This window comes from Coffea arabica, chromosome 1e, assembly GCF_036785885.1.
Source record: "Coffea arabica cultivar ET-39 chromosome 1e, Coffea Arabica ET-39 HiFi, whole genome shotgun sequence".
In the NCBI taxonomy this organism is placed as follows: domain Eukaryota; kingdom Viridiplantae; phylum Streptophyta; class Magnoliopsida; order Gentianales; family Rubiaceae; genus Coffea; species Coffea arabica.
The window spans coordinates 7,298,348-7,370,436 of NC_092311.1; the positions used below are offsets into that span (position 1 = coordinate 7,298,348).

The 72,089-nt window shown below is 36.1% G+C and overlaps 2 protein-coding genes and 1 pseudogene across 2 annotated transcripts; 1 reads left to right on the forward strand and 2 right to left on the reverse strand.

Moving 5' to 3' along the window:
- Positions 1–7,829: 7,829 nt before the first annotated feature.
- LOC113742824 (katanin p80 WD40 repeat-containing subunit B1 homolog KTN80.4-like) lies at positions 7,830–9,508 on the reverse strand. Its single transcript, XM_072071987.1, has 4 exons — positions 9,494–9,508; positions 8,436–8,552; positions 8,279–8,347; positions 7,830–8,194 (listed from the first exon to the last, which is right to left on the reverse strand). The coding sequence occupies exons 1-4, from the start codon at positions 9,499–9,501 to the stop codon at positions 8,134–8,136; spliced, it is 255 nt and encodes an 84-aa protein (XP_071928088.1). The 5' UTR covers positions 9,502–9,508; the 3' UTR covers positions 7,830–8,133.
- Positions 9,509–31,846: 22,338 nt separating this feature from the next.
- On the forward strand, positions 31,847–34,297 carry LOC113737243 (benzyl alcohol O-benzoyltransferase-like). Its single transcript, XM_027264500.2, has 2 exons — positions 31,847–32,322; positions 33,350–34,297. Exons 1-2 carry the CDS (start codon positions 31,891–31,893, stop codon positions 34,295–34,297), a joined length of 1,380 nt encoding a protein of 459 aa, XP_027120301.2. The 5' UTR covers positions 31,847–31,890.
- Positions 34,298–38,693: 4,396 nt separating this feature from the next.
- LOC113737253 (delta(12)-acyl-lipid-desaturase-like) lies at positions 38,694–51,078 on the reverse strand (annotated as a pseudogene).
- Positions 51,079–72,089: the final 21,011 nt, after the last annotated feature.

The following is a 72,089-nucleotide window of genomic DNA, read 5'->3' on the forward strand; positions in this document are numbered from 1 at the left end:
GAAAGTAGTAGAAGAGATATCATGCTTGTCACATGAGATCAACCTCTCCATCTTTGCTCCTCAATCTTCATCCAAATCTAGCTATCAATACAAGAAGGATAAACTACACTACCTATACTATACTACTCTAACTAATGAACTAAGAAAACTCTAGTAAAAGCTACATTTTTGGTGAGTTTTTCTAGCCTTCCAAAGTTGTGAAAATGTTCTCCAAGGCCTCTATTTATAGAGGAATTCAAGCTCATGGTGAGTTGTTAAAGTTGATGTAAATTGCTCCTTGGACAGAGAGTAGTGTAAGTGGTGTTCTACTGGATTGGTTACTTACTTGAAAGTTGACGGAGTGTCAACTATTACGTGATCAAACTCCTGGTGATGCATTGGAAATTTGGCTCCTGAGAGCCATTCGTATCCTTATAGTTTGAGATGATTGTTACTTGTAGTGTTATTGTTTCTTTTAAAACTTTACACTCGCTCATTTGAGATTGCTACCTGAAGTGTTATTGTTCACTTTTATGAACTCTTCATGCTCATTACTTTGCTACATTGAAACTTGTACTTATAAACAATGGTCAATTTGCTATTTGGAACCTCACTGGGCTTCTAGCTCATTCCACGCCAGTTGTTTTCCTAACAGGGGTACGAGCGAGGCGTGAGACGTGTACAGACTAGCGTAGTTTAGTTGTTTTGAATTTTGTAATTATACTCGCACTAGTCGCTCGATTAGGGTTGAATGTGCTGACAACTTAAATCTTTTAATGTATTTTGGGATTGTATGGATGGTTGAGATAGAAATGAATGTATTTGTATGTTCCAAACTTGGGAACCGTTATTTCGTTTATTATTGAGGTTGCACCTTATTTTAATTGATGCGAGTGACTGAGTCCTGGCAAGAGTTGGGCAGGCGGTTCGCTAAACTCTAGGGTACGCCTAGGGGGAGGTGGGGCCGTCACAGATGGTATCAGAGCTCCTTTCGAACTCGTGCCGGGAGAGGGTTCTCGGACTGTGGGGATTGGTTTGTTAAATGTGAAATCAATGTCTATTGTTGGGGACCTTAGATATGTATGTTGGGTAAGAATCTCAAAAGTGGTTGATTTCCTCTTGAGCCTAGCTAACTCGAGTGGTGAATTATCATATTTTTGAATTCCTGTACCCGAGTACCAAAGAGTGATACCTTTATGATAAATCGGTGTCCCGAGTAATATGAGGATAAGTTTGGATGGCGAAAGCCAAGGCAAGGGGGATGCGAATAGTCTGGACTTGGGATATATTGAAGATATTGGTGAGATTGGGGACCCTGATTAGTCAAGCGTACGTACTTGGTTGTACTTCGTCAAGTTTTGATTAAGTATAGTGCCTGAGCAATACCAAGGGTTAATGTCCTATAGGTTATGTGATTTGCTTTGATGTGACTTGTTTTGATTAAATGTGTTGCATTACCCCTGTTTTATGATTTGGAAAGGTTTATTTGAGCCTTATTTTATTCTGTTTATATTTATATAGTTACTTAGTGGCTATAATCTATCATTGATTAGTTGGCTATATTGCTATAGTTGATTAGTCGCGAAGCATGAAAGGTAGAAGAAGTCAGGATCAGGGAACTACTCGAGGACGTGGTCCTGGTCATGGCCGTGGGGGTAGGCAAGCCCAAGAACCGGTGCGAGAACCGAGAGATGAGGGAGGTGCAACGGTCGAGCCGCAACCTGGACCCCGGATGGAAGGAGGGGATCAGGTGGCAACTGTGATTCAACAGATGACTAATATTCTTGCTCGATTGGTGGAGCAACAGGGTCAAGCCCCTGTGAATCAACCTAGGGATCTCGATATGGGGCAAGATAGGGCCCTAAAGCGATTCCAAAAGTTCTCTCCTCCTAAGTTCCTAGGAGGACCGAACCCTGAGGAAGCAGAGAGTTGGTTAGAGACCATGATCAATATCTTTGCCGCATTAAACTATGCAGAGGATAGGCAAGTGCAATTTGCCGTTTTTCAGTTTGAGAGTCCGGCCAGAGTCTGGTGGAATGTAATTAGGGTTAAATGGGAAAGAGAGGGGATTGCATGGACTTGGGTGAACTTTGTGCGAGAGTTTAATGAGAAATACCTCCCACCTATCGTCCAGGAAAAGAAAGAGGACGATTTTATTAAGCTCTGACAGGGAACTTTAAGTGTATCTGAAGTTATCCAAATTTGCTCCCGAATTGATAGCTATGGAACAAAGGAGGATAAGGAGGTTTGTTCAGGAGCTCAATATGGAGATACAGGTGGCCTTAGCGGCAGCCCAGATTAACACTTTTACAAAAGTTTTGGAGAAGGTTCAAAGAATAGAAATTGCTAGGGCACAAGTGAGGGTTTTTCATGCAAAAAGGAGAGGTGCGCCTAGTGGAAGTCAAAGACAGGGACAAGGTGATTTGAATATGCCACCCTCTAAGGTGGGTCGAGGAGATGGTGGTGAGAAAATTTCAGGGACACTTAAGGAAATTACTCCCAGAGGGGCCTCGCGTGGAAGGGAGCAAGCAAGAGGTGCCTCACAAGGAGGTCAGATCTCAGCCCCTCGAGTATCTTGTGGGTATTGTAGGAAGGTCAATCACACTGAGGATGAATGTTGGTGAAAGGCAGGAAAATGTTTATGGTGTGGTAGTGCCGAGCACCAGCTTGTAACTAGTCCCCGTAGATCACACCTAAACCTTGAACAAGCAAATGTAGGAGGAACTAAGCCAGGGGTGCCAGTTAGAGTGTACTCCTTGGACCAACAAGCAGCACCTGAACCATTGGAAATAGTAGAAGGTATAATTCGTGGTTTCTATTATTTGATAAATTTTGGCTACGGTGAGACTTGGGAGTTAGAAACGGATATGCAAGGAAAATAAAAAAATAAAAAAATACTCTAAGTTATTTAGGAGTACATGGATGAATTTCGAGGACGAAATTCTTTTAAGGGGGAAAGAGTGTGATGATTGGAAAATTCGTTCATATTTTCTTAAATTTTTTTTATTTTTGAATAAAATTACTTTCTAATAGTCATACTACTCAATTACTCCCTCAATAGTTATAATGAATAAGAGAATTAAGAGTTTTACCCTTAGTTTTATAGTTCGCGTAAATTAGGATTTTTGTGTATTCTGGTAATAGAATTAATTGGTGAGGACTTGTAAAAATCCCTTATATTTTTCTTAAATTCCCTTTTATTTAGAATTTATTACTTTTTAAAAGCCTTACTACTAAATCACCCCACAATAAGTGCAAATGAATATAGAAGTAAGGGTTTTCTTTTTCCGATTTCAAGTTAGCACAAATTAGGGTTTTTACGTCTATCCGTAGTGTGACTATCTGGTGCAGAGTGTGGATTAAATTTGGTGATTTAGAGTGAGTTTTAGATGAGAAATAATGTGTGATTAGAAGTAATAATAATAAGTTAGTGAATTATAAGTTAAAACCCTAGTATACGCGATTTAAGGAAAAACGGTTCGGACCGACGGGTACCGTTCACTACCGATTGAACACACCACTTGACCACCACTTTCCTACCATACAATACCATTGATATGAGTGCAAAATATCACCCCATTTTTCAGCTAAGCTTGGCCGAAATATTTGACCAAAAAAAACAAGGAAAAAGGACAAAATGTGAAGGTTAATCTTAAAGCAACAAGTGGCGGCCATCTATTGGTTTGTTGACTAATTAATTTCCACCATCTTTATCACTAAAAACTACTCAATTTATCCCTCATTTTCAGTACACCAGCCGAGAGAGAGAGGAAGAAAAGCCAAGAGAAAGAAACCACAATCCATCTTGAGTTTGATCCACTTAAGTGAGAAAACAAGAAATCTAAACCGATTAATCAATAGTTTGTGAGTTTGGGAAGTTTAAGGAACTAAAAATTTCAAAGAGAGGTGAAGGATATCCTTTGAAAGCTTGTTCTTGAGGTATATTGGCTGTCCCTTATCTTTGGTTCTTTTACTTTTGTTTAAGTTGTTATATAACTCATGATTTGGTTAAATTGGTAGCTATGGAAGTAGTTGTGGTGATTTTGGGAGAATTGGTGAGTTAGGGTTTGTATTGATCAGCCATATTTCTTCTTGTTTAGATGAATTATGATGGGAATAAGTGTAGATAAGGAGGTGAGGTAGTGTTTTAAGCTAGAATTATGAAGATTAGCACTTGTAGGCATAAATTCCAGATTTTCGGTTTTGCACCTCCCCTGTTCTGACCGGCACTATTTGACCATGTTAGAGGCCGAATTAGGTTTAGCACAAAATATTAAAGTTTTATAGAATGATATTTTATGGTCGCCTACAAAATTTCAGCTCAATCAGAGTAATGTAGCCTGTGAAAAGATGAAAATACCCTGACTGCCATAGGAGTAAAGTCAGTGGACAGTTTTGACAGTACACCAAGATGGTCGCATTTTTTCACCTTGATACGTACTGAACTAGCATTTAGCCAAAACATAGAAGTTGTAGTGGGTCTTAGCTTTCCAACGCCCCTAAGAACGCCTTAAATGGATTTCGGTAACCTGAGTTATGGCCATATGAACATAGTGCGGTTAACTGGCCTGTTAGTAGGAATCTGGTTCTGTAAATTGGGAATTTGACTGTGTTATACTGGAATTTGGACTAAGTGGTCTTTATCAAAGTTATAGCCCTCTGTCTTAGCTTCGAAACAGTATAAATTTCACTTCAATCCAATAAGCGTAGCTTCAATTGTGTCCAATACGCTAAGTAACGGTAAATCTGCCTTTTTGGTTTCTTAGCTTAAAACTTATTTTCGGCCGTTTTCCTAGCTAAATCTTGTGCTTGAATGATTTTGAGCCTATGGAACGGCTATTGTGATGAGCTTATATTGTGTATGACTTTGGGATTGATTGAGGAAAAGAATGAAGTCATAAATGGCTGGAAATTGGGTAAATACAAAGGGCGTGCTGCCCGAATTTACGCTCGAGAGTTAGGTAGGTATACGTGCGACTTGAGTAAAGTTTGAAGGTGAATACCACTTGAGCCATCTAGGATATTTGCTACTTTGTTTATCGAGGGTTATAAGTTAGAATTTGGCCGAACTTGTACCCTTGGAAAATGAAATACCGATTACTAGAAATACGTTTTCCTCATTCTTTCGACTTAAATAGTATTTCCAAGTACAAACGCTGCAAAAGGTTACAGTTTGAAAAGCGAGCGAGTGTTTCACGAATATTCTCCAAACGAATGTCAATTACTTGATTCTTATTGAACGAAACGTTTAAGTTTCGAACCTTAGCCATTTTTCAAAGTTCTTAAACAAGAGTTTTATCGCAGATTTGGACTCCAAACCCGGAGTATAACCCTGACGTGATTACTAGGGGCACTTCATTTTGGTGAGTGCTTCCAAATACCTGATTGAACTGGACACTTGTTTCCAATACTTGATCAAAATGATTAAATGATATATGATTGGTTTGATCGGGCAAGAGTGTACTTTATCACACTTGCCCTTATTTGATATATACTTGTTTATTGTTGAAATTGATTTGATATACTTGTTTATGATGTGCGCACTTCCTGGAATTCCAGAAACCCTGTGGCGAGTTACTCGAGTCGAGCCAACAAGGGCTTAGTCGATTGGGTAATGAACCCTGGGTAGCTAGTAATGTCGAGTGGAGTGATATCTCTTCGACTAATCGGTATACTCAAGTACTACCACCAGTGTTTACTGAGGATTTTGGGCCCGGTAAGGGGTTTGAATGGTGGACGGAGAGTAGTGTAAGTGGTGTTCTACTAGATTGGTTACTTACTTGAAAATTGACGGAGTGTCAACTATTACGTGATCAAGCTCCTGGTGATGCATTGGGAATTTGGCTCCTGAGAGCTATTCGTATCCTTATACTTTGAGATGATTGTTACTTGTAGCGTTATTGTTTCTTTTAAAACTTTATACTCGCTCATTTGAGATTGCTACCTGAAGTGTTATTGCTCACTTTTATGAACTCTTCATGCTCATTACTTTGCTACATTGAAACTTGTACTTATAAACAATGGTCAATTTGCTATTTGGGACCTCACTGGGTTTCTAGCTTATTCCACGCCATTTGTTTTCCTTACAGGGATACGACCGAGACGTGAGACGTGTACAGACTAGCATAGTCTAGTTGTTTTGAATTTTGTAATTATACTCGCACTAGTCGCTCGATTAGGGTTGAATGTGCTGAGAACTTAAATCTTTTAATGTATTTTGGGATTATATGGATGGTTGAGATAGAAATGAATGTATTTGTATGTTCCAAACTTGGGAACCATTATTTCGTTTATTATTCAGGTTGCACCTTATTTTAATTGATGCGAGTAAGTGAGTCCTGGCGAGAGTTGGACAGACGGTCCGCTAAACCCTAGGGTATGCCCAGGGGGAGGTGGGACTGTCACAGAAAGTTTGTGCATTAAAAAGGTAACTTATATGGATGACTAAAACTTACTATTTTATTGTCCAAACTTACCATTTTACTTAAAAAACTTACATACAACTAGTTTAGTAAGTTTAATGATGTCACTAGTAAGTTTTGTCAGATAAATGGTAAATTTGGCTAATAAAAAGGTAATTTTTGAAATTTATTTTTTTATTGCACAAACTTACTATTTTACTTGAAAAACTTACATACAACTAAACTAGTAACACTACAAAAAAAAAAGATTTCTAGTGACAACAATATTTGTCAGGAAAATATACGTATTTTGTCAGGAAAAGTTTTCGTGACACCAATGTCGTCAGAGAAGATTAGTCACCTATACGCCGTCGGCAAAAGGTTTTCCTGACAACTATTGGAATTGTCGTCAAGAAAGGTGTTATTTTCTGTGACGCATCATTAGGAAAGGTAATCGTGATGATTTCATCGTCAGGGAAAGACCTCATATTCTTGACGATCCTTTGTCGGGAAAGACCCTGAACTTTGTCACTAAATTTTTGATTGTCAAGAAAAGTCCTACATTGAAACTTGTGGGGAAACTTTAATGACAATGCAATATCATTTTTCCTGACGACAGCTGCATCACTATAATATATTAATTTCTAATTTGACCATTCAGCCTTTTTAAGCCCAGCAATTTTAGTGACAACAATGACCGTATCTTTTTTTTGAATAATAATTTTTTATTTTATTTTAAAAAAAATTTTAGCAGAGCTTCCCCTTACAAATGGACGAAATCTCCCTGCCAACAAGCCCAATTTCAAGAAAAATTAAAACTCCTGACTAAACCATCGCATATCATCTATTTAGACACTCCATCCAATCAAAATATAAAAGTATGCAAGCAAAATATCAACCAAAACTTCACAAATTATCATTAGTAGGCAACCATAATATGTCAAACCACAAAAGTTAACTATGTCAAACATTTACATATCATCACATTCCATGATTTGAAACCAATATAAACATTGCTATTTCTCCCTAGATAACTGCCATATACCTAACATATGCTAAAACCAAAAGATGGACTTTAATTCCATGGTCAACAAAATACTAGAGATCGATGATATCAAAATAGAAGAGTTCTTCAGTATGAGCCAAAAGCAATCCACAAGTTCACCCCAAACCTGTACAATAAAACCAAGAAAAATCTGAAATCAGAGAAATAATAGAATGGTATGCAAAAGATGTATTTTTATTATGATGCATGGATGATCACTACAAATTGCTTAGGGACCACCTAATAATGAGTACAAGCAATGCATTAACTTGTACCAGAATAATTACTATGCTGCAAGTAACCAATAATACACCACGAAATACAAATCATAACATAAATTGTTCCACATCTATTTGCTACTACCTAACTACATCTATTTGCTACTACCTAACTACATTACAGCAATACATGATTTATCCAATAAGCCTACAACTAAAGATTAGCATTTCATGATATTGGGTTAGCCAAGAATTAGACCTAAGCATTCTCCACCAGGTCAAGTTGATGGGGCGCAATATCTGTTCAAGCAGATGAAAGCAAAAGGCCATTTCTCACTCAGCTTTCAACCTTGAGTTAAATGAATGAATTAGCAGCCTCCACTTGGCACGACTGCGATCAAGTCCCACAGTCTTCTTGGAGAAACATGTTAGGTGTCAATCCAATATTTGCAACTAAACTACTCAATCAATACACACTTTCCTCATGAAACTAAACTTCTTGAAGTGCTAGATTTAACTCGTGTGCCGACTTGGCAATTGAACCACCTCTTCTGGAAAACCCCAAAACAAATAAGCAACAAAGAAATCATCATGTGCGTACATTGAGAACAGCAATTTAGGGAGAGAACAATCACCTGCAAAGTACAGGCAAGCAACGCTTAACCTTTTCAAGCTCAACAAAGCATGTATTGCAGCGTTCCAACCTTTTGCACCAACCCAACAAGAGTCTCAGAATTAGGAGACTTCAGATAATACGGATAATAAGAGATGTTTTGAGATATTGAATCACACCTTTGCTCTGCCTCAATATCCACTCCTACGGATGAAGGTGCTGATATAGAAGAATATATTACTGACCCAAATACTCTGACCAGCTTCAGAAGCATCTCCAATGAGATATTTTGATGCCTGCAGAATAATATGTATCACATGCCAAGAGAACAGAATAAGTAATCAGCTGGAAACAATTCACATTTACAGGCATGTCAAACCAATAAAGGCATCCATTCAAACAGTTCATGGAAAACCTTTATACAGCAAATTACCTTTTGTTGTAAGAAAAATCTGTGCAATTAGATCTGAGCAAGATAGATAAATATCACCATGTGAAAAGTTTAACTCAAAAGAGTTTTCTATTTATCCGGCACCACGTAAAAATTCAATTAACTGTTTCTATATTACATTGTCACAACGTAAGAAGTTCATTAATAAAACCTGCCTTCTCAAAGTCCAGGGCAAGCCAGTTAAATAGATCTTGTACCTCAGTTTCTTTCATAGCTACCCATCTAACAAAAAGGAAATTTAACACAGAAGTTTCTATTGCCATTTCTCAGCTAGCAAAAGTTTAGATTAAAGCTCACAGCGTGCAAAAGTTGGCAAATGGAAAGTGGCCTGGTAAGAAAAAGATATTAATGGAACAGAAATGATAACTTTTAACTAACATGCACTTATACAAAGAGATGTCAAGGCCAAATCATCATTATTTTTTTTCAATTTACTTTATTATGAAATCACGAGACTGACTTCACTGTACTGTTAGCAAACAGCTTAGATCTATTCCAGATATGTATCATAGATCCAACAAAATTCCAATTGGGCTGGTAAGAGAAAGATACTAATGGAACAAAAATGATAATTTTTAACTAAAAACACACCTATATGAAGAAATATCCAGGTAGAATCATCTTTTTCTCAATTTAAATAACTAAGAAACAGTGTGACTGGCTTCACTGTTATTTTAGCAACCAGCTTAGATGTATGTCAAATGTCTTGTAAATCCAACAAAATTCCAATTTGTAATAGGCTTAGACTATAAAAGAAGCCAGAGACTGCTGCTTAAACATCTTTACCTGTCCATCTCACTTTCAAGAGCATTTACAGGGAAATTAGAAGAACTATGACACATCAACATAATGCCAAGAATTATGACAGCAGAAATTTGTCCTGTAAACCCTGCCATTCCACCTTTAATCTGGAAATGTAAGAACAACAGAATCTGAAGTCGCATATCCAGTATAGATAATCACAGTAGCAACTAGCATCGCTGTCATAATTCTCACATCTCAACTCTGTTAGTAAGCTGAATTCAAGCAATGAGATTTAGGCCGTGGTAAGTCACTAACATGCTCCATTTTTTATTGCAACACTGGGATTTCTCCACCACCAAATTATCCTGGGCCATCTTCATTTTTTTCTATATGGGTGATGCATAGGAAAAAGTGTCAGTAGTGTTCGAAGACTATCCTTGCAGTAAGTAGCAAGGATGCAACCACTGAGAACACATTGCTGGTTTCCCCATAGCCAGTCTTAAAATTTCTTTCAGTGTTCCATGCTGACCTGAAATTTATCTATTATCTTCACCCAAAATAAAATACAACTACCTCATATAAAAGCCACTCAAATGTAGTTCAAACTATGTAGACATACGTATAAAAAAGACTGGACAATAGTACACCCATTTTGACTAACCAAGTCGAAATTTCCTCTTTTTTTGGCCATGAAATCCAAACAACATTACCACACTTCTAATCCAATAACCAATATTTGCACCAGGACATATAACCCAAGGAAATATTTAGAAACTTAATTGTAATTTAAGTACATATTCTTAATCTACAACTGCATTGTATAAAAAATAATGTCATTTCATGAAATATCGATCTTTCATCAAAAGGGTAAGCTAAAAATTGTAACTTTTCTGTTAAATAGCGAAGCAACAAAACTGAAAAATTGAGCTGATTGCAAATTCCATAGTCAGACCTGAAAAATTGAATTGACTCACCAGTCAGAGCCGACTGCCAATTCCACTATTGTACTTTCAGTACCTTGAGCAGAGCTGAAAAATTGATGACTTGGAAATAGGAGGAGCAACCAAAACAGGATACCAACCGGGTCAATTTTCAAAGGATCTCTGTCGAGCAAGCGAGCATCAGCAAGAATGATATCAACAAGTTTTCTACTGATTATATCCCCGGGCACAAGAATTTAAACATCTTCCTGGGTTTTGACGAACAGAGAAAGAGAGAGATGAATAAAATACCCACTATAAAAATAAAAAATGAAACCAATTAAGGACAAAATTGAAGGGTGATTTGGAGAAAAGGAACTGATTCAAGACAAAATTGAAGACAAAATTGAAGGATTATTTGATTTTTACATCACCTTAGACCATCGTGTTGTCTCTCTTGTTGAAAGAGATGAAGACAAGTTCGAGTTCGTTGTTGTTCTTTGTTTTTGGAGATATGAAGACAAGTTACAGATTTGGAGAAAGTGTTTCTTTGTCGTTGTTGTTCCAAAAGTAAGAGATACGGAAAAGTGTTTCTTTGTTTCCCGGTTTCCATGTCATAAGTCTGATTTCCTTCTAAATTTTTTTGGGTCCAAAACGGGGAAAAAACTGGTGGGAAAAAAATGGAGGGAGAATGAAAACTTTTCCTGACGAATTGATGTGGGGAAAGTAACTCTAGACAATGAAAAAAATAGAAAAACATGTTTGCCTTCTGAAGGACATTTGCCTGACGGGTTGTCATAAAAAGTATTGTTTTTGTAATGAATAGGTTGGTTGTCATGAAAAATTTGTCACGAAAGAAATAATTTTTTGTAGTGTATAAGTTTAATCAAAATAATAGTAAGTTTTGTTGGATAAATAGTAAGTTTTACTAATGAAAATGAAACTTTTGAAATTTGCTACTTTGTTGGACAAACTTACTAATTTATCTCAGAAACTTACCTATTGCTAAAGTGAGTAAATTTGACAAAAAATATAGTAAAATTCATTACATAAATGGTAAGATTTAATATTAAAAAAGTAAATTTGTTAAGTAGTTAAAACTTACTATTTTACAAGACAATTTTATCAATTTAGTTGGAAAAGTTTCATGTACCTTTGGATGCATTATTTAATTCACCAATAAAGGGACGCAAAAAGCTATAAACTATCACAAAAGGGAAAGAAAATTGGTTGTTCAGCTCAACTGCTATTATTTTATATTAACTCACCTAACGATATCGGTACCACAACACTATCCATTATTTCATATAATTGGGATTGACAATTCTTAAGGAGTGTGGCCCAACATGATTATGCACTTAAAAAAATTTAGTTGGTTTTTGGAGCAAGACAACCAGTTATTTTTGTGATTGTCATGCCTACAAATTAAGTTGAATAATGTGCTGAATCAATTAGTTAGTTGGGAAGCTTGATTAATTACTTAGTAAGAAATTCAAAATAATGAGATAGTTGGCAAGAGAAATCTTCTCTATGTATCTAGAAGGTTGGAAATTAAGAAGGTTATTGGTAAGTGTGACTAGAAATCTTGTCTATATATTTAGAATGATCATTTACAACTGTAAATTGACCTTGTACACTCCAATGCAATATATGAGTGAAAGAAAGAAACAATTGAAACTAGTTTTGTCTCCAAATATTCTTCTCAATTCTTGACCTAATATTCAACAAAATTAGTATTAGAGCAAGGTTTCAACAAAACCAGAAAAATTTGAGAGATTTTCAATTATACAAGATGGCCGATCATACTAGTAATGGTCTTCCAATTCCCATATTCTCTGGTGAGCACTATGATCATTGGTACGTGAAAATGAGAATAATTTTCAGATCACAAGAGTTGTGAAAATATGTAGAAAATGGCTACAGAGAACCAAAAAATGAAGAAGGTCTCACCAATCAAGAATTAAGAGTATTCAAGGAGCATAGGAAGAAGGATGCAAAAGTTCTTCCAGCAAAGTATGAGTCCAAATATCTTTTCAAGAATTATGGGAGCCAATCATGCCAAGAAAGTATGAAAGATTCTACAAAAGGAGATTCAAGAGAATCTCAAGCTAAAGAATGTTACTCATCAAACTCTTAGAAAAGATCTTGAAAATTTCAAGATGAGAGATGATGAAAGTATTCAAAATTACTACACAAAAATCACTACAATTTTAAATAAAATGAAAATTTTTGGTGAAGAAATTAGTGATAGCAGAATTGTTGAAAAGATTCTTGTTAGTTTGCCTCCAAAATTTGATCCAATGGTGTTCATAATTCAGGAGACGAAAGATATTTCCTCAATGAGTGTTTAAGAGTTGATGGGATCTTTGAAAAGTCACGAGAAAAGGTTGGCTAGACATGTTAAAAAATCTATTGAACTTGCTTTCCAATCAAAATTGAATTTCAAGCCCTAGACCAATGAACGAGAGCCATCTTGCAATTCACAAAGAAGCAATAGATATGGCCATGGAAGAGGAAGATGTAGAAATTCAAGACGAAGAGAAAGAAACAACCTTCAAGAGCCCTTAATGCTGAAAATTCACAGCCTTGCAACTATTGTGTAAGATCAATCATCTTGAGAAAGATTGTTCGCACAAAAACAAGTCAAAGTATACTATTGCAAGAGATTTGCCCATATTAAGAAAGATGGCAGATATAATACGGATCGCCAAGCAAATTTTCTGAAGACAAGCAAGAAAAAAGAAACTTATTCTATACTTGTCACATGGCCACCGAAGTAAAGAACAATGTGTCGTATCTTGACATCGTCTGTAGCAATCATATGACAAGAGATAAACCCATTTTTGTTGACTTGGATGAATTTATAAAGACTGATGTGAAGATGGGAAATGGAGTCATAACTCAAGCACAAGAATTGGGTACAATTGGTGTCCAAACCAAACAAGGTACGAAGTTCATTCATGATTTTTATTTATTCCTGATTTAGACCAAAAATTATTGAGTCTTGGATAGTTTCTTGAACATAAATCTGCATTTAACTTTGATGATTATGAGTGCTGTATCTATGACAAAAAGGATGGTAGACAACTTGTGACGAAAATTCAAATGCTAGCCAACCGAAGTTTTCCAATCAAATTCAATTATAGTGAAAATCAAGCCTTAAAAGCATATGTCAATGGAGATTCATGATTGTGGCCTAAAAGATTTGGCCATTCGAATTTTCATAGTCTCAAAGTGCTTCAATAAAAAGGGATGGCATATGGCTTACCAAGAATTGAGGAGAAACATGAAATTAGTGAAGGTTGTGCATTTGGCAAACAATACCGGCAATCATTTCCTAAAGAAGTTGCATAGTGAGCAAAATGATTTTGGAGCTGGTTCACACGGATATTTGTGGACCTATGAAGACAACTTCTCATGGAGGTAACAAATATTTCATCATTTTCATTGATGATTTTTCAAGAATGACTTGGGTCTATTTCATGAAAAAAAGAATCTGAGGTGTTTTCAACTTTTAAGAAGTTCAAAAGCGTTGTTGAAAATAGAGTGGCTGTTACATCAAGAAGTTGAGAAGTGATCGTGAATAGAAGTACACCTCAATTGCATTTCAAGAATTTTGTGAAGATGAAGGCTCAAAAAGGCAGCTGACTGTTGACTGTTGAAAATGGAGTCTTGGAAAGAAAGAACCAAGCCGTAATGGTGATGGCAAATCTATGTTACATGACAAAAGCTTGCTAAAAGAATTTTGGGTTGAATCCATTTATACAGCTGTATATATGCTCAATCGAAATCCTACAAAGGCCGTGTGGAATCAAACACTAATTGAAACATGGAGTGAAAGGAAACCATCGGTGAAACACTCAAAAAGTCTTTGAGAGCATTTGCTATGCTCAAATTCCAAAAGAAAAGGGTACAAGATTGAGGAAGTAAGTGAAAATGTTTTTTTGCTGGTTATAACTCCAAGTCTAAAGGCTATAGATTGTTTAATTTGAAAACTAACAAAATCATCATTAGTCAAGATGTTGTATTTGATGAAAATGCTGCTTGGAATTGGAATGAGAAAAAGATTGTGAAGCATGCTATTTATCATCATGAAGAAGATGCAAATTCAACAAATGACGAGAAAATGGTGATGATTCAAAACCAATAAGGAGTCCACTATCATCTCCAAGTTAAAGTTCGAGTTCTCCAATCTCAACTCTAAAGAAAATGAGGAGTTTGAGTGATGTCTATGCAAGATGCAATTTTTGCATCTTTGAGCCGGAAAATTCTGTAGAAGCATATGCAGAAAAGGATTGGAGAAAGGCAATGGAAAATGACATTTATGCAATTGAGAAGAACAAGACTAGGAAACTAGTTGAAAAATCTCAAGACAAGGGGATCATTGGTATCAAGTGGATTTACAAAGTCAAACTAAATTTGGATGGTTCAATCCAAAAGAAGAAGGCAAGACTTGTTGCTAAGGGTTATTCACAGCAGCACTAGTTGCAAGATTTGGCACAATTAGAGTTCTTATTGCTGTGGCAACCCGAAAAGGTTGGAATCTCTACCAACTTGATATTAAATCTACCTTTTTGAATGCAGAATTGAAGGAAGAAGTGTATGTTCAACAACCTTAAGACTTTATCAAAGAAGGACAAGAAGACAAAGTATATAAGTTGAAGAAAGTATTGTATTGAGTGAAACAAGTTCCAAGGGTTTGGTATTGCCAAATTGATTCTTATTTCATGGAGCGAGAATTCAAGAAGAGTAAAAGTGAGCCAACCTTGCATGTGAAAACCCAAGATGATTCAAGCATTCTCATTGTTGTTTTATATGTTGATGATTTGCTTTACACCTGTAACAATGAAAAGATGATAGCTGATTTTAAGAAAGACGTACTGAAAAGATATGAAATGAATGATAAGGGATTGTTACATCATTTTCTTGGCATGGAGATTTATCTATATGATGATGGAGCCTTTATTTGTCAAAAGAAATATGTTGAAAATATTCCTGTGAAATTTTGCTTGGCATGGCTGATTGTAAACCTATGCCCACATCACTTGTTGTAAGTGAACAATTTGTCAAATAAGATGGTGAAAAAAAAAGATTCCGCTTTGTATAGAAGTTTGGCGGGAAATTTGCTTTATCTCACAGCTACAAGTCCAGATATCATGTTTGCTTCAAGTTTATTGTCAAGGTTTATTCACAACCCTAGTCAATTACATTTCGGAGCAGCCAGAAATGTGTTAAGATACATCAAAAGCACACTCAACTACAGCATCAAATTTAACAAATGCGATACTTTAAATTTGTATGGTTATTATGATAGTGATTGGAGTGGATGCCTTGATGATATGAAGAGCACCTTACACTATTTCTTTTCGTTTGGTTCTAGAGTATTTTCTTGGGCATTAAAGAGGCAACAAAGTATGGCACAATTATCCACTAAAGTTGAATGTGTGTCCACAAGTTTGGCAACAGCACAAGTCATTTGGCATAGAAGAATTTTTGAAGACATTGGTGAGAAGCAAAAGGAAGCTACGATAATGTTCTATGACAACAAATCAACAACTGACATTGCCAGAAATCCAATTCATCATAGCAGAACTTGCCATATTGCTATCAAGCACCATTCTATTCGATATACAATTGAGGATGGTGAAGTTGAGTTGAAATTTTGCAAGAGTGAAAAGTAAGTTGCAGACATCTTTACCAAGGCACTTCCAAAAAACAAGTTCAACTATTTTCAAGAGGTGCTTGGAGTTCGAGAACAGCACATTAAGAAAGGAATATGTTAAATAATTTGTTGAATCAATTAGTTAGTTGGGAAGCTTGATTAATTACTTAGTAAGCAATTCAAATTAATGAGATAGTAGGCAAGAGAAATCTTCTCTATGTATCTAAAAGGTTGGAAATTAAGAAGGTTGCTGGTCAATGCAGCTGGAAATCTTCTCTATGCATTTGGAATGATTATTTACAACTATAAATTGATGTTGTATGCCCCAATGCAATATATGAATGAAAGAAATGAAAAAAAGAAACAATTGAAACTAGTTTTGTTTCCAAATATTCTTATCAATTCTTGGCCTAATACCCAACAAATCACCATTTGTTAGAGTGTTATTTTGGTGGACACAGATTAATCCATGAATTGATTATAGCATAAAAAAAATCATGGGCAAAAGAAATCTGTGGAACTTCTGATCGTCTATATCAAAAAGTGGTCTTATTTCTTGGAGAGTAGGTTTTGCAGGAACGATCAACTCTGCTTCCTTGTGTCTCACTAAGAATTGCATTGCCATTCTTCTTGTTTCTTTTAGGCTAACTAGGAAGGGGGTTTTAAGGGGTGTTGGGCGGATCACAGGGGCTGGGGGACGTTAGCACTGCAAAATAATTGAAACTTTTGTGGGTTTGGTACTACTAAGTGACAGGTTGTCAAACCTGTACAATAATAAATACCTACTCAAGATAAATACAAATTTTGTATATTACAGTGAGTAGGGTCGAATCCACAGGGATTGAGGATAATTCGTTTCTTCCAGAGTCCGAAGTATGGGGGGTTTTTGGAGAATATAAAATAACTAATTAACTAACTAATGAAATAACTAATAGAAATAAACAGGAATTAATCAATAACTAATACGACTCTAGTCAAAAGTGTAACTTTTCAGACACGGTCTATTCAACTGATCATCGATGCAAAGATAATTCAATTACTCATTAGTAGATTGGTTATAGTTGACATACACGCGATAAACAACCAGTCATTCCTTACTTTTTCTATAGTCAAGGTACGACCATTAATTATTTCCCTAACCACGAAATAACCCTAAGTACGATCAAAGGATTTAATTTTTCGATTGCAATAAGAATTAGAAAAGCCCAACCCTAACTAACAAACACACTACGAGGGTTCGTTTAAGTTAGATCATACGTTTCCCTAACATGAAACCAATTATGCTAGTTGCCACTAGTATTAATCAATTGAACAATTACGGATTCAATCAATTAATCTGGTAGTAGATTATTAGGTTAATTCGAATATGGGACCCTTGACATTCAAATAACATAACAAGCATAAGAAGTTAAATCAGAAAACGTACAAATACCAATAAATAAAAGAAATAAATAAAATAATTCGATCTCATAGATATTTGGAACCGAGTTCTCAAATTGACCTTCGACTAGAAAATGGAGATTTAGCTACACATGCTCAAGGGAGATCTGCAGGAATCCATCACTAACCATTGGTTTTTCCCTCAAGACTAATGAAGAGCAACCCAAATTAGCAAAGGAGAAACCAAGGATGGCTGTCTTATGTTCCAAAGAATCCCTTTGCAAGATTGTTGTTGTAAGAATCGAACACAACCTAAGAGGGGGGTGAATTAGGTTAATTAAAAACTAATCAAGTTATGAGACACTTTTTGGCTCGATATGAAATTTACCCTCTTTTCTAGATGACCACACAATAAACAATTGATTAAGAAAGCAAGATTGCTCAGGAGTAGAAGAGACAATCAATTTATGTTTGCAAGATAGTAAGTAAAGGGGAAAGAATATCAAACCAAATATTTCCAAACTCCTCTTGAGCTTGAGTCTCACTTTATAGAACAAGTCTCTTCAAGTTGATCAAATACAATCAATCTTTGTGTACAAAGGAAGGATCACTTCCTCCTTACCCCAAGCCACACTTGTTCAAATTAGGAAACTTTACTATCACTCGGATAACTCTCACAAATCTATACTATTAAAGTATTTTTCTCACACAAGAAGAGCTTACACGAAATTCACACAAACAAGAGTACAAATCTTCTTTGATGAGTATTTTGTCACTAAAATCACTCTAGATCTTTTGTAGTCTCAATATGCAAAAGTTGTTTTGAAGTGGTTGATCATACTCTATTTATATGAGACCAAAAAATTTCTTTATTAATGCTTCCAACGGATAGAAGGCAGCTAAAAAGTCAACTAGCCGTTGGTAGTGTCGGACGTCCGGTAGACTTGTTTCTTGCGTTCGACAGCAGTCAATGAGCTAAAGAGATTTTCTTCAATTCTTTCGGACTTCCGGTGCCTTCAATGCTTTTGCGTCCGAAGTACTGCAATGTTTGTTGGATATCCAGTGCCCCAATGTTATGCATCCAATCGAAATTAGTGAGTTTAGAAGGAATGATTTAATTTCTTCGGACGGCCAGTGGTGGAGTTCTTCATGCATCCAAAGTTGTGCAATGATTATTGGACGTCCGATCCAGGCTTCTCGAGCGTCCGATAGTTTTCAGCACTCATTGTCTCATTCAATTGTATTTAATGTTTGAACCTGATTTGCTTCATTACTAAAAAGATCTATGCGGAGATATTAGTAACATCCATTTGTTTTGTAAACATCAAAAGCTAGGGATTAAGATTAACAGTTGCTGCCGAACTCCTAATCACGCGGGTCTGTCCTTCTTTTTCTCCAAGTTTCCTAATTGATGTCTACTACTAAATAAAAAAACTAGTCTCCTAAATAGAAAAAGAAACCATAAAAAGAAAATATTCCAAGTTTCCTAATCCAATACTATAACTAATAATGAAGATTAAAATCTTCAAAATCTTCCTTCAAAAATTGCCTTGAATTCGACTCGGACTTGGAAACTAGTCCCGAACGTGCCACCATCAAATTAACTGGAAAATTATCACTTTTAATCACATTTTGCTCATTTTCCTACAATTAGCACCATTAAGCAAATATAAGTAGAATCTATTAATTAAAATAATATTTGACTACAATCAAGGGGAAAATAATCATAAATTGAATGACAAAAATGCAACCTATCAATTTCCCCCACACCTAAACCATGCTTGTCCTCAAGTATGAGAACAACAAATCAAACACTGCTCAACTCTTCTATTGCCAAGATACAATTAAAATATATGTCAAATATTAGTAGCAATTTTCAAAAAATATCTCTCAAGTTAGCTTTCAAGATCAAGGACTCTTTCAAGTTATGACTAACTAATCTAAGAATATAAAATATTCAACCAGCATCCATAAGTAAATGGTTCGACTATTAAGTAAAATCTCAATATTAAAATTCATGGATCAGCGGACTAATAATTCATTCAAACACTTCCAAATTTTTTGCTATTAACACATTTTTTCTAAAATATCCCCACACTTGATTGATTTTTGTTTTTTCAGGCGGAATGCTTAGTCTTTAGCCATTTAAGCGTTTTAACGTGAATTCCGACATTGGCCAAATGAAGGAGCTCGGTTACTCAGCCATCATCGTTTAAAAACCACATACTCATAGCTATCGTCACTTTTTGATGTGAAAATCGACACTTGTGGTGAAGACATCCGGTTGCTAGGCAACGATACTAGCGGAGTATAGCCGAATACTATTCATAAATAAGCATCAAATTAAAATTAACAATTACACAAAGCCGCTTCATTTCTTAAATATGGAGAACTAAGATTAATAGTTGAACCAATTTGTATAAAAAAAATGCTAGACAAATATTTACAATACTTAGAGAAGTTAACCAAAAAGTGTAAAAGTCACAAAATCTCAAATATTCACCAAAGAAATACCCTTAAACTTGACGATGTCATATTTAACACCTTAGAGTATAAAATCTTAGCAATAGAAAAATTTGAAACATCTAACCATCGTTTATCAGGAACAAACATAAGTATGCATAAAGATAGGCAAAAATTGGATAAAATTCGACAAAGTCAAACAAAAAATTTCAACAAAAATGCTTATACTTGCACTTTTTCAATATATTATCAATATACTACTCCCCCCCACACCTAAATCTTACATTGTCCCCAGTGTAAGAGATAAAGAATAGAATACGAAACAAAAGGACAACAAAACTTCCTTGAGCACGTAATGGAGAGTCTCGAGCAGTTATGGCATAGGTGGGAATGGTGGTGTGAAGCCAATATGGTGGACCTTTACTTCCTCCAAACCAAAATCGGAGATGCCAACAGATAGCTAAAATGGAGATGGTCATGGGAGGTGGCTAGCGGTGGCAGCATGGTGTGATAGCGATGGTGACGAGCAGAAATGGCGCAAGCAGCGGTGATGGCGTGCGAGTGGTGATTGGCAGCTGTGTACATCCGCAGAGAGAGGGAGAGATAGTAGCGGCAGTAGGAAAGGAAGAGAAGGGGAGGGAGAAAAGAAAGAAAAAGAAAGACAGAAAAAGAATAGGACACTGTTGATTTCTTTTTTGAACCGCTGTGCTAGACATGGGCACGCCTAACTACCCTTGAGTCTTCTGACTAACCCTAAGCGTGACCACATGACGTGGGTACGCCTAACTAATGCTGAGTCTTCTGCCGAAACAACGAAAATTTCATATTAGGCGTGACCACCTAGCGTGGGCGTGTCTAACTATGGAAGAGTCTTGTGCTCGCAGATGAAAATTGCATGCCTTAGGCGTGACCACCTGGCATGGGCACGTCTAACTATTGAAAAGTCTTCTACCCACAGACGAAAATTGCCTTCCTTAGACGTGCCCATTGGACGTGGGCACGTCATAACGATAAGAAACCTGCTAACCATCAAAAACGAAAAATTAAACCACCAAATATGAAAAGTCTAACAGAAGCATATTGAAACACATAATAAATGAAAAAATAAAAAAATTAACAAACAACTAAAAAAATGGATTGGGTTGCCTCCCAATAAGCGCATTTCTTTAATGTTTTTAACTAGACATTGCCATGTTTATTCACGGAAGATAAAATCGTGTAACTCATTTTAGTGCTTCATTTTCTATATAGTCCTGATATCCTTTGTAAATAGAGTAATCATTGAGCACATGAGGTACGGTCTTCCATGGATTAGTAGATGGCACCAAACAAACAAGTAATGACCTTAATTCTTCACTTACTCCTCCATCACGAGCACTCATTGGTTCGAGATATTTTGCCATCGCAACTCTTAATTTATTCTTGTCATGAAACTCAAAATATTTTGATATAATAAAGTCAATCTCACTAACAGGAATTAAAGAACAAGAGTCAGGAGAATAGTGATTAAGGAATGAAGGAGATGTCACCGCATTTGGAGATTGTTCACTAGATTCATTCACTTAAAATGATTTGATGTTGGGGTCTCATTTCTTGCACTTCAATTCCCTTGTCAACCACATCTTTGGATTATTCTTCTTGAGACTCTTATAGTTCCATGTCATTTATCAGGATAATTGCACTCCCATCTTCTTCAAGGTCGACGTTGGTTTGTGAGAGCAATTCTTTATAAATTGGAGAAATCAATTTTTTCATTGTAGATGCCAATTCACGCCTTCCATCTTCCATCATTTTAATTATCCTTTGTGTGTGCTGTTGAAAATGATATGTGTTAGTAGATAGTAATTTAATCATTTCTTCAAGAGACATACCTGACATGGATGATGGTTGTTGAGACTCTTGCTGTTGAAAACTTATTGGCCTTTGTTCATAATTAAAATTGGAATTATCCCACTATCCTTGATCATACCCATTCGAATAAGGGCCACACCACGTTTGATATTGAGGTGAAAAATCTCCAAAAATATCGATTGGAGCACTTAGGCCATCTTGAAATGCGGGGTATATGTCGGTTGAATGATTTGAGGCAAAATAACGTCCACAATTTGCAATAGCCAATTAATCATTAGTAAAAGCATGAGTCTCATAATCTCTTCTAGAAATAAAATCCAGTCTATCACCAAAATACGGAATGTTAGTAGGCATAAACTATATAAAAAAAATAATAAGAGAAAAAAAGAAAGAAAACAAGATGAACTAAAAAAGAAACAAATTAATCAAGCACCAGTTCCCGGCAACGGCGCAAAAAATTGATAGGTTGTTGAGCCTGTATAATAAAAAATACCTACTCGAGAAAAATATAAATTTTGTATATAGCGGTGAGCAGGGTCGAATCCACAGGGATTGGGGATAATTCATTTCTTCCAGAGTTCGACGTATGGGGGGGTTTTGGAGAATATAAAATAACTAATTAACTAACTAATGAAACAACTAATAGAAATAAACAGGAATTAATCAATAACCAATACGTCTCTAGTCAAAGGTGCAACTTTTTAGACACGATTCATTCAACTGATCATCGATATAAAGATAATTCAATTACTCATTAATAGATTAGTTATAGTTGTCATACACGCGATAAACAACCAGTCTTTCCTTATTTTTTTGATAGTCAAGGTACGACCATTAACTATTTTCGTAACCATGAAACAATCCTAGGTACGACCATAGGATTTAATTTCTCGATTGCAATAAGAATTAGAAAAGTCTAACCCTAACTAACAAACACGTTACGAGGGTTCGTTTAAGTTAGATCATACATTTTCCTAACATGAAACCAATCACGCTAGTCACCACTGGTATTAATCAATTGAACAATTACGGATTCAATCAATTAATCTGGCAATAGATTATTAGGTTAATTTGAATATCGGACCCTTGACATTCAAATAACATAACAAGCATAAGAAGTTAAATCAAAAAACGTACAAATACAAATGAATAAAAGAAATAAATAAAATAATTCGATCTCACAGATGTTTGGAATCGAGTCCTTAAATTGACCTTCGACTGGAAAACGGAGATTTAGCTACACATCCTCAAGGGAGATCTGCAGGAATCCATCGCTAACCATTGGTTTTTTCCTCAAGACTAACATAGAGCAAGCCAAATTAGCCAAGGAGAAACCAAGGACAGCTGTCCTATGTTCCAAAGAATCCCCTCGCGAGATTGTTGTTGATGAACTCCTAATCATGCGGGTCCGTCCTTCTTTTTCTCCTAGTTTCCTAATTGATGTCTACTACTAAATAAAAAACTAGTTTCCTAAATAGAAAAAGAAACCATAAAAAGAAAATATTCCAAGTTTTCTAATCCAATACTATAACTAATAATGAAGAATAAAATCTTCAAAATCTTCCTTCAAAAATTGCCTTGAATTCGACTCGGACATGGAAACTAGCCCTGAATGTGCCACCATCAAATTAACTGGAAAATTACCACTTTTAATCACGTTCTGTTCCTTTTCCTACAATTAGCACCATTAACCAATATAAGTAGAATCTATTATTTAAAACAATATTTGGCTACAATCAAGGGGAAAATAATCATAAATTGAATGATAAAAATGCAACCTATCACTAAGTCTTGTCATGTCTTCTCATATTCGTACAAATTTCAAGTGACGGAAGGAAAATGTACTCTGAATCCTCTATCCCATTTCCGATTTCAGTCTCTGTCTGACCTTTATTTTCTTGCCATTCCTGATTATATTACCCGGTATATCCATTATATACCAGCATAGAGTTGCAAGAAAAATTAAACATGATAAAAAAAATCAAGATAGACATTAAAACAAAAAATCGAACAATAGAAAAGTGGGGTGACAACCGAAACCAAACATGAGATAGAGCATTCAAAACTAGGAAATGGCGTCTGCCCCATTACTAGTTCTACATGAGGACTATGTGCCATGAATTTCAGCCTATAGAACGGGACCGAGCTGTTAAACGAACCGAGCTGTTCGGTAGCTCGGTTCATTTCGACTCGTTCGAATTCGTGAAAGGTTCATTCGAAACCTTAAACGAACCGAATTCGAACGAATTTTTTTGTTCGATTAATAATCAAGCGAACACGAGCATGTTCGCGAATTTTAACGAACGTTCGTGAACATGCTAAACGAACGTTCGTGAACACGAGTTTTAACGAAGGTTCACGAATATGGACATAATTATCATTTGACAAATTTTAGAGTTAATTTTATGGCTGGACTTTTATATTTGGAGTGCAAATTGCTTTGTTTTATTTGTTGTTTTTATGTTAATGTTAGTTATATAGTTAATGAGTAATAGAATTTAGTCACTTAGTTGCTTTAATTGTTTTTGAGAATGATTAATGATTTGCATGGCATATTTAAGGTTTAAAATAATTTGGATTCGAACATTTCGAACATGTTCGCGAACGGCTCGTTTATGTTAAACGAGCCAAACACGAACTCGAATTTTGTTTAATGAGCCGAACACGAACACAGATTTGGAGTTCGAAAATTAACGAACGAACACGAACGTTGTTTGAATCGCTTAACGAACAGATCTCAAACATAAGATACTCGGTTCAATTTGGTTCGTTTACAGCTCTACACGGGACTAGGCAAGAGAATCTAACAGTACTGATAATTGACGGTCATGGCTGGTTGAAATATCTTACCATTAAACACGTTTTCGTGTAATCTTACGAATAGTATGTATGTTTTGGTGCGATGCAATGGTTTGGCAAACCAAATTTAGACGCAAAATGTCAGAATTAAGCTCTTTATGTTTTCAACCATAATGGAAATTGTTGCCAAATCTTTGAAAACAACTACATCGAGGATGAAGTGCAGCACTAATGAAGCTTCTGAAGGCAGCTAAGCCATCAGTCTACTTATCCTAAAAGGGCTAAGTATATCTTTTTTCCATCTCATTGTTGATGTCACATTTTTACATTTTCTATTGCTTCAAACAAAGAGTCATTTCTCCAAATTCAAAAAAGGTTTTAGTTGATTCTTAAATTTTTCATTCAAAAAAGTAACTTTTCAGAATTTAAGAAGGAATGAGGGGGAAGGGAGATATACTTTGAATTAATTGATCACAATTTTCTATTTATTTAAATTCCCAAATACCACTATTATTTCGTGATGGTAAAAACAAATGTCCCATATGAAATTACTACTTTGGACGACCTATACCTAAAAGCCAATGAAGTTAAACATTCTCTTTGAAATAGTCTGTGTTTTCTTTTTCTTTTTTTTTTTTTAAAAAAAATCCCATATGCAAGGAAAGGATGCCACCTCTTAAATTTATTAGTGACAATAATTAGAAAAAAAAATAGGAACATATACCTTACATCCAGTACATCAAAGAGACGAGAATAGAAATAAGAGCACTATTCCTTTGCAATAAATGAATGAAGAGTTGGTAAACCAGTAGTAGCTAGCTGTATAACCAATACTAAGCCATTGTTGACCTGTGATGTCACAAAAATATCGTAAATAAGTAACATGTTATTTTTATTATCAGATAGACCATTATTTATCCTATGAATCTATGCTTAGTTGATCAGTAGTGGTATTAAGCACTTTGGTTCATCATTAATAGAAATAATTTAGAAGTTTGGATAATAACATTAGTATATGTTAAACAAAATTATTTTACAACTACAACAAATGCAAAAGAAAATAAGAAACTTGCATTGTATTAAACACGAAAAATAAAGGAAGAAAATGAAAAGAAACTAACTTCGACAAAAGCATGAACTTATTTACCTCTCTCTCTTTTTCAAGTGTAAGTGGATGGTGTCAAACTCGAGACCTCTCATTTACACTTCCTCCCTCGTACCACTCAACTCATCCTAACTCCGATAAGAGTATGACCTTGTAATAATCTAAAGGGCCAAAAACTTCAATGACCATTAAACTATTGCTTGCATCGACTTTTGAAGATAAAATAATTTTTCATCATAAATTAGCCGCTAAACTAAATAATTAGTACACTCGCGGCCATTTCATTGATTATTGCTCTTAATCTACAAAATAATTACAACATGTGTCAAAATGCTAGGGCATATCTGTCCACTATGGATATTTTTGTTAAAACCCGGTTTTGATTATTTTGTAGATTAAGAGTAATAATCGATGAAGTGATCACAAATGTGTGGGCCATTTAGTTTAATGATTAATTTGTGATGAAAAATTATTTGATAGTTAAAAGTCTATGCAGGTAATAGTTTAATGGCCGTTGAGATTTTTTGCTCTAATTTGAAGATAATCAGAACTTGTGAATTTATGAGTAAAAAAATTGAAAAGTCATATTAAAGTTAGTATACAATATAAATTGTTTAGTTTTAACAATAACTTAATGGATAAAAATTATGAAATCTAGCAAGAGATATTTTATAATTTCTAAGCAAATTAAAATTAAACTCTAAATTTTAAAAATTGAGATGACACAAAACTAATATTGCATAAATATGGGAATTTTTGAATCCAAAAAGAGAGCACGAGGGTTAACTAGAAAGAGTGAAAAAATAGTTGTACAGCTTGCATCCGATAATGTTAGATGATATCGACACATTTTTTGACTTAAAAGCCAGACAGTTCAACCAGATGATCCAGGCTGAGTTTTAGAACATTGCAAATTAGTTACCGGTTCAAAATGATTCCATTCTGTAGAGGCTCAAACATCAAGGACTAGATTTGCAATTTGCTCACTAGTTTTTCACACAAACTTATTCTGAATCAATTAGTAAATAAATAGGTAATTTGTAACAATGAACAGTGTTGGCCTGTGATAGCCCCACCTTCCCCTAAGGCAAACCAAAGGGTTCGGCGGACCACCTGCCCAACTCTCGCCAGGATTCACTCACTCATAGCTCAAGAAAAATAACGTATATCCATAAAAAATAAATAACACATCCACTTCAACTTAATATATACATTGATGCTCAAATCCAAATACAAAACTTCTACACACCAAAATATTTCAAAGTGTTTATAATTCGAGTACAATCAACCCCAGTCGAGTACTAGCATGAGTACCATTTCAAAATTTCAAAACTAGACTACTCTGTACCAGTCTCACGCCTCAGTCGTACCCCCGTGTAAGGAAAACAAATGGCGTGGAATTAGCTAAAAATCCAGTGACGTTCCAAATAGCAAGTTGACCATTATTTAAAAGTGCAAGTATCACGTAGCAAAGTAATGAGCATGAAAAGTTTATAAAAGTGAGCAATAGCACTTCAAGTAGCAAATCTCAAAGTGAGCGAGTGTAAAGTTTTTCTTTTAAAACGAAACAATAACACGATAAGTACTAATCATTCCAAAGTATAAGGATACAGATGGCTCTCAGGAGCCAAATTCCCCTTTGCATCACCAGAGTTTGATCAAGTAATAGTTGACACTCCATCAATTTTCAATTAAGTAACCAATCCAGTAGAGCACCACTTAAATTACTCTCCGTCCACCATCCAAACCCCTTACCGGGCCCAAACTCCAAGATAAACACTGGTGGTAATACAAGTATACCAATTAGTCGAGAAGATAACACTCCACTCAACAACACTAGATACCCATGGTTCGTTATTTAATTGACCAACCCCTTGCCAGCTCTACTCGATTCACTAGTCAGTGGGGTTTGGGTCCCCAAGAAGTCGATGAGATATCATCTCCAATCGACTGAATCAAAATAAAAGTACAGAGACAGGAATGAGAGGCACCTCCCACTCATATTGAATGTGGTACATGCTGCCGCTCAGCACTTACAAGTCAAGTACAAGTATATCAAGTCAATTGCAACAATAAACAAGTATATATCATATTAGGGCAAGTGCGATAAAGTACACTCTTGTCCAATCAAACAAATTAGATATCATTAAATCACATTGGTCAAGTATTGAAAACAAGTGTTCAGTTCAATCAGGTATTTGGAAGCACTCACCAAGGTCTAGTGCCTCTTAAAAGTCACGTTCAGGTTCAACTCCTTGGTTGGAGTCCAAATTTACGATAAAATATTATTTACGAATATAAAACTCTCTAGAGTTCGAAACATAGGAGTTTCCTTTCAAGAAAATCAAGTAAATGCAACTCGTTTAGGTAGTATTCAAGATACTTATCAAATTTCGAAAAATTCATGCACGCTCGTTTAGTTATGATCAAGAAGTGGTTTCGATTTTAGAAGTTACACTTGGTATCAAAGATCGGGAAAATCGTATTTTGAAAGGGTCGCTACTTTCACTTTTCAAGGGTACGAGTTCCGGAAAAATTTTACCTTATATACCCAAACTAGAGAAAACTCGAATATCATAGGCGATCCAAGTCCAACTTGACCTCAAATTGTCGCTCAAGTCGCAGGTACATATGCCTAACTCTCGAGTGAAAATTTGGGCAGCACGCCCTTTGTGTTTACCTATTTTCTAGCGATTTATGGCTTCATTATTTTTCTCAATCAGCCCCCAAAATCATACACAAATAATCTCATTACAATAACCGTTCAATTGGCTAAAAGTCATTCAATTACAAAACCATCTAGAAAAGTAACAGGAAATAAGGTTTAAGACAAAGAACAAAATGACAGGTTTGATGTCTTTTAGCGTATTGGTCACAACCGAAGTTAAACTTATTGGATTGGAGTAAAATTTATACCATTCCAAAGCTAAGATGAAGGGCTACAACTTTCATGAAGACAACTCAACCCAGTTCACAGTTTATCCAGGTCGAATCTACAAATTACAGAACTAGAATTTCACCGTTAGGCTGGTTAACAGCACTGGGTTCAAATGACAATAACTCAGGCTACAAAAGTCCGATTGAAGAGTTTTTAGATGCGTTGGAAAGCTAAAACATAGGAATACAACTTTTATGTTTTGGCCAAATGCTAATTTGATACGGATCAAGGTGAAAAAATGAAACCAGAATGATGAAATGTCAAACTGTCTGCAAAACTCTACCTATGGCAATCAAAGGTATTTTTGTCATTTCACTTGCTACAGTGCTCAGTTTGAACTGAAATTTTACAGGCACCTACAAATCATCATTTCCTACAACTTTCATGTTTTAGGCTAAGCCCAATTTGGCCTCCATCATGGCTGAATGAAACTGGTCGGAACAGGGCAGATTCACCACTATCAATGCTGGGAATTTGAAGCTAAAGCTGGAAATTTCTTTAGGTAAGTCAAACTTGCATATAATTCCTCAATATTACACATGGCTAAGTTAGCAAACCATAGCCAATCACTAAGTATCATATAAGAGCAGAGAATTCATCATAAAACTGAAATTTACCATAATACTACTTCAACCCATGAAATTTCCTCACAAAGCTACCAAAACTACAACTTTAAGCTACTAGTTTACACATATATGAAGTGGAGGGAAGTTTCTTACCAAAGTACCTTGTAACCTCCATGAAGATGGTAGCTTAGAGCTTTCCTCTCCAAAATCACTCCACCAAAGCCTTTAAATCTCCTTAGTGAGCAAGTTTTATGGAGTAGTTTGCACAAACTTTGATTGGAACTCAAGATTCAAGCACAAGTTGAAATTGGAGTTGAAGATTTCTCTCTTATTTTTTCCTCCCCTAAAATTTCGGTCAAGCTCAAGAAAAATGGAAGAAAATGGAGCCAAGAAGAAGATAAAAAGGAAAGACAAAGGCTTGGTCAAAATTTCCTATGCATCCGACAAGTGTCACCACAAGAATAATTCTCACTTTTGCTTTCTTTTCTCTCTTTTTCTAGGTCTAATATTTCGGCTGCCTGGAGGATATTTTGGGGCTGATTTTAATCAATTAATAGCAAGGAGATTAAGGTAATAAAGTAGTGTTCAAGTGGTGCACTCATTCGGTAGCAAACGGTGCACGTCGGTTCAAACCGTGTTTCTCTAACTCGCGCGTACTTGTGTTTTTACTTATGGTTCACTCACTTATTATTAACACTTCTAATCACACACTTTTCCTACCTAATACTCATTCTTATCCACCAAATTTAGTACACACACTTCACCAAGTAATCACACTACCAAAATGCACCAAAACACACCAAAAACCCTAGTATGCACAAAAAACCCTAACTTATGCCATTCCTTTAGAAAAATCATAATTTGAGTTATAAATATCAAAAATTCATAAAACTTGGCCTATTAAAAACTAGACTTCAAATACTAATAATCTTTAGAAGATACCTCAAAGAGATTATTAACACTTCTAATCACACACTTTTCCTACCTAATACTCATTCTTATCCACCAAATTTAGTACACACACTTCACCAAGTGATCACACTACCAAAATGCACCAAAACACACCAAAAACCCTAGTATGCACAAAAAACCCTAACTTATGCCATTCCTTTAGAAAAATCATAATTTGAGTTATAAATATCAAAATTTCATAAAACTTGGCCTATTAAAAACTAGATTTCAAATACTAATAATCTTTAGAAGATACCTCAAAGAGATTCAGTTCATAAGTTGGTCCAAATTAAGCCATAAGCTACTACAACATTCCTATTGTACTTGTGCAGGACAGAATTTTCAGCCAAATTTATCAATTTTCTGGAATTTCTAGGGATTGAATCAAACTCTGAATTTGATACAGTAGGAAGCCCTATGAGTCTAGTTTTAAATACAACAAACAGAACTCAATTCCGACTTTCTTGTACGAAGTTATAGCCAATTTCCTAAACCTGCGCAGAGCCTCCTGCGAAAATTTCAAGATTTTCTAACAACTTGAGAATATAAAACTTTTCTTAACAAAATTCACTCTCTTGACTCAAATTCGACCATTAAAGGAATCGAAAATCAAAGGTAAATGAGTTCACATAAGGGTTATAAAGACACGTAAAATTTCGGGGTCTCACATGGCCTGCAAATAATTGGTAAGAGATAAAGTTATAATTATTTTAGGCAATTAAAGTGATAATCATCCCTTGTCACATATATTTCCAAATTGGCCAATTGAGTTCCAATTGTATATGGGATATTTGTCTTGCACTCCCACTTCCGAAATGATTGTGGTTTAGTGGAATCTAACTCTGAAAAGTAAGCATTTAGCACGTCTAGGATGACAAAGACTGATTTAGCTACCTTCAGAACCATCAGTAGTTTTGCACTTCGTCCATGACATAGATGTTTTCAAAGATTTGGAAGGAGATTCCGTTAACTTTCAAGGCATAAAGAACTTATTTTGATATTTTTGGACTTTGTATCAAAAATCATCCTTTACTTCTCAATCAACAATCGACAATTATCACTGTTAGGTTCTCTTCCTTTATCCAGGTGTACATGTGAATCTGATTCTAGCCTGGTGTAATTGTGAAGCTAGTTCCGTGCTCAACTACACATGTTTCAATTCCGTGGCTTTTTTATTGTTTGATTTTTTGTTTCAATCTTTACCATGTCTTTATTTTGTTTTGGGTGAAAAATTTCAACGGCCACTAAACTATTAGTCAGATCATGTTTTGACCATCAAACTATTTTTCGTCAGTAATTGACCACTAAACAATTTAATCAGTAAACTCGTGACCATTTAGTCGATAATTCATCTTAATCTATAAAATTAGCAATTAATCTGTGAAATAGGGTCACGTAATTATTGGACAAAATTACTCCGCACTTTGCCACGTATACAGCTAATTTCACAGATTAAGAGCAATTATTGACTAAATGGTCACGGATTTACTGATTAAGTTGTTTAGTGGCTAATTACTGACGAAAAATAGTTTGATAGCCAAAACATGATCTGACCGATAGTTTAGTGACCGCTGAGGTTTTTTGCCCTTTTGTTTCCCATCACGATTATTCTTTTCTTGCAACACTATGTTGGTATATCAGATATACCACGTAACACACTCACACAGGGTAACAAAATAGACAGCAAAATAGAGATTGAAACCAGAGATGGTATAAATATGAGAACGCATAACAAGACTTAGCAGGTACCAAACCTTCGCCGCCTCACAAAACAAAAGGCACGAGAAAGACAGAGAGAGAGAGAATGGCAATGCAATTTCTAGTGAGACACAAGGAAGCAGAGTTGATTGTTCCTGCAAAAACTACCCCCCAAGAAATAAGACCACTTTCTGATATAGACGATCAAAAGGGCCACAGATTTCATTTACCCATGATTATGTTTTATAGTTATAATCAGTGCATGGACGAAAAGAACCCTGTTGGGGTGATTAGGGATGCAGTAGCTAAAGCACTTTTTTATTACTATCCCTATGCCGGCAGGCTCATTGAAGGGCCTTCAGATAAGATTCTTGTCAACTGTACAGCTGAAGGAGTGGTGTTTAGGGAAGCCATTGCAGAGGTTAGGCTCGATCAACTTCGTGACTTCATGCAGCCACCATTTCCTTACTCAAAGGAGTTCTTAATAGATGCTTCTGGCTCTACGGAGATCTCGGACAGTCCGTTGATGTTGATTCAGGTGAGCAAAACATTCAGGCTAACTCTGGCCTCTTCTTCTTCCAGCCAAACCGAATATCTCTGTTTGATTATCTGCAAATTGCTACATAATCACTTATGGTTTGGTGTTTTACCACATAATCACTTATGGTTTAAAAACTTATCTATAACCCTCTCATGATTTGAATAAAAGTGTTGTCATTAGTTTTTCCATTAAAATTAATGGTCAATAGAAAAAAGTTAGAGTAAAACTAATAAATTGACAAATTCACCATTTCACTACTTTTTTCTCATTTTTTCTCTCTCAGTTTTTTTTTTGGGAATTGAAAAGATGACTTTGAAAACCTATATCTTGGCCTACAAAATCTTAATTTTCTCCAAATACAAAAGAGATGGAAGGGAAATAAAAATAAATAAATAAGAAACAAAAAAGATGGAAGGAAAATATAAAACAAACAAATAAAAAATAAAAAATACCAAATCCTTTTTGACTACAATATCATTATAGGTTTTTAAACCAAATTTTTAATGGCATTTTCTAGTTCTTATTTACCTTTTTTTTATTTCCTATTTTTAAACCAAAAACTAAATAAGACATTTTAATCCAAAGTATGAGGAGGTTATATATAGGTTTTTAAATCATAGAAAATTATGTGATAAAGCACCAAATCAAGAGGGTAAAAAGTAATTCACCCTTATTTTTTTCATTCAGACAAAAAACTCCACTGACCACTGTATCATGAAATTTTATACTTTAGTCATTCAAATTTTTTCTTCATTTCAAAATGGTACTAAACTCACAAAATCAGTATACTAGTGGCTATTCTGTGTAATTTGCTGTTAATCCTAATAGAATTAGCTGCACTATTTCTAGTCTTGTTATGTAAATTTTAAGTACATAAAGTTATCAGTAAAATGAACTTCTCACAATATTGAGCAGTTTTCACTTGAAAGCTCCAATTATAAATTACAAAATTCCTATTTATTTACAAACTTTACCTGAAGGCTTTCTTATTGTCATTTTGGTTTCTTGGGGGGTCAAAATTCAGGTGACCCGCTTGAGCTGTGGTGGACTTGTCCTCGCTATTCGCATAAACCATACAGTTAGTGATGCAATTGGCTTGGTCCAGTTTCTGAATGCAGTAAGCCAAATATCCAAAGATCCATCGTCAGCACCTTCTCCATTACCTGTGTGGCAAAGATGGCTCTTAAGTGCCAGAAATCCACCATACGTCACATGTGTGCATAATGAGTTCGAGGTGGAGAAAAACAGTAATAGCTGCACTGAGCCTACAACATTGGACTCCCCTCTCAACCTTGTACGCAAAGGCTTCTTTTTCGGAGCACAAGAGATAAAAGCCATCAAGAAATATCTTCCACCAAACATTCCTTATGCGTCAAAATTTGATTTGGTAACTGCATTTGTATGGAGATCAAGAACAATAGCCTTACAATTGGATCCTGAAGAAATCGTTACTCTTACCTATGCAGTCAATGTTCGTGGTAAAAATAAACCAAAGTTGCCTAGTGGTTATTATGGCAATGGATTCGTCTCTCCTGCTGCAGTCTCAAAGGTCAACCAATTGTGCAACAATTCATTTGTCTATGCATTAGAGCTAGTGAAGAAAGCAAAACATCAAGTTACTGAGGGCTTCATCAAATCGGCCATTGACTATAGTGTTTTGCATGGAAAACCAGGGTATTCTACGTTGTTGAAGGATTGGATTGTTTCGGATGCATCAAGAGCTGGAATTGACGACGTAGATTTTGGCTGGGGAAAGCCAATTTATGGTGGAACCATGGATGGAGGGCCAACTTTTAATATGACAGTTTATTCGCAATTTCGAAATAACCAAGGGGATGATGGTTTGGTGGTGCCAGTGTGCTTGCCTGTTGCAGCCATGGAGAATTTTCAGAAGGAGATGGAGAAAATGATCAAGGGGCCAATGGACGAGTGCAACAAATTTTGGCATCCTAGGATTTTATCTATGCTTTAAAGCAATGATAAAATCATCATGTGGGGACTTTTTGGAAATTATATCTCTACTTGACTTTTCTTGAAAATTTTGACTTTTATTTTCTTATGTTGAGCTTCTATTATTTTCTTTTTCTTTTTCTTTTTGGTTTTCGTTAGCGACAATAAAATTCTTATAATAAAGTGAAACAAAATTTACTGATACCACGGGTAGGTGAAGAATTACTATCAATCCTTTTAAATATAACCAAAAATTCATTGAGACCAACTTGTGTACACCAAAGTGGAATATTCCTTGCCACGCTCAAGAATATTACGAGTACATATAAAGATATTTTATGACTAATTTCTATTACAACTTTGACTATCAAAATTTAACAAGCCTAGTTGGATGTCATATTTACAAAATTTGATATTCAAATTCAAATTCAAATGATATGGTATTTATCCAATCCTATTTGTATATACACTGACACTGTAGGAAAAATTAATCTTTATAGCTTACCTTTAATAACTTCAATAAATATAAGATTTTCCTTCCACAAATATGTAGCGTATTTACATGCACAACTATAGTCTTTTATTTGTTAGCCTAAGGGCATGCCTATAATATTCATTTTCTTTTATTTGTTTTCATCACAGTTTTCTTCAAAATCGAGAACTTTAGCTACAAAATTTGTTTTCATTACAACTTTAGGACCTACAATTCTTTCTAGACAAATTTAAGCTAACTTCGCTCGTAAGTTTACTTAATTGTTGCCCTTGCTGCAGACATGACCATTCGAGCTATAGGAAAAAGGATTTGAGCATTTTGGAATTTACGTTTGATGCCTTAATAGTACCCTTCAAGAATTAATAGCCTTCCAAATCTAAATATCTTTTGCCAAAGTGAGTTATTTCATGCCGCAGTAGCCACAAAAACGTGTTCAACTTGTTAGATCCTATTTATTCTTGTTCGTACATTTAGTGGGAAGTGAACAATTTACAGCAAAATTTGATGTCTTTGTTAGACTTCCTTTAAACTCGAAAAATGCCTCTGTTTGAATTAGGCAATTTTTTATAAACAAGTTTTTCAACTACATTGTTACAATAACACACAAACAAAAATAGTTCCACAAATATTTAATTCACATAATATCTCAAAAACAACTATCAAAAAATAAAAAATAGGGTTAATTATAGTTTGTCCCCCTGAACATAACTCTTTACAACACTTTATCCCTCCTAAACTTTAAAATATACACTTTACCCCTTTATTAACTAGCCAAATGTTAAATGATAAATTCTCCATCCACAATTTTAATAAAATTACATTAATGCCCCTACATAGTGGTTCTAAAATAATGTTGTACTTTTAATCATAATATGAAACACAAAGTTACATGATTTTAAAAACTTAAAAAATAAAAGATGTATAACACCAAAGAATTGAAATTTTATATTGTGGAGAAAAAAAGAATTTGAAATTTCCTAAAACTTTTGCATAAGTTTTTTATTGCTTGTCTTTCTTCTTTTAAAATGTAAACAGATTGGTTTTGATAATTTTCATTACCTTACAAGTTTTACAAGATTTTCATGAGTCAATAAGATGCTATTTGGTATTTTTTTTACTGCATTCATAACTTACTTTGTATTTTGTTTGAATTCTACATTTTTTCAAAAATAAAACTTAAGATTCTCTAAATACAATTTTTTCAATACATTTTTATTTTTTATCATGCTCTTGTATCATATAAAACAATTAAAAAGTAATGTGATAAAAAATATAAGCAAATAATTTTCATTTCAATTCATTCCAAATATACTAATTAATTTTATTTCATTTAAAATAAGTATTCTTAGCGAAATTGAGATAAACACATTGAGTTACTTAGACTTCTTTTTTTGTGGATTATCTAATTCATTTTAGTGCTAAAAGATCGAAATGCATAGTGTAATTGTGTTTAAATGCATTTAGTAACTATTAAAGAAATAGGTGTTTATTATGTTATAATTATTATTTATATTTAAGAATTAGCAAGGGATATTTTGGTCATGAAAATATAATTTCATCTTAACTCAATCAAAAAGTTGACTTCAGGGGGTAAAGTGTATATATTTGAGGTTTAGTAGGGCAAAGTGTTACAATGGCTCAAGTTCATGGGGCAAAGTGTAATTAACCCTAAAAAAAACCTACCACTATCTTCTTCCACCCACTATCTATTACCACCACTACTTCCCATCCCCCTCCCCTCCCCTTTCCTCTTCCTTCTCTTCTCTCCTCCTTGTCCATTTTCCTCCCCTCCTTCCTTCTCTTTCCTCCTCCCTTCCATTCCTTTCTCCTCCTCCCTCCCCTTCCCCCTGCAAGATCCCCCGTCTTTGTGACCAGAAAAGATTTGGTTGCAACCAGAGATGGTGGAAAAAACTAGAGGTTTGCTACCATATCTCAGATTTGGTCGCAACTATTTGCAATCGGAGAAGATGGGGGAAGGGGAGTGGGGATTTGTTTAGGGGAAGGGAAGGGAGAGGAGGGAAGGAGGGAGGAGGAGGAAGAAGGGAGGAAAGAAAGAGAGTAGAGAAGGAGAGAGGAAGGAGAAGAGAGGAGGGGAAACGGTGGTGGTGGAGGGTTATGGGGGGCAGTGATGGATGGTTTTTTTTTTTTATTTTAAAAAATCTAATAAAATTTTAAATTTTAAAAACACCCCAACAAATAACAATATCAAAATATTTTATATATAATGTTGCAGTAAAATTTTTAAAAAACAGCACAAAAGCACATAATCCATGTGAAGCCAATTCATGTATGTGGTTGTAGGTAAGTTTTTTTTCCTTTTTTTTAAGGGATATCAATTTGTTTTTTTTTTTTTATGAGTGGAAGGATTGTAGGCCCATTATATAGTAACAAATCTAGGCGTAGTGAAGCAATACGATTAGTTGCCACCAAACTTTTAATAGACTTTGGAGGACAAACAAAGACTTTGTAGCCTGATTGTAAGACTTATCCTCATAAGATGGTCGGCATTTTTGTTTCCTTCTCTCCATTCATATAGCAAGCGACAGTCCCACTGCAGCAGTGATATCAAGTTCATCCTCCTATCAATGTGTATACTTTTTAGTTCTCTAATAACAAAGTGCCACCTTACCTTACTCCTTAGTATTTTGAACTCTTTCCTCTGTGCATTAGAACTTCATCTTATAGAATCACAACCAGATAATGGAAACAAACAAAAGTATTCAAGTTGGATTATTTTTTATTCTAACAAATTTAAAAGTGAGAATGGCTATGCACAAAGAATTTCGTCCTTTTTGCTAGTTGGGAATTTATGGTTGAGGGGGGAGCTTGACTAGTTTTATTGGTGTTGCTGCTGCTGTCATTTACTGTCGTTCCATCCATAGTTGTAGATACACTGGTCACAGCGCATGGTTGGTGGAGGACAGAGTTGTGAGAGAAGTGCTTTTTTTTTTTTTTTTTTATTTAGTTCCTCCATAGCAAGTTCACTTTTTTTTTTTACAAGATAATTTCATCTGAATAAAGCTATATTAATGAATACAACAATAAAGCAGATAGAAGGAATTTCCTTCCTTCTAATTTGAAAAATCGACAAAGAAAACATTTTGAAACTCCGAAATGTCGTGTGATAAACCTCTACAACCCCTGATTCAACTCGAAAAGAAACTTGAGATTTGTCACAAAAAATCTGAGAAATTTGAGATTCTCTTAACACTACCCTTTTTCCCCCTCTTATATGCCGTGCCTAGGCCTTATACACACAAGTCTTCAATAAACATAAGTATTTGGAATGGAATATGTTCTTTGGACAGAAGGTGCCCAAGGCCAATGTAGATCCGTGACACGGATCCAGAAGGAATTGGTGAATCCTCTCTGGCCTGGTGCGGATTGGATCCATGGATTTATTTCTGGACATAACTAGCGAGGATCCGCAGAGAGACCCTCACGGAGTGGATCCAGGCACATCGGATTAATAGTGCTTTACCAGAAGTTACCTCCCCTTTCCAGTCTGCCTTTGTTCCGGGTACGAGTTTCTCTGACAATATTCTCTTAGCTCAGGAACTTTGTTTCAGAACTGGATACGATATTAGAGGGAACCGAATCTTACATTTGTTAGTATCATGTTTCATGTCTACAAATCACCATCCGTTGGAGCGGTATTATGATGTACTCAAATTAAATAAGGGATACGCCTAATAGCCATACTTTAACTGCTAAGAATTAAGAATCAAACCAACCGAAACTGGCTTTTCCCTTAGTGTCATGACCTTGCCAATACAAATCTAACTTATGGAACCTATTAATGAATAGGTAATATAGTTAAGAGACTTGTTGCAACGTGAAATAGACTAGTTTTAATTCTTTTTCTACAGAAAAGAAAAAACCATATGAGTTCCATGAAACATAGGCTATGAGTTTATTAGCGCAATGTAATTTTACACAAACTTACACATGCATCTCTCCAGAGCAAAAAAAAGCTACTTCTTTCTTGGTTCTCCACAAATGCAATAAAGATACAGCTTCACTAGTAACAGTAGGTGATCAGGATCAGATAATCTCATCAAAGCTTATTCTTGTACCAAAAAACACCCTTGATTTCTTCACCTCGCTCAACATAAAGACACTCTTTTGCCTCCCTCCACATTGCTTTGTAGACAGGAGTGCCATCAAATTGGTAATACTCTCCCAGAATTGGCTTCATTGCTTCAGTTGCCTCCACTGCATGATAATGTGGGGTGAATTCTCAGTTTATGATGGAAAAAAAAAAGAATTCTACAACGAGGGCGGTTCTTGGATCGTTTTCCACAAATGAGGGTCTTCGCATTCTGAAAATGCGAGCTCACTGAGCTCGCATTCCCGCAATGCGAGCTCGCATTGAGCTCGCATTTCCGGAATGCGAGCTCGCATTGAGCTCGCATTCTGGGAATGCGAGCTCAGTGAGCTCGCACTACATACCGCCAAGACCCCATTTCGAAAAAAAAAAAAGACAAAAGTGAGTGGGAGAAGCAGAACGCAATATCGAAACATAGCTGCCGAACATCAAAACAAAGAATTCGGAATTGTCGAACATCAAAACAAAGAAAACAGAGCTGGTTTCTGCACATCGAAGCATCCAAAGACCGGAGCTGACCGGAGCATCCAAAGACTGGTTCCGCGAGTGCCGCTTCCCAAAATTTGCCAGCATTGCCGTCCCATTGCGACTCTCAAACAACATAAAGGTTAGGCTTTTCCACTTGCAATGCCTCACTTATAGCATTTTAAGTTTAATTAATACTTGAATACTTGAATCCAAGGACAAGTTCAGATTTGTTGTGAAATTTGGGTTTAATTGATGTGGGTTGTGCTTATTTTTGCAATTTTTGTGGTGGATCTGAGGATATGTGTTATATTTTTTGAATTCGGGCAAATTTTCTGTTTCCAATTTGTTGCAGTTTATTTGCAGTTTCTACAATTAGTGCAGAAAAAGCATGATCCGAGCTCAGATACAACTCAACACAGACGGATCCAACCTCGGATCATTTTGATACGAGCTCGGATCCATAGTTGTTCACTCAGATCCGAGGGCTCGTCTGATCATCTGCTGAGACGGATCCGAACCCTGTTGGATCTGAGGGTTGCCATAAAGAATCCGAGCTCGGATCCTTGCATTTCATAATAAATGCGAGGTCTGGTATTTTTTTTTTTTTAATTCTTTTGGATTTCGTCGTTCGAAAATTCGAGCTCCGTGAGTTCGCATTTGCTGAATGCGAAGACCCTTTGGACGTAATCCGATGCTCAAAATGCCCCATTTGTAGAATTCTTTTAAAATTCATCATAATTTTTTGTTTTTAAAATCTATTTCGCAGCTATTATTTTTGGTCGAAACACTATCTACATTGGACATTGTATGTTTTACAATTGGAGATTAGAAATTTTATTAACATCATGTAGTTTATAGATTGGCGCTTTTGAATTTCATGGATATTTGGATTGTTTGACAAGGAGTTTTAGCCCATTTATAGGGGAGACTATGTCGAAATTTTTGTAGATCTTTCTTTGTGAGGGCAACTGACTAATAGGTAATTTATTTTATATTACAACTACCATTTCTTATGCATAAGGCTTAATTCGGATTTGATACAAGCCATTAGCTAATTTATGTTATATTACAACTATTGGATGTTTGCCGACAAGTTGAAATAGTATAGTTTGTTAAATTTTGTTCCAGTAGAATAGGGCATTAGAATATGAAATACGGATTTATTTTAAGGCGAATTGATGGATTGAAAGTCAATGACCAGCCTTGTAATGTTTTTTGTAATTGACAAAATCTATAATGCTAAAAAAGTGGCAAAATCTGCTACAGGGAAAAACATTAATTTTGTAAGATTCATTGCTAGAATATCACATCATCGGGAATGTGGATCTTGTTATGCGGTGTGAATGTGGAACCCAAATATATATAACTTTCCGTACATTTCTTACGCTTGTACTTTGAAAATTATAGGGTCTCTTGACAATATGTAGTGTGGCAAATGTGATTACTACTTCATATAAACCCTGTTCGGATTGGCTGGCAGGGAGTTTTAGTGAAATTTGTGGATTGGTTGGCAGGGAGTTTTAGTCTATTTTTAGGGGAGACTCTGTCCAAATTTTCTAAAAATTTCGTTCGGAGTTTTAGGCTATTCCTATCGTCATTTATAGCATATTTCATACCTGTTTTCAATTTTTTCATAAACATCTGGATCGAAATTAGTCTATTTAATAGTTCCAATTTCGACCTAGAGTCCACCCTCTTTCATTTGTTTGGACCCTTGGACTACTAATTCTAATATATTGTCCCCAAAATAGGGATTCATTTCACAGACATGTCTGTAGAAAGACCTCTGCGGGTAAACCTATACTGGGGAGGACAAATACATTACGAGGGTGACTTTATTTGTTATTTGCCTCGTACTTCCAACCGGACATTCACTTTGAGGCATAGAATTGGATACGGGGAGTTGGTTGACAGGATTTACCATTATATTGGGGTCGATAAAGGGATGTTCAAGCCGAAATTGTTTTTTCGTCAACCGTTGGAGAGTTCCAAATATACTGTTTCTGCAGTGGTGGATGATAAAACTCTTGATGTAATGTACGATCTTTGGATCGAAAGAGTTTCATACATGACGGAGATTTATATCGAGAAGGAAGAAATCGTCCAAATGCCTGTAGTTAATAGCGTATTCACTGGACCAATAGGTAATGTTGGTCCAATGATGTCGCTTATACATGCATTCATGGATCCAACAAAGTTTAACTTCGGTTCTAGTTCAATCGTTCCAGAGACTTCATCGGCATGTCACTATATGCATGATGATCGATCTATGGATTCATTAGAACCAAGGCTCACATCAGGGTCCATGGGTGCCCAGGAATATTTTCATGGCCTGGATTTGATTCCAAGTTTTGGAGATCCAGGTCCATTATGCCATATTTATCCACATGGGATCGAGTCTAACCCTGGTCAAGGTTGTCGCAGTTCAGCCGAAGATGATGTATATGCTAGTATACATGATAGGCTCCTTGGCTCTCTTGAAGATGATCCGGAAGAAGATGACCCGGAAGTTGATGCGGAAGAGGTTGAAGAGTCGGAGTCGCAAGATGTGTCTGGTAGTGACTCGGATGATGAGCATGAAGGTGGGGATTTAAGAGTAAACCTCGATATGTTCCAAGAGGACAGACGCAATAGCACAGCTGGCAGCTCTGTATATGTTCCAAGAGGAATGACATTTTTCTCCGATCTTAGGAGCATAGATGATGATGATATAGAAAAGGAGGATGGATTGGAGCGTATTGTAACATTCAGTGAGGAGAATAATAATATACGTCTCCATATGAGATTTGAGAGTAAGCAGCAGCTCAGCCGGGCAGTTAGGATGTGGTCCATCAATCACAATAGGGAGTTCAGAGTTATTGAGAGTAAGAGTAACACGTGGTTTGCTAAATGCAAATCATCAATTGAAAGAACTCCTTCCACTTCAACCGCGCCATGGTATCCACCATGCGACTGGTATGTTAGAGCCGTAAAGAAAAAGACCCATGGAATGTGGCAAATTACAAAATGGGTCAATGACCATAACTGCTTGAGCGACATGATTAGAAATAACAATACAAGCCTGACGGCTTCCGTTATTTCAAGGCACATCCTCCGTAGCATTGAAGATGACCCTGGATTAAAGGTCAAGAACATACTAAATTCCGTTAAAGAAAACTTGAAGGTTGATGTGTCTTACAAAAAAGCCTAGTATGCCAAACGTAAAGCAATTGAGCTTGTGTTTGGATCTTGGGAGGCGAATTTTGCAGAACTACCACAGTATCTCGATGCCCTGGTGCAATCCAATCCAGGCACCGTGGTGGAGTGGTCACATCATTCGGATAGTTCGGATCGAGTTAAGACCTTTAAGTATGTATTCTGGGCGTTTGGACCGGCTATTTAAGCATTCCACATGTGCAGGCCGGTTATATGCGTTGATGGCACTCATTTGCGTGGCAAATACAAGGGCAAACTCCTTGTTGCAGTCACTCAAGATGCGAACAACAACATTCTGCCAATTGCTTATGCCATAGTGGATGAGGAGACGATTTCCAGTTGGTCATGGTTCATGGAACAATTAAGATATAATATGGCACTTGATCGACATCCTATCTGTATCATTTCCGATCGCTACAATGGTATCATCTATACCATGACACACTTTGACTATTGGGAGGAACCTTTAGCCTACCATAGATTTTGCCTGCGACATGTTAGGAGCAATTTGATGACACACTTCAAAGGTTTACACCTTAAAAAGTTGTGTTGGGCAATGGGAAGGGCAAGACAATTACGCAAGTGGCGGATGTTCAGAAAAGAACTACGAAGCATGTTCCCAGATACTTGGAATTATCTGTCAGTCATTAGTCCAGAAAAGTGGTGCCTAACACACGATGATGGCCGTCGTTGGGGTATTCTAACTACCAATATATCCGAAAGCTATAATAATGTCTTGCGCGGGGCACGCCATTTGCCAATTCGTGCATGCATTGACATGACATTTCATCGGATAGTTGCGTTATTTAAGACGAGAAGGGAAGATGCTTCACATTATCGCAATCCTTTTCCCCCAAAGATATGGCGACGTTTTAAGAATGCTGAGCTGAAGGCCGGCGCCCACAGAGTCATTGAGTTCGATGGCCCATCGGGCGTATACAAGGTTATCACAGGGCGGCGTGTCGATGGTAAAGGAGGCAATACGCAAACCATAAGGTTTTTTTATAAGAGATGCTCTTGTGGAAAGTGGCAGAATTACAGGCTTCCTTGTTCACACGCTTTGGCGGTGTGCAGGAATAGAGGTGACAATCCGGGATTTCTTGTGGACCAGCAGTTTACCAAAACAAGGTGGGCCGTCCAGTATTCAGGGAAGTTTAACCCACTGCCGCATCAAGATACTTGGCTCCATCCTGGATGGGAGCTGCAGACAGACAGGAGCAAATTTGTTACACGTCGGGCAGGGCGGGTTGGAGCTAGCAGAATTCGGAATGAGATGGATGAAAGGGATCCAGACGAACCAAGAAGATGTCGAAATTGTCACCAGACGGGTCACAATAGGAGAAATTGTCCGAATTATAGGTCTTGATTTGATCGACTCCCTAGAAATTTGAAACTCATGTCAGTGCATTTTTTTTTTGGCCGTGGGGTTCGAGCTAGTTCATTTGTGTTCGATTCTGGATTTATTTTAAATAATTACATTAGTGACTTTCATTGTCGTTTTGTCAAATGCATGTTTCGTTCTATACTTTGATAAGTATTGAAATAACCAGTTTACACGTGCCACCCAACAGTTTTATTCTTTTATCGCTAAATCCCCTATCCATTGATTTGTTGACATATCTGTTAAAGGAATGCTCGGATGATGTGTTATATGTGTTAATGCTCTTGCATATACAGGATATGATATTTTTGAAGAGCTATTGACAGGGAGTTATGGCCGCTTTATAGGGAAGACTTTGCCAAATTTTTTTAAAAATTTTTAAAATATGACTACAAATACATTGTTGCAGTATATGAATACATAGAGGGATAAAATATGTTTCTAAAAAAAAAATAACTGATAGACATGGAGTTTTAGTCGATGTATGGTGTGTTATATGGTCAAAATTTGCTAAAAAAAAAAGCCGTGACCGCGATTTATAGGTCAAAATTGGATACAACTGACTTTTTGGGTTTTACTTATGCATAACTCATGGAATTTAATCGATGTCAGATATTTGCTTGGGATTATGGCCGACACTCCTATCCCTGCAGGCCTACATCCAGGACCATACGTGCACGACATTATATCGGCGGGAACTGCACACCGGGCACATTCCATTTTTCACGGACATATTGAGAGCAATCAGTTAGATGTCAGACGGTGTGACAGAGGATTTTGGGAGCATACGCCTACTCCTGATCGGGTTTGTCGTTATATTGCCTTGGTTGGATTTGAGGGGGTGCTTGAGAGTGGATATCAGATGGTTAATCATTCTTTGATCACAAGTTTAGTGGAGAGATGGCGGCCCGAGACGCATACATTCCATTTACCGGTTGGAGAGGCTACCGTGACATTACAGGATGTAGAGGTGTTGTGGGGGTTGCACATCGATGGTCCACCGATTATAGGGGTAGACACATACCGCAGCATTCAGGAGTGGAGAGCCATTTGTGAGGAGCTCATTGGATTTTCTCTTGCAGTTGGATACTTTGATGGACAGAGGCTAAAATTGGGATGTTTAGCAAGAGTCTTGGATACAGAGTTGCCACCCGATGCTTCAGATGCTGAATGTAGGCAGCGCGCGCGCATCTACCTCTTACTGATATTAGGTGGACATTTATTGTCCGATAAGTTCGGCAACAAAGTCCCTTTGTTATATCTTCCATTACTGTGGGACTTGGAAACTATTGGGCAATATAGTTGGGGTAGTGCGTGTTTGGCGACTCTCTATCGGTCACTTTGTGATGCCACGCATCCTGCCAAATCGGCTATTGCCGGTCCATTAGTTTTGCTACAGGTACATTGCAATAATGGTGACATTTATCTTCGGTTTTTTGCATTTTATCATTTTGCAATTTTAACATTGATTCTAATTTTCTAACAGCTCTGGATTTGGGAACATATACCAACCATGCGTCCGGACCGAATCACGCCGTTGGAGCATTACCCTGGTCCATATGGAGTTAGGTGCGCGTTTCGCCCTTATTTCGGTTGTTTTAATGACATTTGTTATTTGACAACTTTAATTTGTTCTAAACAGGTTCCTACTTTATTAAATATAGATGGAATAATGACTTAGACATACACAGAGTTGTTAGGCATGTTGTGCCCGCATTCCGAGATCAGTTGACAGGCCTGCGTCCTGAAGAGGTATTGTACATATGTCCGGACAATAGGAATTTTTGAAATTCGCTCCAGTAGTCTTTTCTGCCAATTTTAGTCGATTCAAAGCATAAGTTTGTCATACTGCATTTTGTTAATGGAAATTGAGTTTGTTGGCAGGGAGTTAACCTCCAGTTATAGGGGAGACTCTGCCGAATTTTTTTTAGAAATTAAAAAATTTTATAATAATGGTTGACTAGCATTTGATGTGCATGTAATGGACAAAAGTGCCATTTTAGTGTAAAAATGCAAAAATGATCAAAGAACCTCACCCTTCGATTTGCAATGTAGATGTGTTTGATGTGTTTTAAGAGATTGAATATTGTACTTTTGGTATATTACATGTGCGTGGGAGGTTAGATTTGATAAAATATTTTTCCAACGCGTGTTTTGGAATTGGCCGGAAATAATCCGAAAAAGTTTGAAAAATTGCAGTTTCTGCAATTAGTGCAGAGAACTACATATCTGAGCTCGGATCCTAAGTGCCCAGACAGATCCGAACTTGGATCCTTTGATCCGAGCTCGGATCGGTTCGCGGATACAGGAAAATCGAAGCCTCGTTTCTGCACTTTTCACAATTTGTCTAGCACTTTTTTAATTTTTAAATTGACCGCAGCCGAGCACTTTTTTCATGAAATTGTTAGAATTGAATATTGGGAAGTTTTATTATTTCTTAATAGAAAAAATGAAACAACTTTGATTTTATATTTTTTTCAGTTCATATGGCAGCCATATTCGGAGGACGTTCTCGCTTCTCTTCCTGCATATTGTACTGCAGGTCGGGACATTTGGAGGTCCGTAACGTATCTTATTTGCTGGGATGTAGTTGAGCCGCACCTCCCTCATCGGGTTATGCGGCAGTTTGGGTTTCATCAGTCCCTGCCTGATATGAGGTTGACGGATAATCAGGCAGCTCTACATTCTCTAGATCGTCGTGGTAGGGCGAATCAAGACTGGAGCACCACGCATAGATAATATATTGATATTTGGACTGATCGACGTGTGCATGTACAAGATGGCACTGTAATTGAAGATACTACTTATCCATCGGATGAGTATGTTCAGTGGTATCAGGAGCGGACGGTGATTTATATTTCAAATCCGAGTCGCTTTCCCGCTTTCCCAGAGGGCTTTCAGGGTGATAGCGCTAGGGCACAATATCTTGTAAGTTTATTTCCAACCCACTTTTAATAATCACTTTGAGTTTGCTCACATTTTAAACTATTTTTTACCACAGTATCTCCTTCTAATTCTTATATTTGTTTTTCCAGAGCGATGCCATGTCTTGCATGTATTTCATGGCACAGGACTCTCTTGTAGTTAGTGATGAACAACACAGCAGATATTTTCAAGAGTTGAGGGACTTTACATCCACATCTTTGTATCATGTAGGAGAGTCACGCCGACTTGCATTTTGCCCTGCCCACGTACCACAGGAGATTCCACTATACCCTGATCCATGTCGTGTTCAGCGAGCTCCTAGAAATACCCACGGAAGTCAGCATGGCGGTGGACGACGTCGTAGATTCCGATCACCAGAACCCGCCATACAAACTGGATTCCATGGAGGTTCGATGGCTACTGAGGACCAAGCTGGCGTATCTACTTTTGTCACTCCTCAGACCGAAGTCATGCATGAGAGAGATGTATCGATTGGGCATTCTAGGTCCCCTATTACTTTTCCAGAGTTTACGCCTGATAGGGACTCATATCGGCATACTTCTGAGCAATGTGAAGGAGGTGAAGGCATAAGCACTCAAATTGAAGATGCTATACTGTTGACACATATTACTCAAGTCCATACAGTAGTCCCAAACCGACCACGTCGAAGTCAAAGAATACCCAAACCAACAACATGTGGTACTCATGGAAGACTTGGGCAGCATTGATGGCACGCTACTTATATCGTTATTGTATAAATAACCTAACTTATGGATTGCATACTTTTTTGGTGACATTTTGTATATATTCTAAAATTTCACGAATTCGGGCTAGGAACAATGCCATCACGCGTATCTTATTTCTCACTTTATATGAGTACTCTTTTAAACAAAACCAAAAAAAATGGCAACATATGTAAACCAAAAAAGGTAAACTATACTAACCTCTCCTCTAGTTCATACACGGTAAGTTAGTTGCAATGTCGGAACTTCAACAAAAAAAAATTAAACATACTATTTATAATATATTTATAAATTGTTATTATATGAGATTTGTTATTCATAGTTTCCCCATTAAATATAGGGAACAAACTTTAATATTTTCATATGGGCAAGTTAAAAATAAGATTCCAATTTTGTTCATGAAAATTAAGCCCTAACTTATTAACAATTTAATTTTATTTTAGTGTGACCTTGAAAATAAAGAAGCAAGATGTGTAGTTATTTCGTTAGTATAGTTGTATTATAATAAAATTATTGGCTCACAAAAAAAAGAGTGACTCGGAAGTTTCGACCAATGGGGAGAAAAAACCCTCCCTATTGTTCTAAAATGATCGAAATTTTTTTCAGTCGAACCAACGACTATAAACGAAAGCGCTTGTTGGGAGGCAACCTTACATCCTATAATATTGTAGTTGTGTTTTTATGTGTTTCTTACATTTTAGTGTGATTTAATTGACTAATTAGATATATTTCACTTGTTTGCAGGCGGTACCGGAGTTTCATCATTAGTTTGGAGGTACAATTGAGGAACAAGTGTAAAAAGGGGGGTTTTCTTATCAAATTATGCTTTAAGTGTTTAGAATTCCCAAGCATACGTACAATGTTGCATTTTCAGTATATTCACGTGAGTTTTGTTAATAACATGTTTATACATGCTCATGGACTCATTTGATGTGCATGTAATGCCCAAAAGTGCCATTTTAGTGTAAAAATGCAAAAATGATCAAAGAACCTCACCCTTCGATTTGCAATGTAGATGTGTTTGATGTGTTTTAAGAGATTGGATATTGTACTTTTGGTATATTACATGTGCGTGGGAGGTTAGATTTCATAAAACGTTTTTCCAACGCGTGTTTTGGAATTGGCCGGAAAAAGAGAGAAAAAGTTTGAAAAATTGCAGTTTCTGCAATTAGTGCAGAGAACTACAGATCCGAGCTCGGATCCTAAGTGCCCAGACGGATCCGACCGCGGATCCAAAAATTCTTCATAAATATCCGAGGGATCGTCTGTGCTTCCGGTTGTGCGGATCCGAACCATGTCGGATCCGCACCCTTTCGGTTGCAAACCGAGCTCGGATCGGTTCGCGGATATAGCAGAACCGAAGTCTTGTTTCTGCACTTTTCACAATTTTCTTCCCTGTTTTCACCGAACCCTAATCCTCTCTCTTTAATCTTCCATTTCATCCGTTCACTCCCTAATCTTTCTAAAATTACAATTAAAATTGTAACAGATATTAATGACTATTAACTATTAGATTCTTATAACTAATATTCACTGGTGTCAACAAATAAATACGATTCATTAATAACAAAGAAAAAATTAGAATTTGATTAAAAAAATTTATTTGATAGAAAAGGAAAAAAAGTTAGTATTTTATTCATAAAATACAGTCAACACCTTACATATTAACAATTTCATTCTATTTTTACATTGATATATGGAATACAAAGAACTATGCATGTGTACTTTTTCCACCATTTAAATGTATTATAATAAAATAATGTATTTCCAACCGTAAAAAATGCTCCAACTTTTTTTAATATAAAAGAAATATGATTTTTTTTACAGCACATATTTGATGACTTTAGGCACGTGCAAGTTTTAAAATAAATAAAATTTATTCCTCTGCTAATTACAGATTTTTAAATAACATTTCTCTAACATTTCTCCAAAATTTAAGATTTTAGTACAGCTTTTAAAATAAGATTTTACTACCGACAGCATTTTAGTAAATGCAAATTCTACAAAACAAACAACATTTACAGTTAATTTTACATTTTTTTGGGAGCTCGTAAATTTCATTTTAAATTTTTTTCCTAGCAAGTTTGAATTTAATTTTCTGATAGTCATACTTATAAATGCGAAATCCAACAAAAAAATTAAATACAATTTTTGGTGGTCAAATTTATCAAATGCGAGCTATTTGAAAAATTTTTAATAAAATTCTTACTATTACAAAATTTAGGAGCTCGCATTTAGCTATTACTAAAAAAAATTGTCTACCTCCCAAAAAAAAACCAAAAAATTTTAAATTTGGGAGAGCTCGCATTACCAAAAAATTTAAAATTTGGGAGAGCTCGCATTACCAAAAAATTTTAAATTTGGGAGAGCTCGCATTCGCGCCCTCCGAAAAAAAATAAAAATAAAAATAAAAAATCTGCTGAGCTCGCATTTCGAGCTCCTGAAATGCAAGACCCCCCTACGGAATACTTCACCGAAATCGCCCCTTTTGTAGAATTTTTTTAAATTTCATCACAAACTTAGAAATTTCTCTGATAATGTGGCATTGTTGAAAAGAGATGATGAGCCACATGTGTCTGTGATGTTATGGAAAACCTTGTTCAAGACATCATAATCTCTATCAACGGTTGCCAGCGCGCCCCTCAGCCAATCCCACTCAGATGAATCATAGTGTGGCAATGAAGTGTGAGTGTGGTGCAGATATGTGATGAAAACAATGATTCCATTTAGAATGAGCAACGGTAGCACATAGATGCATATAAGCCAGGCTAGCCCTTTTGCTAGTGCGCTGTGATAAAGCACATAAATTGTTACAATGACACCAACATTGGAAATGTAGATTTGAAGCCTCTCGCGAGCATTAAAGATTGGACTATAAGGATCATAATGGCTTGCGAAACGATCATATTGTCTGCCTGAAGCATTGATGGCCAAGTACAAGGGCCAACCCAATACAAGTGTGATTGCCGGAGTGATGACTCTGCCAGGAGAGTTGTTCAGGTACTTGTAGTACCATTCTATTTCGGACTTTGGCTTCGCCACAAAGACTTCGTCATGTTCGATTGATCCAATGTTGGAGTGGTGGCGGCGATGGCTGTATTTCCACGAGAAGTAGGGGACCATAAGCGCGGAGTGGATGACAAGACCAACAGTGTCATTCACCCATTGGTAGTCGCTGAATGCATGGTGACCGCATTCATGGGCAATGACCCAAACTCCAAGGAAAACACAGCCCTGAAGAATCCAGTAAATAGGCCAGGCAAGATAGTTGTATGGAGAAGGAAGGAGATGGAATATGTTGTAGCAATGTAGTAGAAGAGAGAGACCAAGGTCAGGTCATGAACAAGATAGGAGAATGAGCGGAGGAGTGATCTCTTAAAGCAGTGAGGTGGAATGGCTTTCCTGATATCACTGATGGTGAAGGGAGGCTTCGAGTATGGGGCTCTAGCGATGAGGTTGTTGGAGCTGACGTGCAGCCTTCGGCTCCCATTGTTGATACAGTGCCTGTGTGCTTCATAACCGAAAACGGACAATGTGGATAATTATATAGCAGAGAAGCTTAAAAGGAATGATTACATACTTTTTACAAATAGTCTTTGCTTGAAATGGAAGTGTAATTGATACAGTTTTGAACTAATTATTACAATCAAAGTCCCGTGTATTCATAAGCAGATCACTTCAATTCTCTTTGTGCAAACGAATATCAAGACGATTAGTTATTAGATAGATTCATGGGGATATGATCAAGGAAACCTAGTAACCACGTAGATTTATTGAAAGTTTTAGGGAAAATTTTCACGTGACTAAAAGAATAGATTCTGAGACAGAGTATAGTGTTTAATCAGGATATTAATCCTTTATTTTATTTTGATCTTTGTAACTTCTCTGTTCCTTATCTATGCCACCACCCCCCAAACCATAAAAAAAAAAAAATCTTTAAGTGAGAACATATTCCAATCTGTGTAGATACTTAGATCAGTACGTGGAAAGAATTCGTTGATTGTTGTTTGACAAGTACAGGAAAGGGTGAGTATTGATGCAACATTCAAAAATATCAGAATTGAGTTCTTTAATGCATGTGCACTAATTCACAACGCATATACACCAGAATTTAGTTAATGGTTGGAATTCATCTTCTGGTGCACTCAAAGTATAAATATGTTCGAAAGTTTCAGTTTTATACTGAATGTTTGAAAAGTATTTGAATGTATCATTCTCAGTGTGTGAGCTATTAAAAAGTATTCTAACGTATCACTTCTATGTATTTAATCAGTTTTGGGGATTCAAACACTTAGATTTGGATGTTTATCCACTTCGTAAGACTGCAAGGAACCTTGGCGCTTTTCCTAATTATATCCCAATGTGTGAGCCTTACTAAGTTTCCTATTTAGTAATTTTAATAAAAGTCATTTGTGAGGTTATATATTTTTATTTTTTTAACCCTTCCTTCACGGCGCCGCCCCCGGCCTCTCCTGACCAGCAGGCGGGGGCAAAGTCCTTTGGCCATCAGCCCCCTGGAGATTATACAAGCAGGCACAGTATTATTTCAAATAATTGGGATTGACAATTCTTGAGGAGGGTGGCCCAACATGATTGGTTATTTTTGTTACTGTCATGTCATGCCTACAAATCACCACTGGTAAGAGTGTTATTTAAGTGGACACAATTAATCCATGAATTGATTATAGCCAAAAAAAAAAAAAAATAGTCATGGGTAAAAGAAATCTGTGGAACTTTTGATAGTCTATATCAGAAAGTGGTCTTATTTCTTGGGGAGTAGGTTTTGCAGGAACAAACAACGCTACTTCTTTGTTTCTCACTAAAAATTGCATTGCCATTCCTGTTTTTTCTTTCTAGCCAACTGGTAAGTGGGTTTTGTGGGCTGACCACTGGGGCCGGGGAGTTTCAAAATAATTGAAACTTTTGTAGGTTTGGTACCTGCTCAGTCTTGTCATGTCTTCTCATATTCATACAATTTTCGAGTGACAGAAGGAAAATGTGCGCTCTGAATCCTCATCCCATTTCCGATTTCAGTCTCTGTCTTGCCTTTATTTGTCATGCCTAAGTTTATTACCCGGTATATCCATTATATTCCAAAATAGAGTTGCAAGAAAAATTAAACATGATAAAAAAAATCAAGATTGAGATTAAAACAAAAAATTGAACAATAGAAAAGTGGGGTAACAACTGAAACCAGAAATGAGATAGAGGATTCAAAAATAGAAAATGGCGCCTACCTATTAATAGTTCTACATGAGGACTATGTGCCAAGAATTTCAGCCTATAGCACGGGACTAGGCAACAGAACCTAACAGTATTGATAATTCACGATCATGGCTGGCTGAAATATTTACCATTAAACGCGTTTTCATGTAATCTTACAAATAGTATATATGTTTTGGCGCGATTAAAGTGTATATGCCCTAAAATCAATCAACTTCTAAAGTTTAATACGCACTTGAATTATTTATGTTATAATAAATTACATCTTTATCATATTGATTGCAAATATATTTATATTTGCATGATAAACCTCTTAAAATAAACCTGTCGATGAAATCATAAAATTTATGATGGTGAGATTCATTCGATTATAAATAAAGTTTATTTTTAAATATTTCTAGTTAAAGTATTACCAAGAAAGGGTATTGTTAATACAATTAGACTAGCATATACTATACCACTTCTATAAGAAAAGTAGTATACCTCATCTACTATGGTGTGCGAGACACCTAAACTAGTATATGGATGCTTGATACAATGATTAATTTTACTAAATTGATCCGTATAGAGATATTCTTTAAGTGGCAAAGGATTAATTTTTAAGTAACGTTTGTGTAAGTGATCTGACGTGCGCAGGGTATACATATCAATTTTGCCTCATTCTAATCAAGTTTTACATTTATAAACTCCTAAATACCCCACACGCGATTTATCGCAAGTATACGAATCGTGAGCGAGTATAGGGTATTAAGGGTCGATCCCACAAGGAAGATTGCAATTACCGGTACTACTAAAGCTTCTCTATTATTTAGACTATCAATGAATTATAACAAATTAAACCTACTGAAATTATACAAAATAACAAATGAAAGCTCCTTGGGTTGTGGTATCCCTAACTACTCATGCAAGTGCTATATTTGGATCATTGAATACTACATCTAGGCTAATTATGGTGTAATTTCCTTATGCATTTGAATCCTACTTTCGTAGTGAATCAATTATACTCATAACTAATCCATACCTATTTTCATGGTTATGAAATTAGCTACAAGTTCATTTCTTCAATGAAATTACATGAAATGAATCACTAAAAACCACATAAGTGCACCTCTACTTTCGTGAGTGTACTCCCTATGTTTAGCACTTCTTGAACTAGTGTTAAATCTCAATTTTCATTGCAGAAACAACACCTTAGATAATCACAATTAATGGTACCAGATTAATCATGATTTCAAGAGCTAAAGTGCTAAATAACTTGCTCAAATCATAGCAGTCAAATAACCAAATAATAAACACTAACAATTATAGAAAGTTCAACCAAACCCAAGGTATAAACTTTAGAAACACATATTGAACACAAAATCCAGAACTTGTATATTAACTAAATTTGGAATCAAATACAAAAGATAAAGAGTTTGGAAGGAATACAACCCTTGTCACATGAGCTTTCTTCCTTGTCTTCTTCATCCTCCATCTTCATCCTAATCTAGATAATTAACAAGAATGGAAAAGCTACACTACTCTATACTAAGCTAAACTAACACTAGGGAGATGAAAGAGCTACATTTCTGCAACTTCAAGCTTCTCCCGTATGTCTCTCTATTTTTCTGCTATGAACTCCCCAATCCCTATTTTTGCAATGCATTTGGCTATTTAATGATGAAAGGTGGTCAAGAAATGAGGATTACATCTCCCTTTTACAGCTGGGAATGTTTCTCACATGTCTAGCATCCAATGTGAGTTGGTGGAGGTGAAATTGAGTTTTACGCGTACAGAGCAGCCTTTTCTGACCAGTGATCCGAGCTGCTACAGTACCTCGGATCCACTAACCCAGAAACAACCGAGGGTTCGGATGAATAGTGGATCCGAGTGTGGATCACTTGCTCTGTTTTTGGCCCAACTTCAACCAATCTTTTCTTGATGTTAGAGGCTGAACCAGCTCATGTCTAAAACACGAAAGTTGTATCCTTTTGAGTTATCTTTCTAATGCATCAAGAATCACCTCATTTGGATCTGTGTAGGCTGACATATGACTGAAATACCCTTGCCTGCTCATTGCCCTGTTCCAGTTTCGACCAGTAGAAATTTGCTATTGTAATTCGGCATTTTGACCTGGAAAACCTTCAAACTGGATTTAGATGTCTTCACCAAAGTTGTAGATCTATCTCTTATCTTCAAATGGGTTCAAGAATCATCCCAATCTGATCATTGTAACTCAAGTTATAGCCGAAATACGAAAATGTGTCAAAACTGTCAAAATACACAAAATCCAAGTAAAAAGTGATAAAAACCTCATTTAATCACTTAAAAGCATTTTTCACCAATTATAGCCAAAATGATTCATATTCTTCCAATAATATAACCAAAGTGACTAAAAATAATATAAAATGTCATACAATTATTACGTAAATTAGTCACTTATCATGATCCTTAGACTTAAGGTTATCATGGTATTTTGAGTATGGACAGATACACTTTGTTTTTTATATGATGCTCATATCATTAACAAATGGGTATGTACTTGAAGTATGAAAAGGTAGTGAATAACGAATAACCTATAAAGATTTACCATTTCTTATAAAAAGAGAAGGTATCTCATGTCTGACTGCTTGTAAAGTATAACTCGGAATTCTTAGCGTTAAGTGGAAGATTCTTAGAGTGTGTTTCTAAGTACTTCTTCATTGGAGTTATAATTTGGTACAAGAAATAAGCATTAATCAAATCATGGAATGGGCATAAATTATTCCAAGATTAATGTGAAATAAATGTGGTAAAAAGATATTAATTATATAGTAAATATTTACTGAAAGGTGAAGTCATCCACTTGACTTTTCTCATTACTTGGGTGGCCATGATACATTGTTAGATGCCAATCTTGATCTATAAGTATGAGTTGATTGATTAATGGAATGGGCATACCTTATTCCAAGATTAATGTGAAATAAGTGTAGTAAAAGGATATTAATTACATGGTAATTGTCCACTAAAAGGTAAAGTCATCCACTTAACTTTTCTCATTACTTGGGTGGACATGATGCATTGTTAGATGCTAATCTTAATCTATAAGTATGAGCTGATTGATTAGTGGAATCAATAGTGAATTAAAAGAAATTTTAATTTATCTAATTATGGGACAGAGTATAGTATTTAATCATGATATTAATCCTTTCTTTTATTTTGATCTTTGAAACTTCTCTGTTCCTTATATATTCCACCACCCCCCTAAACCCAAAAAAAAAAAAAAGAACTTTAACGTAGATGTGCAATCCTATCCCTAGGTGCCGCTAAAGTTCTCCTCAATCTTCTATCTTAAAACTTCTTTTGCGCATCTGATCCTCAACCCCCTTAAGGAGTCTTCTTACTGGATCTCACCCTAAAAATTTGACACAGGTAACAACTCATGTGATTTTATTAACTCAATCCTATCCTGAAACCTATTTGGCCATTCCCTTCTCTTGAATATTATGAAACCCAGTCAATGTATCAATGATCCAACCAACGAGAAATCACATCAAACAAAAATCTATAAACCATAAATCCATAATTAGAATTATTCTCAACTCTCTCAACATCTGATGTTTTCCATTACTCTTTACACCTTTTGTTTTATATTTGAATATCTGTGATTGACTTGGAATTCCAGAAAATTCACTCTCAAATAATTGTGATTTATTTGACTTGGAATTCTAAAAAATCACTACTCCTATAATGAAAAAAAAAATTGTTTGCAGATATCAAATTTTTAGGGTGAGGCCCGATAAGGAGCTCCTTCACGGGGCTGAGGATCATACGCGCTTCTTCTGGTGCAAAGACTGTCATCCATGAAGGGCCATTTTAAGGAGCCTTCTTCCATCAAAAACTAAAGGACCATATATACCTAGAGGGGTCAGGGACTACCAATATTAAGGCTGTGAGATAATGTAGCAGGAACTCCACTGATCATGTTTGTTATGGGCATCTAAGAAGTCAACTGCACATCAAGGGATATACTACAAGAATAGACCTAACTGAAGTTTTTCTTTCCTATGGGACAAATCTTAGCACATCAAAGACTAAGCAATGAGCATACACTTCAAATTCTTTTCATTTTATCCTGGAGAAAAACAAGCTCATTCTTTCTAGCTCATGACAGTGCAAATGAGAAGATTTCTATTGTCTGGCCTAATAATTATTGTGCAATGAAAATGCAATAGAAGCATATTCTCCATGGTGGCAGTGACCTATGGCAACCAAGATGTCCAAAGCAATCCACTAAGCAAGCTTATGCTTTCTGGTTGTTGCTTAACAATCTCATCCTAGAGCAAAGAAAATACATGTCAAAGTCTTGGATGTTTTGGAGAAGTCTTTAGATCGATGACGCCCGTCATACGTCAGCGTCAAGAATAAAAAGTTTTCTTCTATAATTACTGTATTTGAACAAATGCAGAACGAGAATAATTGCCCTTTGGATAGGTGCATGATGACCTCACGTTTCGGATGAATTTTATTTGATGTGACCATGATGACATATCCATAAGAAAAACAAATAAAATTAGGATTAATCTTTCTTACACTAACAGTGTATACACTATTAGCGTTGGATGAATGATAACACAAACTTTGAATTTGAAATTTAATTTTTGCACACATGTCATGAATCAAATGATGATAGTAATATACTGTCAGCGTATATAAGATTTATTCATAAAATTAAGGGTCTTCGTCAAATATTAAAAACCAATTTTAATACCATATAGAGTTCATGCAAGAACTCAACGAAGAGTTAAATAATTTACAAAAATTTAATACGATGACTAATGATACAATCAATTCTAACATCAAATCAGATAGAGAACCGGTGCAGGCTGCCTGCAGTGACTATAAAAGTCAAAATCTTTAACTTACTTGAACTTCACACTCTTTAATCCGAAACAACTCGTTCATCTATGCAAGTATTCTATCCTTCATAATTTCACTTGGAATTTGGACCATTAAGTGAGAACATATTCCAATCTGTGCGGATACCTTAGCGCACAAAGTGGAAAGAATTCGTTGATTGTTGTTTGAAAAGTACAGGAAAGGGTGAGTATTGATGCAACATTCAAAAATATCAGAATTAAATTCTTTAATGCATGTGCACTAATTCAAAACGCACATAAAACAGAATTTAGTTAATTGGAATTCATCTTCTTATGCACTCAAAGTATAAATATGTTTGAAATTTTCAATTTTATATTGAATGTTTTAACTACTAAAAAGTATTTGAATGTATCCGTCTCAGTGTGTGAGTGTGACGGCCCCACCTCACCCTAAGGCGAACCAAAGGGTTCGGCGGACCGCCTGCCCAGCTCTCGCCAGGACTACGAAGTTGAAATCACACAAACCCGATATAGCGCACAAACAAATCCCCAAGAGAACAATCAATCGAAGACTACTAAGTTGAAAAACATGAGTTCTACACCGTAAGGTACCATGGTGCTTCGATTAAACGCCTCAACGGAAACGAGAATGAAGACGAAAATGCAAATGGAAAGTGGACACATCACAATCCGGCCAAGATACGGCCGGATTTGGTGAATAGTTCCCGCCATAATTTTCTTTCCTTGTTCCAATGCCGCGCTCGTCCGATCGTCCAATAGTTACAAGTAGCATCTCAACAAACGCAAAGGTACCAACTCAAATGAATACACTTAATGTACATGATAAAACACTTATATACATACATTGAAAACTTTACAATTAAAAGCGTAATACTTAATTAAAAGACAATTAGGTTTTGATTACACAAGAGCTAACAAAAGAACGTTTACACTAGCTCAACCCTTTTCTCAAAATCACGGTTCAAAGTGTGGTTCCCTATAAGGAAAATAAAGATAACGGAAAGGGGGTGAGCTTATGCTCAATGAGGTACCAAAATAATAGCAATTAAGAATTATGAAACTTCATATTCAATTAGTCACATATGCAAATCAAAGAAAGAAATGAACAAACACCATAGATAGAAAGGAAACGGATGGCTCTCAGGAGCCCAAAATTTCCGGTTGCAGTACTTGATCCAAACCCGTTAACTCTCCGTCAACGTATGAAGAACAACCATGTCCGTAGACCCCCACTTTACACTAAATTTCATCCACCAAACTTACCCCTTACCGGGCCCGAACACCTCAACAGAAACAGAAGTGGTAATACTCGAGTATACCGGAATCAAGGGTTTCAATACCCAAAGATTCCTAGAAACAGACTACCGTGGTTCGTTATCTAATCGACATGGCCCTTGCCGGCTCGATTTGAGTAACTTAGCCATAAGATTTGAGCTCAGAGGTCACAGAAAGGTCGTTGGATACAAGCCTCCAAATGACGTCAGAACAGATACAGATACAGATAACAGATTCAACCTCACACAGTAAATAGGCATACAAACAGACAAGAGAACGAGTGTGATAAAGTACACCCTCGTCTCAAACAGAATAAACAGATAGTACAGTCATTCAAATCACAGATGGCAAGTACAGAAACCAAGTTAAGCAACAATGAAGGGAGTGGTACACTCACCAGTTCAAGTAAAACAAATTCAAACGTTCCCCCCCGAAGTAGCACTTCCTAAAATGATCAAAGTAAAACAATTATGATTCCTATGGGAACGATATTCACAAATGAAACTCAACTATGAGTCGTATGCTTAACCAAACGAACTACGAATGCAAGGGTGCAAAAGTGTGATTTTGGAACGAAAAGGTAACGAGAGAACCTAAGGTTTGAACGACCCAAAAGCCCTTCATTTCTACCAAAAAGGCAACTTAAACTTAAAGGGACCAAATGGCCTAGAAAATTGGACAGCATCTCCCCTAAATTTGCTTACTTTTCTATCCTACAATCAACACCAACTCACCTCAAATCAACCACAAATCTACATACAAATCATAAACACACCTTTTGGCATAACAACCACAATTGAAGCTACACTTATCGGATTGAAACGAATTTTATAGCGTTTCGAAGCCAAGACATATATCTACATTTATTATGAAGACCTCCAAAGCTAAATCATGCATTTTCATGGTGAAAAATAGAAATCTCCACGAAAATAGAAATCTGTCCGCGAAACAGGGCTCATGAGCAGTCAAGGGTATTTCGATCATTTCATATGCTACAGTACTTAGATCGAGCTGAAATTTTGCAGGAAGCTAGATAACACCATTTTCTACAACTTTCATGTTTTAACCTAAGCCTGATTCAGCCTCTAACATCCACAAATAAAGCCGGTCAGAACAGGGCAGATTGGAACCCTAAAACTGAAATTTCCACACAAAACTGAAATTTTCCGCAAATAACCACAATTAACGCACAAGGGATCCATTTAACACCATTTAGAGCCATCAATTCAAGACCAACTATAACCATCATATGAAAACAGAAAAATCCCCAAAAAAAGTCAGAAATTAGCTAACTCCACTTTAATCCATGAAATCTTCCATAAAATAACCTAGTTAACTACCATAAGTCACTAATTTACCATAATTAGGAACAAAGAGTGAGTTTCCAAGCAAAATACCTTAACTCCTCAAGAAAGGTAGTAGCTTAGGGGTTTTTCCTCCAAAACAACTCCACCAAGACCTTCAAACTCCCTTAGCAAGTCACTTTGGTGGACAAATTCAAGATTTAATCGGTTGAATTTCGAGATTTAAGCAAGAAATGAAAGAAGTAGTTGAAGCTTTCTTTTCTTTTCTCTCAAGGAGAGGTTCGGCCAAGAAGGGTACAAAATGAAGATGATTTGGGTCAAAATTGATCTTTTAGTAAAGGTAAGAAAGTTAGGCAAGTCCAACATCCAATCGGGTCGCGACACATGGTACTTTTAATGGTTCAAGTTTATCTTCTTTCTTCCAATGGTTAATCTATCTAGCTAACCTCTAATTATTTTCTAACACCTAGTAATTAACTCCCTTTATGCAAAACTTAACCTAATTGGCCGAATTTCTCTCACTGAATGCACTAGCGGGTCCCATGCCTATAATACACTTCAAACTTAACGTGAACTAACTTATATCAGGAAAATGATTTAAAAACTCTATTCACTTATAAAATCTCTAGGAAAATCAATATCATAGGGTATAGTGAGGAAAATGCATGAGAGACAATAAAAAAAATATATATAAAATAAGAAAAATTTACGGGTCCTCACACTCTCTCCCCCTTAAAGAAATTTCGTCCTCGAAATTTCCTTCTCAACGGAATCTATCAAAATCTGCATTAGATGGCGGATCATACCTTCTACGTCCTCAGACGAATCAGAGACCTGAAGTTGCTCTAGAGAATTCACTCGATCCAGTCCTTTTTGCCCTTCGTCTGTCCAGGGTTAGTCTTGATTGGTTGCTGGGTTCTTTTCCCTTCGCATAGTACAACTGGGCAGTTAGCAACCCGATGATTGGCACCCCCACAACGCAGGCATTTTCTCCTTCTTTTCCAACAATTCACCTCAGTATGATTGATTTTTCCACAATAGCCACAAGATAGGTGTGGAATTGAGCTTTGATCTCTTGGTGAGGCCCCTCTCGGAGTATCTTCTTTAGGTGACCCCAAAATTCTCACACCACTAGTTCCTCTACCTACCTTAGCGAGTGGCCTACCTAGATCACCTTGTTCTTGCCTTTGAATTTCACTAAGTGCACCCCTTTTCTTTGCATGGAAGGCCTTCACCTGTGCACCTAAAATTTCTATCCTTTGGCTTTTCTCTGGAACTTCCGTCAAGGTATTAATTTGTGCCCTTGCTAAAATCCCTTCGCATTGCCTTTTCAGTTCTATGTTCTCGTGCAATAGCTCAAGTTTCTCCGAGTATTCATGTTTCCATTGCTCTTCCCAGTACTCGGCTAATCTCTTTTGAACCTCTACTTCGTTTCGAAGAATCTCGATTTCCTTATACCTACCAACCAAGTGTGCCATCTCGCAGATTCGGTGGAACTCAAGTGATAGCCTTATGCCACATCTTTATTTCCAAAATCTCTCTACCTACTTCCAAAATTCTCAATCTCGGTACACTAATAATCAAACCAAGTTTATACGAAAATATTAGTGGATAGGTATCAAGGAACTATAGGCAAGAATAGTTCGTCGAGGACCAAGCTACGGGTATCCGATATCCAAAGTGAGGTAGAGACCTAGATCATTGCAGTCAGGTCATATCAAATCAAATAAACACTTATCAAGTCCTCACAGTCATAGTAAAAAAAAATAGGTCTTAGGTGTGAATTCCGCAATATACTCTACAATCCAGTCACCCTCTAGAAAACCCTAGCCAGACTAGTATGAGATTAGTCCATGATAACACGTCCAGATCCAACCCCCTCGATCAGGCTAATTACTAGGTCCAATATAAAGATCTTTCGTGCCTTGTTCTTGGCCATCAAGACTTACCTCAAATTCAATCAAGATACAGACCCTTATTCTAGCGCTCTCCACCCTTTGGTACTCAGGTCCAAGAATCTAAAATAAGCTAATTCATAACTCGAGCCGGCCGGTCCCAAGAGTAAATCATCCATATTAAAAATTCTTACCCGACATACATATCTATCTTCCTCAGGTGTACCATATTAAAGATTTTTACACTTATAACGTGCACGGTTCATAACTTATGCTCAAAAGAGCACTTATACCTTTAGACACATTCACGAAATTAAGACCATAACACCACTTGGCCCAATCTCACTCCGCGCAGAGACCACGCGAAGCGGCTCTGATACCATCTATGACGGCTCCACCTCACCTTAAGGCGAACCAAAGGATTCGGCGGACCGCCTGCCCAACTCTCGCCAGGACTACGGAGTCGAAATCACACAAACCCGATATAGCGCACAAACGAATCCCCAAGAGAACAATCAATCAAAGACTACTAAGTTGAAAAACAAGAGTTCTACACCATAAGGTACCATGGTGCTTCGATTAAATGCCTCAACGGAAACGAGAATGAAGACAAAAATGCAAATGGATAGTGGACACATCACAGTCTGGCCAAGATACAGCCGGATTTGGTGAACAGTTCCCGCCAGAATTTTCTTTCCTTGTTCCAATGCCGCGCTCGTCCGATCGTCCAATGGTTACAAGTAGCATCTCAACAAATGGAAAGGTACCAACTCAAATGAATACACTTAATGTACATGATAAAACACTTATATACATACATTGAAAACTTTACAATTAAAAGTGTGATACTTAATTAAAAGACAATTAGGGTTTTGATTACACAAGAGCTAACAAAAGAACGTTTACACTAGCTCAACCATTTTCTCAAAATCACAGTTCAAAGTGTGGTTCCCTGTAAGGAAAACAAAGATAATGGGAAGGGGGTGAGTTTACGCTCAATGAGGTACCAAAATAATAGCAATTAAGAATCATGAAATTTCATATTCAATTAGTCACATATGCAAATCAAAGAAAGAAATGAACAAGCACCATAGATAGAAAGGATACGGGTGGTTCTCAAGAGCCCAAAATTTTCGGTTGCAGTACTTGATCCAAACCCATTAACTCTCCGTCAACGTATGAAGAACAACCATGTCCGTAGACCCCCACTTTACACTAAATTTCATCCACCAAACTTACCCCTTACCGGGCCCGAACACCTCAACAGAAACAGAAGTGGTAATACTCGAGTATACCGGAATCAAGGGTTTCAATACCCAAAGATTCCTAGAAACAGACTACCATGGTTCGTTATCTAATCGACATGGCCCTTGCCGGCTCGATTTGAGTAACTTAGCCATAGGATTTGAGCTCAGAGGTCACAGAAAGGTCGTTGGATACAAGCCTCCAAATGACGTCAGAACAGATACAGATACAGATAACAGATTCAACTTCACACAGTAAATAGGCATACAGACAGACAAGAGAACCAGTGTGAAAAAGTACACTTTCGTCTCAAATAGAATAAACAGATAGTACAGTCATTCAAATCACAGATGGCAAGTACAGAAATCAAGTTAAGCAACAATGAAGGGAGTGGTACACTCACCAGTTCAAGTAAAACAAATTCAAACGTTCCCTTCCGAAGTACTTCTTGGATCACCAGCACATCCTAAAATGATCAAAGTAAAACAATTATGGTTCATATGGGAACGACATTCACAAATGAAACTCAACTATGAGTCATATGCCTAACCAAACGAACTACGAATGCAAGGGTGCAAAAGCGTGATTTTGGAATGAAAAGGTAACGAGAGGACCTAGGGCTTGAACGATCCAAAAGCCCTTCATTTCTACTAAAAAGGCAACTCAAACTTAAAGGGACCAAACGGCCTAGAAAATTGGAAAGCATCCCCCCCTAAATTTGCTTACTTTTCTATCCTACAATCAACACCAACTCATCTCAAATCAACCACAATTCTACATACAAGTCATAAACACATCTTTCGGCATAACAACCACAACTGAAGCTACATTTATCGGATTGAAACGAATTTTATGGCGTTTAGAAACCAAGCCATATATGTACATTTCTTATGAAAACCTCCAAAGCCAAATCATGCATTTTTATGGTCAAAAATGAAAATCTCCATGAAAACAGAAATCTGTCCGCGAAACAGGGCTCATGAGCCAAGGGTATTTCGATCATTTCACATGCTACAGTGCTCAGATCGAGCTGAAATTTTTCAGCCAGCTAGTTAACACCATTTTCTACAACTTTCATATTTTAATCTAAGCCTGATTCAGCCTCTAACATGCACAAATAAAGCCGGTCAGAACAGGGCAGATTGGAACCCTAAAACTGAAATTTCCACACAAAACTGAAATTTTTCGCAAATAATCGTAATTAACGCACAAGGGATCCATTTAACACCATTTAGAGCCATCAATTCAAGGCCAACTATAACCATCATATGAAAACAGAAAATCCCCAAAAAAATCAGAAATTAGCTAACTCCACTGCAATCCATGAAATCTTCTATAAAATAACCTAGTTAGTTACCATAAGTCACTAATTTACCATGATTAGGAACAAAGAGTGAGTTTCCAAGCAAAATACCTTAACTCCTCTAGAAAGGTAGTAGCTTAGGGGTTTTTCCTCCAAAACAACTCCACCAAGACCTTCAAACTCCTTAACAAGTCACTTTGGTGGACAAATTCAAGATTTAATCGGTTGGATTTCGAGATTTAAGCAAGAAATGGAAGAAGTAGTTGAAGCTTTCTTTTCTTTTCTCTCAAGGAGAGGTTCGGCCAAGAAGGGTACAAAATGAAGATGATTTGGGTCAAAATTGATCTTTTAGTAAAGGTAAGAAAGTTAGGCAAGTCCAACATCCAATCGGGTCGCGACACATGGCACTTTTAATGGTTCAAGCTTATCTTCTTTCTTCGAATGGTTAATCTATCTAGCTAATCTATAATTATTTTCTAACACCTAGTAATTAACTCCTTTTATGCAAAACTTAACCTAATTGGCCGAATTTCTCTCACTGAACGCACTAGCGGGTCCCACGCCTATAATACACTTCAAACTTAATGTGAACTAACTTATATCAGGAAAATGATTTAAAAACTCTATTCACTTATAAAATCTCTAGGAAAATCAATATCATAGGATATAGTGAAGAAAATGCATGAGAGATAATAAAATAAAAGAATATAAAATAAGAAAAATTTATCGGTCCTCACAGTGAGCTATTAAAAAGTATTCTAACGTATCACTTCTATGTGTGTAATCAGTTTTGGGGATTAAAACGCTTAGATTTGGATGTTTATCCACTTCGTAAGACTGCCAGGAACCTTGGTGCTTTTCTTAATTATATCCCACTGTGTGAGCCTTACCAAGTTTTTCAACTGCAGTGGATCTATGATTATTTAGTAATTGTAAAATGATAAAAGTCATTTGTATGGTTATATTTTTTTATTTTTTTAACTCTTCCTCCACAGCCCCCTCTTCTCGACCAGAATGGGGCTTTGCCCCCATGCCATCAGCACCCTGGACACAGTATTATTTCAGGATAATACTATAGTGCCGATCGTTACCATAACTTGTGAATATTTTAAATTAAAATACTAGTACAACCGGTTAATAGTGGTCCCCACATCCAAGATTGGTATATTTACCGACAATTGCACTACTATTGATTCATGTTTCCATTATTCAAAGTAACATCATGTGGTAATATGGTAACTTTGGTAATAAAATTGTTAAGTTATAAGTGTGATATAAGATTTTTTCTTTAAATACTAAATGTTACTACTTCTCCAACGAAACTTACTACTTTACAATTAGTAAGTTTAACTCAAATAATGCTAAGTTTTTATTGAAAAATGATTACTTTTACAAATAAAATGGTAAATAAGTGAATTGTTCAATGACAGGTGTCGAACCTGTACAATAATAAAATTAGAACCTAACTACCACTAAAGGGCAAAGGCAGTCAATAATTAATCCTAGGTACTGGAGTAGGGACTTTAGGTGTGCAATGGGTTACTTGATTCACCCTGTTCCTGAAGAGTTTGCTTAATCCGATATACCAGAATTAATTAGTTGACAAAAATTACTAAATAGTAGATAATGGCAAGCAGGGTCGTCTCCTCAGGGACTGGGGAGATTTGTCTCTTTGAAATTCTAATTGGTGAAGGGGGATTTTTATTGGAATGAAATTAAAAATAATTAAGCAACTCAATTAAAAATAAATAATTAGCTAGCACGAATATAGCAGGAATTAAATCAAGGATAGATAAATTCTAGACTACTCAGACACAGTCTATTTTATCCGATCATTGATGCAAGAGAGGTTCACTTAATTTATTAATAGGCTAGTTATAGTCGCCGACAAACTCTAACGACCAATTTTTTCTTAATTTATTGATAACCAAGGTACGACCATTGATTACCCCTAACTAGAAAATACTCCTAGGTACGACCGTAGGAATTAATTTCTCAATTGCATTAATAACTAGAAAAAACTAACCCCAATCAATAACATGCTACGAAGGTTATTTAAATTAGATTGCACGTTCCCCTAGTGTGTAAACACGCCAGTTGCCACTAATATAAATCAATCAAACAATTACGGATTTAATTGACTAATTTGGCAGGAGATTAATAAGTCACATTGGACATGGGGCCCTTGATATCCAATTAACAAAATAATCCCATAGAAATTCAAATAGACAACGTGCAAATATTAACAAATTAAGAAACACATGAAAACTAATTAGATCTCACAGATATTCGAGACTGCGCCGTCGAGTTGATCCTTGACTAGATGAAGGGCTTAGCCATGCTGCATAATTAAATCTCCATGCAAATTAATTGATTGCAAAGGCATCAAACTTTTCACTAGGAAGCGAGAAATAAATGATTTTTTCCCGTTGGGGAATATTGTCGAACAGTAGGCGTGCGCCTGACAAGGAAAAAGAAAGAAAACTAAAAACTATGCTAAAAACTAAGCTCCCCCAAGCCTCTGTACGTTTGTTTCTAAAATAATTGACTAATGCTTCCTATCCGTGGTCCCCATCCGCCGATTGAGAGTCCCAGTCCAAGAAGAAAACTCTGCCGAATTGAGAAAAAGTCCAAAAGGTGGGGCCCTGCTGAATTGTTTCTTGTTTCCTCTTGCTAGTAGGACTCTCATACCAGCCACTCCTCATCAGTAAGAGCAAACAGAAATCCGTTTCTTCCCTCTTGTGGGCCACATTGATGGAGCTTTGCAGAAGACTCACACGTGTGAAGTAATTTGCTTCAGAAAGTCCCTCCTTTTTTGTAATTTTTTGCTCCATTCCCTCAAATTAAGTCCAGATACCAAATATAAGTAGTTATTAACAATTAAAATAATATTTGGCAGGGACAAGGGGAAAATTAATAATAAAATAACCGACAATTAACACCCCATCATTCAAACTTACCATTTTACTTAAGATAGTTACAACAATTATAATTAGTAAACATAATAGAAACACAAAACCAAACTTGTATTATAACTAAACATGAAATCCAATACAAGAGAGAAAGTAGTAGAAGAGATATCACCCTTGTCACATGAGATCAACCTCTCCATCTTTACTCCTTAATCTTCATCCAAATCTAGCTACAAATACAAGAAAGATAAACTACACTAACTATACTAATCTACTCTAACTAATGAACTAAGAAAAACTAGTGAAGACTACATTTTTGGTGAGTTTCTCTAGTCTTCCAAAAGTTGTGAAATGTCCTCCAAGGTTGCTCTTTATAGAGGAATTCAAGTTCAAGGTGAATTGTTAAAGTTGATGTAAATTGCTCCTTGGAATCACCAAAAGATGCTTCTTGAATTCTCTATACTTGCTTGCTTAGTTCCAGCCAAATTTCTTGCAGATAAATTGGTCAAAAAGCTTGTGTGAACAGAGCACAAGTTGTAGAGCCGCAATTGGGGATCCGAGGCAAGATCTGAGGTCGGATCGCTCAAAATACCTCTCGGATCTCATTTTTCTTCATTTTTATCTTTATTGCACATTAGGATCTGAGGCTTGTAACATGGGGATCCGAGCTCGGACCATTCTCTCGGATGTAGCCTGTCATTACAGAAATTTATCTGAGATCAGGTTTAGTACAGATCCGAACTTAGATTTACTTGCTTTATTTTTTGTCCAACTTTAACTGATATTTTCTTAATGATAGACTCTGAACTAACTCTTATGAAAACATGAAAATTGTAGCTCTTTGAGTTAGATTTCCAATGCATCAAGAATTATCCAATTTAGACTTCTGTGGACCAAGAAATTACCAAAATACCATTGACTGGTCAGGGCTCTGTTTTAGCTTTTGATAATGAAAATACACTTCTATATTTCGACATGACAATGAAAATGACTGAACTAGACTTTAATGTCATACCAAATGTAGATCTGTCTCTTAGCTTCAAAATGGTTCAAGAATCATCTCAATCCAATGCTTGTAGTTCAAGATATAGCTGAAATGCCACAAGGTATCAAAGCTGTGAAACTTGATTCTTTTTATTCTTGATTGCATTTCCTCTTTTGCACTTCATATTCTCTCTTTTATCACTTTAAACCATCATCAATCATCTAATTATCTTTTCAAATTACTCCAATTGATGATTGAATCCTTAAATCTATAAAAACATGATGTTTTTACCATAAAAATCTATAGAAATGCAATTTTTACCACTTAAATCACAAAATGCATATTTTCACTAGAATCCTAACTATTTAGTTCTAAAACTAAATAAAACACACCAAAACTAACTAACAAAACATACTTAAAACATGCAAACTATGTACTTATCAAACTCCCCCACACTTGAACAATTGTTTGTTCTCAAGCAATTAACACATAATCAACAACAATGATTCAAGAGGTGAAACACTATATGCACTTTTTTCGAATTCAATCCATTATAACTTGGCAAACAATCATTATGCAATTATTCAATTTACACTAAATATTCATAATATTAAGTAAAGGAAAGATAATTTGTGAGGACCCGTAAATTTTCTTTATCTCATAATATTTTATTTATTTTTCTTGCATGCATTTTCTTCATGAAATCCTATTATATTGCTTTTTTTGAGATTTTATAAGTAAATATAGTTTTTAGATTATTTTTCTAGTATAAGTTAGTTCATGAGAAATAAAGAGTGTATATTGGACGTGGGACCTGCTAATGGCGTTAAGTGCGATAAATTCGGTCAATTTGGTTAAATTTTGCATAAAGGGATTTAATTATTAGGTGTTAGGAGATAATTAGAGGATACCTAGATGGATTAACTATGGGGAGACAAGAAAATAACTTCAAGCAACAACAAAGTGCCAAGTGTCGCAATCTAGTCAAAGTTGACTTGCCTAACTTTTCTTTAACTTTACTAAAACTCCAATTTTGATCCCAATCATCTTCATTTCATCAACCCCTTGGCCGAACTCCACCTTGAGAGAAAAGAAAAGAAAGTTTCAACTATATCTTTCATTTCTTGCACAAATCTTGAAATCTAACCGATTAAACCTTGAATTAGTCCACAAAAAAGACTTGTTAAGGGAGTTTGAAGGATTTGGTGGAGTTGTTTTGAAAGAAAAACCCCTAAGCTACTACCTTTCTTGAGGAGTTAAGATATTTTGCTTGGAACTCACTCTTTGTTCCTAATAATGGTCAATTGGTGACTTATGGTAGCTAATTAAGTGATTTTATGGAAGATTTCATGGATTAAAGTGGAGTTAGCTAAATTTCTGATTTTTTTGGGAATTTTTCTGTTTTCATATGGTGGTTATGGTTGGCCTTGAATTGATGGATCTAAATTGTGTTAAATGGATCCCTTGAGCGCTAATTGCGATTGTTTGCGGAAAAATTTCGATTTTATGCGGAAATTTCAGTTTTAGGGTTCCAATTTACCCTGTTCTACCCGGTTCCATTTGACCATGTTAGAGATCGAATTAGGTTTACCACAAAACATGAAAGTTGTAGAAAATGATATTTTATAACTGCCTGTAAAATTTCAGATCTATCAGAGTACTGTAGCATTTGAAATCACTGAAATACCTTTGACTGCCCATAAGCCCTATTTTCGCGGATAGTTTTCTGTCTTCGTGGAGATTTCAATTTTTGACTTTGAAAGTGCATGATTTAGCTTTGGAGGCCTTCATAATAAATGTAGATATATGTCTTGGCTTCAAAACTCCATAAGATACAACTCAATCGGACTTCGGTAGCCTGAGTTATTGTCATTTAATCATAGTACGGTTAACTAGTCTGATTGTGAGATGCTGGTTCTGTAATTTGAAATTTTGACCTAGATACACTACGGACTGGATTGAGTGGTCTTCATCAAAGTTGTAGGCCTTTATCTTAACTTCGAAATGGTATAAATTGCACCCCAATCCAATAAGCGTAGCTTCGGTTGAGTCTGTTCCGCTAAGAGACGTCAAACCTGCTATTTAGCTTTTGTCCTTAAAACTTGATTTCTAGTTGCATTCCTAGACTTGCTTTGTATTTGGATGAACTTGAGCCTAGTTGAAGGGCTATTGTATTGAAATTTCTTATGTGTTGAATTGGACTGACTTAAGGAAAACAATGAAGCCATAAATGGCTGGAATATAGCAAAATACAGAGGGCATGCTGCCCAAAATTTTAGAACTACGCGATTCCTTCAAATTGAGTTGATCTTAGTAAAAATGAAGGGTTTTGAGGGTTGTTTGTAACCCTAGAACCAACTGTTATCTTTTTACTCAAACGTCATATTTTTATTCTTCTGTACTAGAACTTAACCTGAAAAGGCGTACGACATATAGTCGAGTCTCATTTATGCATTTCATTTACTGGGTTTGTGGATATGCGAATTATAATTGTTTTATCTTGATTATTTTAGGGTTTCTTGGCGATTAAAGTCATTTTGGGTAAAAAACTTTTGAAATATCTGTACTGGAACCGGTGAGTGTACCACTCCTCTCATTTGTTGCTTAACTTGGTTTCTGCATCTGCAATCTGTGATTTAAATGACTGTACTATCTGTTTATTCTGTTTGAGACGAGAGTGTACTTTATCACACTCGTTCTCTTGTCTATCCATATGCCTATTTACTGTGTGTAATCTGTTATCTATTTCTGAGTCTGTTCGGACGTCGTTTGGAGGCTGGTATCCAACGATCTTTCTGTGACCTCTGATGTACGGATCGAGGATAACCTAAGAGGAGGGGTGAATTAGGTTATCTAAAAAGTAAGTTAAGATATGAGTCACCCCCTTTTTTGACCTATTTTTTTTTTCAAGAGGACCTCATAGAAAAGTAGTTGATGGACTAGCACAAGCAATTTGTGAGTAAAACAGGTAAGCAATATATATATATATATAGCAAGACAGTAAATGAAGTGATAGAATTGCAAACCAAATTTCAAACTTGACTAAGTTTGAATATCACTTTATATATCAAGCTTCTTCAATATGATCAACTATCAACCAATCTCTTGTGTACAAATGAAGGATCACTTCCTTCTTGCCTCAAGTCTCACTCGATCAAGCAAGGAAGTTTTACAATCACACGGATAACTCTCACAAAGCTACACTATTGAAGAAATTGAATCACACTTGAAAAGCTAAAAAGAGATGACACAACTAAGGGTACAAATCTTCCTTTTGAAGTATTCACACACTTGAATCACTCAAGATCTGATGTAGACTTAATGTGTAAAAGTGGTTTTGAAGAGTTGACTAATCCCTATTTATAAGAGACCAAAAAATTTTTCAATTAATGCTGTCAACGGATAGAAGGCAGATGGAAGGTCAGCTAGCCGTTGGTAGTGTCGGAAGTCCGGTACTCTGATTTTATGCGTCCGAACGAAGACAGTGAGTTCAATATGAT

Bases quoted from the DNA above. Each gene is read 5' to 3' on its own strand.
- LOC113742824 (XM_072071987.1), bottom strand. The intron at 8,348-8,435 runs GTGTGATTCAAT...TTGGTGCAAAAG, and splicing joins GATATTGAGGCAGAGCAAAG to GTTGGAACGCTGCAATACAT. The intron at 8,195-8,278 runs GTGATTGTTCTC...GGGGTTTTCCAG, and splicing joins TGCTTGCCTGTACTTTGCAG to AAGAGGTGGTTCAATTGCCA.
- LOC113737243 (XM_027264500.2), top strand. From the start codon at position 31,891: ATGGCAATGCAATTTCTAGTGAGACACAAGGAAGCAGAGTTGATTGTT. The intron at 32,323-33,349 runs GTGAGCAAAACA...GTCAAAATTCAG, and splicing joins GTCCGTTGATGTTGATTCAG to GTGACCCGCTTGAGCTGTGG.